Source organism: Pelodiscus sinensis, chromosome 31 (genome assembly GCF_049634645.1).
Source record: "Pelodiscus sinensis isolate JC-2024 chromosome 31, ASM4963464v1, whole genome shotgun sequence".
NCBI classification, from domain to species: domain Eukaryota; kingdom Metazoa; phylum Chordata; order Testudines; family Trionychidae; genus Pelodiscus; species Pelodiscus sinensis.
Genome location: NC_134741.1, coordinates 2,006,779 through 2,062,643, shown reverse-complemented (window position 1 = coordinate 2,062,643; position 55,865 = coordinate 2,006,779). Strand labels below are relative to the sequence as shown.

The 55,865-nt window shown below is 50.0% G+C and overlaps 1 protein-coding gene across 1 annotated transcript; it reads right to left on the bottom strand.

Annotated features, from left to right (window-relative positions):
* Window positions 1–21,399: 21,399 nt before the first annotated feature.
* Window positions 21,400–51,521, bottom strand: LOC142821615 (uncharacterized). The gene is made up of 7 exons (XM_075913154.1): window positions 42,261–51,521; window positions 37,033–37,092; window positions 36,267–36,363; window positions 34,365–35,349; window positions 32,411–32,571; window positions 29,041–29,154; window positions 21,400–28,735 (listed from the first exon to the last, which is right to left on the bottom strand). Exons 4-7 carry the CDS (start codon window positions 34,412–34,414, stop codon window positions 27,402–27,404), a joined length of 1,659 nt encoding a protein of 552 aa, XP_075769269.1. The 5' UTR covers window positions 34,415–35,349; window positions 36,267–36,363; window positions 37,033–37,092; window positions 42,261–51,521; the 3' UTR covers window positions 21,400–27,401.
* Between the last annotated feature and the right edge of the window lie 4,344 nt (window positions 51,522–55,865).

Below are 55,865 nucleotides of genomic sequence, written 5' to 3'. Positions count from 1 at the left end.
TCGAACTAAAGGGCTACACAGCCCTTAGTTCGAACTAGCTAGTTCGAACTAGGCGTTAGTCCTTGTAAAATGAGGTTTACCTAGTTCGAACTAAGCGCTCCGTTAGTTCGAATTAAGTTCGAACTAACGGAGCGCTAGTGTAGCGCCTAGGAAAGTTAGTTCGAACTAACGTCCATTAGTTCGAACTAACTTTGTAGTGTAGACATACCCCCAGAGAGTGTGGGGCCCCTACTGGATGAAGGAGGTAACCTAGTGACAGATGATGTGGGGAAAGCTGAAGTACTCAATGCTTTCTTTGCCTCTCTATTCACGGACAAGGTCGGCTCTCAGACTAACGCACTAAGTGACGCAAGATGGGATGAAGATGGATAGCCCTTGGTGGGTAAAGAATAGGTGAGGAACTATTTAGAAAAGCTAAACGTACACAAATCCATGGGTCCGGACTTAATGCATCCGAGGGTACTGAGGGAGTTGGCAAATGTCATTGAGGAGCCTTTGGCCATTATCTTTGAAAAGTCGTGGAGATCGGGAGAGATCCCGGATGATTGGAAAAAGGCAAATGTAGTGCCCATCTTCAAAAAAGGGAAGAAGGACTATCCAGGGAACTATAGGCCAGTCAGTCTTACCTCGGTCCCTGGAAAAATCATGGAAGGGATCCTTAAAGAATCCTTTTTGAGGCACTTGGAAGAGAGGAAAGTGATTAGGAATAGTCAGCATGGATTCACAAAGGGAACGTCGTGCCTGACCAATCTGATTAGCTTCTATGATGAGGTAACTGGCTCTGTGGACATGAGAAAATCAGTGGATGTTATATACCTTGACTTTAGCAAGGCTTTTGATACAGTCTCCCAGAATATTCTTGTCAGCAAGTTAAGGGGTTGTGGATTGGATAAATGGACGGTAAGATGGATAGAAAGCTGGCTAGAATGCCGCACCCAGCGGATAATGATCAACGGCTCGATGTCAGGATGGTGGTCGGTTTCTAGCGGAGTGCCCCAAGGTTTGGTTTTAGGACCAGTTTTGTTCAATATCTTTATTAATGATCTGGATGAGGGGATGGATTGCACCATCAGCAAGTTTGCAGATGACACTAAGTTAGGGGGAGAGGCAGATATGCTTGAGGGCAGAGATAGGGTCCAGAGTAACTTAGACAAATTGGAGGATTGGGGCACAAGAAATCAGATGAGGTTCAACAAGGACAAGTGCAGAATCCCCTCCCCTCCTGATCTGCGGCAGGCACTGGTAGGAAGTGGAAGGAGCTGATCCCGATGCTGCTGGTGGGAGCTGAGCACTCACTATTTTTCAAGGGTTGCTCTGGAGCTGGTGCCTCTGAAAGGACAGGAATGTTCAGTGAAGGGAGGGAGTCACCAGCATTCATGCAGGAAAATGCCACAAGCAGGAATCCCAGAGATAAAACTCTGAGCAAAACACGGCCCCAGAGCACATTGGTCAGAGTCTCTGCCTCCTGTCCTTGTGTGCTGTAATGACACATTCCTTTACCATGCCACTCTCTGCTCTTCCCATACCTGCCCTCAGTGCTTCTCCTGGGCCAGGGAATGCTCAGGGTTCAGAGGTGCTTGAGAAGGGGGGGTTCTGGGCCCTGTCAAGGTGTGTTTCCTCCTCTCCCGGGGCTGACCCCTCCCTCCTGTGGCACAGGGGACCCCCCACATTCCTCCTCCCCCGGGGCCGACCCCCCCTCCCATGGCACAGGGGAACCCCCCCTCCACGCGCTGCCTCTCCCAGGACTTACCCCCCTCCTGGCCGCAGGGAAGCCGTGCTCCAGGTAAGGCACCAGAAAGGGAATGGGAAATGGAAGGGGCAGGATTTGGAATTTGGTGCCCCATGCAACTTGATGCCCTAGTTTGCCTATAGGCACGCGCCTTCCCTGTTTCCACATCACTGTAACTCAAAATAAGATGCTTCAGAAGTAGCAGAGTTAGGGTATGTCTACACTAGCCCCCTAGTTCGAACTAGGATGGCTAATGTAGACATTCGAACTTGCAAATGAAGCCCGGGATTTAACTATCCCGGGCGGGCACCATTTTTAAATCCCCTTAGTTTGAACTGATTGCCCGCGGCTACATGCGACAGTCAGAAGTTAATCCAAACTAAGTTCGGATTAACTGTTACTCCTCCTGCAATGAGGTCTGCATATGGTGCCATCAGCACCCCACTGCAGCGGGACCTCCCACCTTGAGGGTATGTCTACACTATAAAGTTAATTCGAACTAACAGACGTTAGTTCGAATTAACTTTAATAGGGGTTACACATGCAAACCGCTAGTTTGAATTTAAATCGAACTAGCAGAGCACTTAATTTGAACTAGGTAAACCTCATTCTAGTAACGCCTAGTTCGAATTAAATAGTTCAAATCAAGAGCTGTGTAGCCACTTAATTCAAACTAGTTGGAGGCTAGCCCTTCCCAGGTTGCCCTGGTGGCCACTCAGGGCCAAACCAGGGAAACTCTTCTGCCCCCCTCCTGGCCCTGGAACCCTTAAAGGGGCACGGTCTGGCTACAGTACTTGTGCCAGTTGCAAGCCTGCCAGCACCCAGACAGCAGACCCTGCACCTAGCACAGCATGAGCCAGCCACCCGCTGCCACCCAGGCCTCCGCCTCTTCCCAGGACCAGGCTGGTGGCTCCCAGGAGCCTGCTTGGGGCTGCAAGAGGTGGGCGCCCGCCTGGTCTAGTGCAGAGATTGTGGACCTCATCGAGGTTTGGGGGGAGGCCTCCAACATCCACGATCTCCGCACTAGCCAGAGGAACGCGGCCGTCTACAGCTGCATGGCTGCCAGCCTGGCCACCAGAGGCCACATGCGGACCCGGGAGCAGGTCCGCTGCAAAATCAAGGACCTGCGGCAGGCCTACTCCAGGGCCTCCCAGCCAGGGGACAGCCCGGAGGTACGTCCTCATTATGAGGCCCTGGACCACATCCTGGGGGCCCACGCAGTCCATGCCCCCCCCGGGTGGTGATCGACCCTAGGGCAGAGGGCCCCGTCCCTGACACGGAGGAGGAGGAGGAGGATGCTGAGAGCCAGGAGCCTGCAGGGATCCTGCCCAAGACCCAGGACCCCCGAGGCATCCCACAGAGCACATCGGCTGTGTTGTCCGAGGCCGGAGAGGGCTCCACATGTGAGTGCCATCATGCTCCCCTTATGTGTATGGGTGGGGTGGGAGGAGAGGGAGTCCAGGGACTGTGCACCTGGGCCTTGCCCAGCATGGAGCAGCAGCTGGGTGTCATGCAGGGGTCCTGGCCCGTTCCCACACACCGACCTCGCCTTGCAGAGGGGGGCTGGGTTTCACCCACTGTATCCCCAGGGAGAACTGACCATCGCTCTTGTTTTACCACAGTCGCAGCACCATCCCGCCTGCAACAGCCACCCGCACCCGGGCCAGCAGGTGCACCTGCAACCTGGAGGACTACCAGCAGCAGCACCTGTGGCTACTGGAGCACGAGCTCCACACCCAGGACCACTGGGTCCGGGAGGACCTGCAGCTGCAGCTGCAGCAGCAGAGCTTAGAGGCACTGAAGGAGCAGGGCTGTGCCCTCATAGGCCACCTCCAGACCTTGGTGGACAGGTTCCTGCCTCCTCCTTCTCCAGCCCTGCGGCCGCCCCAGCTCTCGCTCCTCCTCCCACCCCTGTTCCCCCTCTCGCTTCCTCCGCACCCTCCATCCCTCCTGCCCCACCTGCCACACCCACTCCCTCCCGACGCCCTCGCACCCACAGTGCTGGGAGACAGGAGAGCCAGAAGGACCCCCAACCCTGAGCTTTCCCTTCCCTTCCTCCCCTTCCAGTTCCCTCCTCCCAGGCTTCCCTCTCCCCTCTCCCACCCTCATTCCTCCCTCCCCCACCCCAGTTATGTACAATAAAGAGACTTTTTTTAGCAAAACAGGTTTTTTATTTTACATTAGGAAGTGGGGTTAGGGAGGGGAAAGGGGAAGGAGGGGAGGGTGGGAGAAGGCCCCAGTGGGGCATGCAGGGAGAGTTCAGTCCTCCTCCACCTGGAAGCTCTCCTGCAGGGCTTCCTGAATCTGGACAGCCCCCCTGCTGGGCCTCTGGGACGGTGGCAGTGTGGGGCTTCACGTAATTGCCAGCCATGCGTTCAGCCTCAGCCATTCAGGCTGACAGGAAAGCCTCCCCCTTGCGCTCACATAAATTGTGCAGCACACAACATGCTGCCACCACGGGAGGGATATTGTGCTCAGCAAGGTCGAGGCGGGTGAGGAGGCATCTAAATTGGGCTTTCGGGCCCTGGTGAGCCTGGCATTGAAGGCCTGCCGGGAAGCGTTGAGGTGCCCCGTGTATGGCGTCATCAGTCAGGGCTGTAGGGGGTAGGTCGCATCCCCCACCAGGCAGATGGGCATGTCCACATCCCTGACCCTGATGTGGCGGTCGGGGAAGAAGGTCTCGGAGTGAAGCCTCCGGCACACGGAGGAGTTGCGGAACACTCTAGCGTCGTGTGCCTTGCTGGACCAGCCCACATTAATGTCCGTGAACTGGCTCCGGTGGTCAGACACGGCCTGCAGGAGGACGGAGAAGTACCCCTTGAGGTTGATGTACTGGGAGGCCTGGTGTTCCGGGGCACGGATGGGGATATGTGTCCCGTCAATGGCCTCCCTGCAGTTGGGGAAGCTGAGGGCGCTGAACCCCTGGATGACTGCATCCGGATCAGCGAGGCAGACCACCCTGTGGAGCAGCACCTGGTTGATGGCCTTGACCACCTGCAGAGAGACACAGCAAACTGCGAATCCCTGGGGCACCCAGGTGACTGGGAGTGTTCATTCCCTGACACTGCTCCGTGCCCCACTCCCAGAAGCAACCCCCGCTGTGATCTTAGCCGCTACAGGCGGCGTGTAGTATGGCTGGGACAGACCGAACCCTCCTGTGCGGGGCACTTTCGCCTCCTCCCCCCCTGTTTTCCCTGGGGCGGCCCATCCCTTCCTTGCAGCCTCCCTCCCCCCCGGCCCAGTGGCTGGTGAGTGCTGTACCTGCATGAGCACTGCTCCAACTGTGGATTTCCCCATGCCGAACTGGTTCCCGACGGCACGCTGGCATCCAGGTGCTGCTGCGGCTCCTCCACGGCCCCCAGAGAGACCAGGAGGAGAGGCAGGGGGCTGATGTGCACCAGATAGTGCCAGGCAGCCTCCAGCCATTGCTCGCAGGCTTGCAGCAGCAAATCCAAAAACTGGAGCAGCATGCCCAGGGCGAGCTCTGGCTCCATGGTGCCAACTGCGGCGGCGTCCCCAATGGGAACCAGCAACACAGGCAGGCGGAGAGGAAAATGTTTTGCTGTTCCTCGGCGAGGTAGGCAAGCAAGTGGAAAAGCTGAGAACCGGCTGTCCAGGGAGGTGCCTTTAAGCACAAGCGTCAGATAGCCTCAGACAGCAGCCACACAAAGCAACTACTGACCTGATGCCCTGCCGGAACCAGTTTCAGCTGCCCTTAAATGTGACCCAGCGTCCAATCAGTGTGGACGCACTATTTCGAATTAGCAAAACGCTAATTCAAATTGGTTTTGGGGTCTAGATGTGTTATTTCGAATTAGCTTATTTCGAATTAACTAATTCGAAATAAATTAGGGTACGTCTACACTACCCCGCTAGTACGAACTAGCGGGGTAGTGTAGACATACCCTTAGTTCGAATTAGTGCTGTAGTGACATACTCTGAGTGACCAGAGCCAGGGCGAGTCTCAGTTTCTGTTGCCATCTTGTGGCCCCCTAATCCCAGTCACTTGCTGCTGCTCCTGTGACCTTCCCTGGTCTTGTCTATAGCCAAGGCATGAACGTCCATTCTGGTTCCCCTGCCTTTTACAGCGAGATCCCCACTGAAGGTGTAGGGGTGTGATGAGGATACTGGCCAGTCACTGGGCACATGGCCAACCTGGGTGAGGCCAAAGCCAGCCCTGGCAATGCCCTGAGGGCCCAACAACAACGTGAACAAAGAGCATTGGCATCAGCCCTCGATGCTGAACATGGGATTGGTCCTGCCTAGAGCAGGGGGCTGGACTTGATGACCTTCTGAGGTCTTTTCCAGCTCTATGAGTCTATGATTCTATGGCAGTCCTGGGAACAGGTTGTCAAGAATGAGCATCGCCCATACCCTGCTGTGATGGTTCTCCAGAGGAGGTGGGGTGGGTGAGTGCCCAGCACTGGGCACCCAAATCTCCTTCCCCAAAGATGCCCTGTGCTGCCCCTGTACATCTCTCCTGTTCTCTCCGTTTCTTCCCTCTTCCCCAAGCCCATCCTATGCTGCCTGCAATAACAGTCTGCTGCTTTACCTAGCACCCTGTATAACCTTGCTACGGGACTGGCTGTTTCCTCTGAACTAAAACCAACCCTTTATGGTACAAACATGTGTTTGCTGAAACAGACTGACACAGCTACCTCGCTGAAACTTTCTGGCGTGTTTCCCAAAGAAGTAACTTACAGTTCAGAACTTACAGTTCAAATTCTCCCTGCTTCTTGGGCAGAGGCCCTGCACTGTCTATAACTCAGCATCTGGCCTGTGGTTTCCTCTCTCTTTTCCTTTCTCCAGAGGAAAGTGCAGGCAAAGTGGGAGACAATTGCCGGTGAATTTAACAAGCGGTACACTCTGCTGAAGGAGGAGGAGCAGCTGCTTCTTCAGAGGTTGGCGGAGGAGGAGAGGGAGACTCTGCAGAGGTTACAGGAAAATGTCTCCAGACTCTCCTAGCAAAGTGCCTCCCTGCAGCAGCTCATCACAGAGATCGAGGGGAAGTGTCAGCAGCCGGTTGTCGAGTTGCTAAAGGTGAGACAGCATAGAAACTCTGCACCCAGCCAGAATTACAGCTCAGATCCATGGGCCTGGATCCCAAGGATGAGAATAACGTGCTATGTGTGGTGCTCACAGACAATATCCAGCCAAGGGCTCAACCAGTTCCAAATGGTGCAGTTCAGGTGGGAGGGAAATCACGGAGATTCAAGGAGTCCCTGGGAGATTAATTGTTTAGTGCAAAAATCATACTGGGCTAATCCCATCCCTGCTGTGACTCAACTGCGTTGAGCATTGGACTCAACACAGTTGCTAAACACAGATACGGGGGCTGGGTCCCTAGGAGGAAGAACCATTTAACTAAATTCCAATCCAACCTACAAACAATGAATCAAGTACAAATGCAAAATGGTGCAGGAGGTTTTGCCACAGAGCAGTGAAGCCCGGGGTATGTGAATCTATTCTCTAGATGAAAGGATGCTGCCCGGATGGGCAATCGCTTCAGTTTATGCCCCCAGTTTAACACAGAGCATCGATTCTCTCTCTCCTGAAAAGCACATTGAGCAGGTGTGTGTCCCATTTTTGCTGCCCTCATATTCTTGGTGGGGGCCCTGCAGTGATCCTGGTGCAGAGCTGCAGATGATGCTGGGATGTTTGCTTCATAGGAGGGAAAAAAAGAAACTCCAGGGACCCAAAGCCATTTGCGCCAACCTGCGGAATGGGTATAGAATGTGTCTGGATCTGAGGGAAGCTCTGAACAAGTTTGCAGGTGAGTGGAGCCCCTGGGACATTGAGTTGTTTGATACTGGGGTGTCCCAGGACACATGTGGACCCAGCTGGGAGCTGTGCAGTAGCTGGAGGCTGATGCACTCAGTGCTGGTGAGTTTGCTTGCTAGTCACACCCACCTGCTGGCTCTTGCCCAGGTATCTGATCCGGCCCCCATCACCCCGACATCCTGACCCTACCTGGTTGGATCAGTGGGGGCCACTGAGCAGGTGGTTTGAGGACTGGCCTGGGCCCATGTGCTGGGGCCTGCATAGATGGGTCCCAAGGGCGTGGCTGTGCCTCTCTCCGGGCACATGGTGAGGGCTGCGCTAGGTAGCCTCCACTCAGCATTGCCACAGCCCCATTAGCCCAGGCCAGCTGAGCTCTCTGGGTGGGGGAGGAGTTGGTCTGTCTGTTGCACCCTGGCCTGGGCCATGTGTTATTGGGGAGCAAGCTGAGTCCTACAGGCCCCTCGGCTGCCCAGCATGAGGCTGGGTCAATGATTTGCTGCTCAACAGATGAGACTCGTTCACCAGAGTGTGACCTTGTCGCTGTCTGAGCCTCATCTTCCCCCATCTAACACCCCTGAGTCCAGCGTGGAGACCAGAGGCTAAGGCAGACATGTGGCAGCAAGGGGGGCAGAGAAAGAAAACTCTGGCAGAGGGAGAGGGGGCTAGGAGGGTTCAGAGAATTCTGCATGTGAGTGTTGCTCAGGTGCCTTCATCTCACCCCCGCTGCTCCGCTGTGGGGCAGGAACCAGGGCTCCCTCTACTCCATTGTCCCCTTGTGCAGTGGGGAGGGTTCCACAATGTCACTCAGCCCTTAGGCCAGGCCCTGGGCAAAATACCCTCCATGGGCCAGATCTGACCCAAGAACACAGTGAGGAGTCATAGAAGCATAGAGCTGGAAGAGAGTTGTCGAAGCAAAAACACGCTCCTCTCTGTTTAGGCGGCTAACAACTGATTGCTTTATTGATCAGTAAAGCAAAGTGAGCCAAACGTGGTCCCAGCAAAGTCGGGCCCAGTAAAGCTGCTAATACAATCAATCCTAGTATCTTTATACCCTTAGCCAAACAGTCTGATGTCAGGGCATCCAATTACAGAAATCCTCAATTAAATTTGGAAAAACAAAGCCTTATCAACAAGATGGCGGACAGATACGAGGGAGTACATCTCCTGTCCCAACCAGCCCAATTAACACATACCAATAGCCCATCCTGTAAGCCTCTTCTCACGGGGTGACAGAAAATTCACTCTGGTCTACATGCTTGAGAGAAAAGCTGAAATGGTTTCTGATATACAAGATGGCTTCTAGCTAAACATAAAATAGCTTCTACAACTCCCCCCTTTTAGCCTTTTAAAGGCTAACCTTGAAACCATTTTATACCTCCATTTTCCATTAAAGTATTTATGTACATTTCTTGTTCCTTTCTCTGCTCATCCTATTTTAACATCACGAGTTCCACATTCCCTTTGGTAAGGGTCTGTCTTGTGTTTTCCAGAATACAAGAAATAAAGCAATTGATTAGCAAGAAACAAAAATAGGCACAAAAGAATATAGCTAATACTAAAACTATACCTTGCAAAATCCAAGTTCCCACATGTCCAAACCAGCCTCCCAACCAATCCCAGAGAGTCCAGTCTTCCCCCTGCCTTAGGCGTTCCACAGTTTTTTTCAATCTCTGAGACATCTTCCTCTACTTCCTTGCTGGTGTCAGAAATATACCCACAGCATTCTCTTCTTACTAAGGCACAAACCCCGCCCTTGCTAGCTAGGACATAGTCTAAGGCCATTCAGTTTTGGCTTTTTCTCACCCTGGATCCTGAACCATTACATGTCCAGCAGTACTTTTCAACTGGGGTCAAGGCTAGGCGGATATACCCTGGGTTAGTAAACCCTTTATCTTGCCAAGTATCATTTGGCTTAGTTCACTAAACAGTGTGCCATTCATTTGAGTGTTGTTTAGTGGGACTGGAATCATTGGGATGCTTCCTTCTGAATGTACAGGACTGTGAGCACATATCCAGCAACCTGTGGAATTAAATTCTTGGGAAACTTGGTTCATTAAAAGCATAAACACATTTGAACCATATAGGTTATAACTACTAGGTATTAAAAACAAGACTAATCATAAGCTCAACATGAATTGTTTGTCCAGCCTCATGCTGGCTGTTCTTCAGGACTTCGTAGTTTGCTTCACCTATCGCTGGCAGGTTCTTCTGGGCCGCAACTGGTACCTTGGCCTCAGCCTCTTAGGATCGTCTGCTTCTGGGCCTGGATTGCCGGTACCAAGCCTGCGCTGATCCTCGTCTACTTCTGGACCTGGGTTTCTGGTACCAGGTCTGTGGTGATCCCCGTCTGCTTCTGGACCTGGGTCTCCGGAACCAGGTCTGCGGTGCTCCTTGTTGGGGCCAACTTCTGTAGGGGCCAGAATGGGTTTGCAGTGGGATGCGTGAATCCAGGTGGGCAATCCTTCACACTTTACAGCAGAATGGGTGGTCAGAAGGACTTGGTAGGGACCCTTCCACCTGGGTTCCAGGGCAGTCTTTCGCTTGTGAACTTTCACGCAAATCCAGTCTCCTGGTTGTAGTTTAAGGCACGGCTCGGTCGGGGCCTCTTGGAAGGCGTCCTTAACCTGTGAATGATAAGACTGTACACACCTCATAAGTTCCTGACAATACTTGACTATGCCTCCTTTAACAAGTGTGGCATCAGCCAGGTTAATTTCTGGGCTGCTTAACAGTCTCATAGGTTGGCCACATGCAATTTCATGTGGACTGAGTCCAGTTTTCTGATTAGGAGTGGCTCTCATGCTCATTAGGGCAATTGGAAGTGCTACAATCTATGTTAAGCCAGAGTTCTCGCATATTTTAGCAAGTTTGTTCTTTAAAATCCTGTTTCATCTTTCTACTGCTTCTGCACTCTCCAGGTGTCGTGCACAGTGCAATGCTTGTCTGGTAGAGTAGTACTTTTCCAGGTTTTTCTGAACAATTTGCCCAGTAAAGTGGGTACCTTTATCACTGGAGATCACAAGGTGTATTCCCCATGATGGGATGTAATGATTTAGAAGTTTCTTTGCCACTGTGATGGCATCAGCTTTCCTGCAGGAATAAGCTCATCTCAAAAACAAGCAAACAATAACCAGCACATTATTCAAAAGATTGACATTTAAGCAATTGAATAAAGTCCATTTGTAAATTCAGAAATGGTCCCAAAGGCGGAGGTCTGGTTGCCGGAACTGTTTTTACAGGTTTACCCACGTTGTGGGCTTGGCAGACAGGGCAAGCCAGACAGTAATCTTTGGCTGCTTGGGAGAATTTGGGAGCAAACCAATTTTGTTTTAAGAATTGCTACCATCCCCCCTTTGCCAACGTGCGACAATCCATGGAGCACGGAGGCAAGGTGAGGTAGCAAGACCACTGGGGCAACAATGCGGCCATCAGAGCTGCACCACAAGTGGTCTGGATGCAAGGTGCACCCTGCCAGTCTCCACTCCTGCTTTTCCGATTCTGGGGCTTGGTCTTGCAGGAGGGCCAGTTCTGACAGAGATGGCAAAGGAGCTGGCAATGGTAGGAGAGAAGGGTACAATGCTTCAGCCCGAGGAGGACATAGGGCGGCTGCCTTAGCAGCCCGATCGGCCATGTCATTTCCTAATGCAACTTCATTAGAGGAAGAGGAATGAGCTACACACTTAACAATAGCAAGAGCCGAAGGTAAAAGTACTGCATCAAGTAAAGCGGCTACATAAGGCCCATTCTTTATAGAGTGGCCAGAGGAAGTAAGGAAACCTTGCTGCTTCCAGAGCGTACCAAAATCATGAACTACGCCAAAAGCATACCGGGAGTCAGTGTAGATAGTAGCAGACGCTCCTGCGGCAATGTGACAAGCCCTTGTGAGAGCCGTTAATTCCGCTACCTGTGCGGAAGAAACAGCAGGTAGAGGGGCAGATTTCACTACATTCTAGACAGTACAAACTGCATAGCCTGCTACTAAAACTCTACTAGAATTATAAAAGCAAAAAAGCCATCTGTGTAAAGCACGAAGTTAAGATTATTCAAGGGACTTAAATTATTCTTTCATTAAAACAACAATATTGTACACACAACAATGTTAGAAATACATATATCAAAATTAAGACACAAACAAGACAAATCTGGACAGAACACAGAACACAAACTTATTATGTCATGACACAGAACCATGATTTTTTTTCTTCAGTTAATTTTCAGATGATATTAGTGCTTCTTGGTGATCTGAAAGACAAAGAAAACATTTCTACCCACATTGGGGTGGTGCATTATATTTTAGAACACTTTTTCTTTACAGATTTTTGCTACTTCTTGATCAGCCTGCTGTTACCCAATGGTATGCTTTTATTTTGAACACTAGCTTCAGAGGGTTTGAGTAAATTACTTCATTGTTTAATTATTAAGTTAAAGGTGGCATGCCTCAGTTTCCCTCTTGTATTGCAGACCAGGCTTTTTTTTTACTTCTACAGAAACTCTTAGAACAAGGTGCTTGCTAGTTACTATTCCAGCAAGCAAAAAGGTTTTCCTTTCCTGAAAAGAATCACATGCAATGTTACAGACTTACTTATGGGGGACAGTGCTCCCCCCCCCTTCCAGAACAGACAGGCAGTTTGCAGACACACACAACCTTGGATCTGAAAGCAAGCCAAAAGTGCTATCAGCTCAGCCTTGAACAGAAACACTGTGAAGTTTCTGGGCTTGGATTTTTTTAAACAATAATTAGGTTCCTTGGAAGACACATTTAACCCTTAGGGTGCAGGTTTTACAAATTTACAATGTATAGATTCTATTCTTTTATGCGGTTAACCAATTAAGCTTCAATAGAATTCTTTATTTTCTCTTTAATAGATTTAACAAAGTGTCTGTAGCCAAATGTTTAATTTGACTTTCATTACTAAGATGATTAAAAGAGGCTGCAAGAAACAAGGAGTCATTTCTTAAAGCAGGTTTTTTTCCCTCCCCCTTATGATTTGGAGGAACACTTTCCTTAAACTGTTAAACTTATTTTAAACTTTGTGTTTTGCTTTGGATCGGGCAAGTTTGTTACAGGAGCCCGTGTTTTCAAAGGGAAGAGCTAATTCCTTTCAGTTATTTTTCATGTTTCCTCTCTATCTGTGTATGCGTTATAAAGAGGGATAGAGGGGTGATGTTGTGCCAAATTTTCCCCCCAAGCTTGGTTGATATGGGTGTGCCAACTGAGAAATCTCTTTTCTTTTTTTTTCCACTTCTTGTGCATTATTTTGGCACAGAGGTGCTGCAGCAACTTTTAAAGTTACCTATCTTACTGCAGGGAGGATTTTTGCTTTTCTGAGCTTTACTTTCATCCCTCAGGGCTTTAATTTTTCCTCTTTTCCAATTTGTTAAATGCTTACAGGTCCTTGGACCATTATGCACGTACATGTAGTACACAGGGGTGCCTTTCGGCAGAGTGTGGGGGGGGGTGCTTAGACTAACCCCCACCTAAACTAACTTTACACACTCCAAAGAAAGAGTCTGCCGGGTCTAGAGTGTCAGACCTTAGCAGATCATGAAATAAGGGGAGTCGTCACTCCCTCACATATCCGCTGAGTCTCGAGGTTCAGCTGACCCCCCTCCTTGCATTCAGAGCTCCCTCGTGGGAGAGCCCTGGTGCAGCTGGGATCAGCTCAAGTCTCAGACCTATGCAGAGGCATTCATTCTTCACTCATTACATTCATACTCATTTTTCACACACATTTTTTTTCTCCTTTTTCACATTTTTCCTACAGTTTCCACATTTAGATGCATCTTTCTTTATTGTCCAATTCTCATGGGTGTTTCTATTAAGTGGTGCTGCCCTAAGACATCCGGCACTTAATATCAGACTTCATTAGGATCCTATACCAGAAGGCTCTTATCATAAAGGCACTGGAATTCCTGTAGACTGACCTACCCCCATTTTCTGCACGCGCTTAATTCTGTAAGGCACCGAACTAAAAGTCCGCCTGCTTACACCTTCTTCTGCAAGTCACCAAATCAGAATCCGCCTGCTCGCTCTGCAAGTCACCGAATTAAGAATTCACCTGCTCGCACTGGTCCCCCCCCTTTTGGTTGTGAGGCACTGGACTCAAAGTCCACCTGGCTCGCAGGGGTTTCCGGCACCTGCCCCAGCCTGGCAGAACACCACATCCTGGCGCCTGAAGACAGCCTGGCGGAATGGGGTACTATGGCCTGGGGTTAGCCTCAGAGGTCAGTACTACGCCCACAAATAACAGAGAGACACAACAAAGCTTCCCCACAGTTCCGTGTGCCGAGAGAGAGTAATGGCACCACACCAGCTTTTAGCGTCCGAACACAGAGGGTCCAGCGCATGGCTGCCTCACTAGAGACACCGGAGTGCCTTTTTGGAACTGTGACACATAAGACAGGCCTAATAGACAAAGACAGACACAGACAGACAAAAATGTCAGCCGCTCCACAAAATTGAATTCCGTAGCTCCCCTTACCCCGATGGCCGGCCGTCACTCCAAATCCTAAGCCCTCACCAGGAGATTTCATAACAGGTATCTCCTTATCTTCTATTGAGTGCTCTGAGAGGTTTGGATGTGGAGTGCCGGTCCATCCATATGGGCAAGTGGCGCGTTAGGAATCTCGGTGGAACCTCCAAATTGTCGAAGCAAAAACACGCTCCTCTCTGTTTAGGTGGCTTGATCAGTAAAGCAAAGTGAGCCAAACGTGGTCCCAGCAAAGTCGGGCCCAGTAAAGCTGCTAATACAACCAATCCTAGAACCTTTATACCCTTAGCCAAACAGTCTGATGTCAGGGCATCCAATTACAGAAATCCTCAATTAAATTTGGAAAAACAAAGCCTTATCAACAAGATGGCAGACAGGTATGAGAGAGTACATCTCCTGTCCCAACCAGCCCAATTAACACATACCAATAGCCCATCCTGTAGGCCTCTTCTCACGGAGTGACAGAAAGTTCACTCTGGTCTACGTCCTTGAGAGAAAAGCTGAAATGGTTTCTGATATACAAGATGGCTTCTAGCTAAACATAAAATAGCTTCTACAGAGCCTAGGAGGTCATCAAGTCCAGCCTCCTCCCCAAGGCAGGACCATTCCCAACTAAATCAACCCAGCCAGGGCTTTATCAAGCCAACACTTAAAAACCTCTAGGGATGGAGATTCCCTAGTGAAATAGTTTTTCCTAATGTCCAACCTAGACCTCTCCCACTGTAACTTGAGTCCATTGTTCCTTGTTCTGCCTTCCGTCACTATAAAAATCAGTCTCTCTCCATCCTCTTTGGAACCTCCCTTCAGGAAGTTGAGGGCTGCTATCAAATCCCCCCTCACTCTTCTCTTCTGCAGATTAAAGAAACCCAAATCCCTCAGCCGCTCCTCATAAGTCATGCACTCCAGCCTCCCCCAATCATTTTGGTTGCCCTCCACTGGACCCTCTCCAATGCGTCCCCATCTTTTCTACAGGGGGGGGGGTCCAGAACTGGACACAATATTCCAGATGTGTCCTCACCAGAGCCAAATAAAGAGGAATAATCACTTCTCTAGATCTGCTGGCAATACACCTAATGCACCTTAATATGCCATTAGTCTTCTTGGCTAGAAGGGCACACTCTTGACTCACATCCAGTTTTTCATTCACTGTAATTCCTAGGTCTTTTTCTGCAAAACTGCTACTTAGCCATTCAGTCCCCAGCCAATACTTGGGATTCTTCCGTCCCAAGTGCAAGACTCTATACTTGTCCTTGTTGAACCTCATCAGATTTCTTTTGGCTCAATTCTCTAATCTGTCCAGGTCACTCTGGACCCTATCCCTGCCCTCCAGCATATCTACCTCTCCTCTTAGCTTAATGTCAGCTGTGAACTTGCTGGGGGTGCAATGCATCCCCTCACCCAGATCATTAATAATGTTGAACAAAATCAGTCCAAGAACAGATCCTTGTGGCACTCCGCTAGAAACCGACCGCCAACCTGACATTGAGCCATTGATCACTACCCATTGGGCCCCACAGTCTAGCCAGCACTCCATCCATCTTACAGTCCATTTATCCAATCCATATTCCCTTAACTTGCTGGCAAGAATATTGTGGGAGACCGAATCAAAAGCTTTGTTAACATCAAGGTATATCACATCCACTGACTTTCCCATATCTACAGAGTCAGTTACCTCATCATAGAAGCTAATCAGATTGGTCAGGCATGACTCTCCCTTTGTGAATCCATGTTGACTATTCCTGATCACTTTCCCCTCTTCCAAGTGCTTCAGAATAGATTCCTTGAGGATCCCTTCCATGATTTTTCCAGGGACTGAGGTAAGGCTGACTGGTCTGTAGTTCTGGTCTGTAGTTCCTTGGAAAGTCCTTCTTCCCTTTTTAAAAGATGGACACTACATTTGCCTTTTTTCCAATCATCCAGGATTTCTTCTGATCTCCAGGAGTTTTCACAGATAATGGCCAAAGGCTCCGCAATGACATTTGCCAACTCCCTCAGTACTCTCAGATGCATTAAGTCTGGGCTAATGGATTTGTGTATGTTTAGGTTTTCTAAATAGTTCCTAAGTTGTTCTTTCCTCACCAATGGCTGCCCACCTTCTTCCCATAGGCTGTGTCTAGGCTGCATCCCTTTTCCATAAAAGGAATGCAAATTAGACACATCGCAATTGCAAATGAAGCAGGGATTTAAATCCCCCCTGCTTCATTTGCATAAAAATGGCTGCCGCTTTTTTCCAGCTCGGAGATTTGCCGGAAAAAAGCGCCAGTCTAGACGCGGATCTTTTGGAAAATAAAGCCTTTTCCAAAAGATCCCTTATTCCTCTTAAAATAAGGAATAAGGGATCTTTCGGAAAAGCTCCGAGCCGGAAAAAAGCAGCAGCCATTTTTATGCAAATGAAGCAGGGAGGATTTAAATCCCCACTTAATTTGCAATTGCAATGTGTCTAATTTGCATCCCTTTTACAGAAAAGGGATGCAGTCTAGACACAGCCCACTTGTTGTGCAGTGCTTTTCTTTTTAGAACCTTTGGTAGGTAAACATAGTATGGTGGTGTGCACTATTTCAGGTCACAACCTGACCAGACCAGACCCAGGGAAGACAGGACTTAAACCCACAACCCTGTCCCCCCCGTAAGTGCCCTTTCCCTTAGGCCACATAGGAAAGGGTATAAAGGAGATGCGTGCCTGGTGCAATTTTGGTACTGAGTGCAGACACTCAAGGCAGGAAAAGTTCAACTGTCCTGTCCAGAAACTCCATTTTTGTATTCCTAGACTCCATTTTGTTTTCAGTAACTGATGGCAGCAACCGCTCCTTTAAGTGTGCACTTTACCCACATCATAGAATCATAGAATCATAGAGCTGGAAAGGTCATCAAGTCCAGCCCCCTGCTCTAGGCAGGACCAATCCCAACTAAATCAACTCAGCCAGGGTTCCTGAAATGTGGTGCTCAGAACTGGACACAATACTACAGCTAAGGTCTGATCAGCGCAGAGCAGAAGAATGACTTCTCGGCTACATCTACATTGGCATGTTCTTGCGCAAATATACTTTAACGCAAGAGTTTTTGCGTTAGAGTATTTGCTCAGGAGAGTGTCTACACTGGCATGTGCCTTTGCGCAAGAGAAGTGCTTTTGCGCAAGAGCATCCATGCCAGTGTAGACGCTCTCTTGCGCAAGAAAGCTCCGATGGCGATTTTAACCATCAGGCTTTCTTGCGCAAGAAATTCATGTTGCCTGTCTGCACTGGCCTCTTGCGCAAGAACAGTTGCTCAAGAGGGTTTATTCCTGAGCGAGAGCATCATAGTTCTTGCGCAAGAAGCGCTGATTTCACACATTAGAACGTCAGTGTTCTTGTGCAAGAATTCCCCGCCAGTGTAGACAGGTGGCAAGTTTTTGCACAAAAGCACCTACTTTTGTGCAAAATCATGCCAATGTAGACACAGCCCTCATGTCTTGCTCACAACACTCCTGAGAATCTGCCTCCCTGGTGCCTGCTCTTCTTTTGTCCCCTCGGCCTGCCTGGTGTCTCTTCCCTGCCCGCTGCCCCAAGGGTCCTGTGGTGTAGGCCCCACCCCATCTCTGCTACACTGGTGCCCACATCTCCTCACCTCTCTGCCTCCCTAGGGCCTGACCTTCCCCACCCCCTCTCTGATCCTTGAGCTCCTCTGCTCCCTTGCTCCCACTCTGCCCCCAGTGCCTGCCTCTCCCTCAGTGCTCTCCTTGCATTTATCCCTCCCCCAGGCTCCCAGCCCTCTTGGGAATTACCCCTTCCCTCACCCCTCTGTCCCCTTGTGCCTGTTTATCTTGCCCCATATTTGCCCTATGATTGTTCCCACCCCTCCCCCTCTGTCCCATCATCTGCCCCTCCCCTTCCCCCACTGACAACTTCCCACCTCTCCCCGGTTCCTCCTGCCTGTTCCCTGCTCATTGTCCCCCCACAGTCAGAAGGGCCCTGACTCCCCTCAGACAACAACCCCCCCCCCAGTGATTAATGGGGGAGGCAGGTTAGTTTCTCGCTAACCCCAGACACCAGCCCCTGCCCTCACTCTGTGACTCTCTCCCCAGTGGATGTAACTCTGGATCCAGACACAGCTCATCCCTACCTCATCCTGTCTGAGGATTGGAAATGTGAGAGAGTCTCAGACACATGCCAGGCTCTGCCCAACACCCCTGAGAGATTTGATCTTTGTCCCTGGTTGCTGAGGGGTTCGCGGGCAGGAGTTGTTACTGGGAGGTAGAGGTGGGAGTTAAGACTGACTGGACTCTGGGGGTTTGCAGGGAATCTGTGTGCAGGAAAGTGAAGGTCACACTCATACCTGGGAATGGATACTGGGTCATGTGGCTGAGGGACAGGGGATACAAGGCCTGTACCTCCCCCTCCCCGTGAGCGCCAGGCCAGATTGTGTGGGGATTTTCCTGGACTATGAGGGTACGTCTACACTACAACGTTAATTCGAACTAACTTAGTTCGAATTAGTTAATTCAAACTAAGCTAATTCGAACTAACAGATCTAGACTAAAAAACTAGTTCGAATTAGCATTTTGCTAATTCGAACAAGCATGTCCACACAGAGTGGACCCTGAACCGGGCTTAAGGATGGCCGGAAGCAGTGCCGGCAGGGCATCAGAGGAGGACTTAGAGCATGGAGATGCTGCCTCAGGCTAGTCCAGGGCTGCCCTTAAAGGGACCCAACCCCCACCCCGGACAGACAGTTCTCAGGGGTGCCCCGCTTGCAAAGCAGTCCTGGCTTGGAGTGCCCGGACTACCCACACTGGGCACATCACAGCACTCAGCCATCAACCCGGCTGCACTTGCTGCAGACTGCCATCTGGGGAGAGGGGGTAATTGGGGGGCTGCAGGAGAGCTTCCACCCCCAGAAGCCCGCGGAGCCAGCCCAGTCCTCCCCATCGGGGGCTCGTGCCCCATTCCTCCCTCACCTCCTTCCACTTACCCTTCCCTAGCCCCTCTTCTTGATGTACAAAATAAAGATAACGTGTGGACAAAACTAGAAACTCTGTTTATTTAACAAAACTCGGGGAAACTGGGAAAGGGAGGTGGGAGAGGGGAAGAGAGAGGCTGGGAGAGGGGAGGGGGAAAACTGGGAGGAGGGAGCTGAAAGGGGGAAGCAAGGGAAAGGAGGGGGTGGGGAAACTGAAGGATCAGGGGTGGGGGTCTCGCCAGGCCAACCGCCTCCCAGCACGGCGAGGGAGGGAGGAATGGGGTACGAGCCCCCAATGGGGAGGACTGGGCTGGCTCTGCGGGCTTCTGGGGGTGGAAGCTCTCCTGCAGCCCCCCAATTGCTCCCTCTCCCCAGATGGCAGTCTGCGGCAAGTGCAGCCGGGCTGATGGCTGAGTGCAGCTGTAGAGAAAGAAGAGAAGTGGTCAGTTCTCCCTGGGGACGCAGAGAAGTGGTCAGTTCTCCCTGGGGACGCAGTTCTCCCTGGGGATGCCCAGCCCCCTCCCCAACTCCACAACGTGAGGGTGACCATGTCCTGCACCGTCACAGCCGCTGTGCTTGTACAGAGGTCATGGTCAGGACGCCTGGCTCTCCCCGGGACTGGGAGCTGCCCCAAGACCGCACCCATGTCCCTGTGCCATGTATAGTGTGGCTGGGGTGGCAGGGGGGAGGGGGAGATGTCCCCTGCCTCCGTGTAGAGGGGACATGTGAAGGGAAAGCATCCTGCGGGGTCCTGCCCTGGGGTCGGGAGCATGTCACGTCTCTTTGCACAAGCATGTGCCTATTGGGCAATGGCCCCGGGGTGTCACGCAGCTGGAGCCACCTGCCCAAGGGTGGCATGGCACGTGCTAGCATGTGCACAGGTGTCTGCGTGATCCGTGGAAGGCATGGCCCACGCACGCGGTCTCTGGTCTCCCTCCCACCTTCCCCCCCCCCCCGAACTACTTAATTCAAAGTACTTACCCGGTACGGTCTCCCTGGACGACCCTGCTGGAACAGCTGGCGGTGGCCCCTCTGGTGTGCCCAGGTCAGGGCCCTCTGGTCCCGGCTCGCTGTCCCCCGGGCTGGCACGGACCACCCTGCCCCCCAAGAGTTGGTGGAGGGCAGCGAAGTAGGGGCAGGTGGCAGCCCCTGCAGCGGCGCCGCCCCTTGTGGCCCTGGCGAACCCCTGCCGCAGCTGATTTAACTTAATTCGCACCTGCTCCTGGGTGCGCCTGTGTCCCCTGCTGGTCATGGTGGCTGCTATGCGGCCGTAGACGGCCGCGTTCCTCTTCCTAGTGCGGAGATCATGGACATTGGGGGCCTGCCCCCAAATCTCAATGAGGTCCATGACCTCTGCACTAGACCAGGAGGTCTAGTGCCCCTGTCTACGGCCCCTGGCTGGCCCCTGGGTGCTCGGGGACTGGGCAGGGGATGGCTCACTGACACTGGCTACCTGGCTCATTGTGGGGCCACTGGCTCAGGGGCAGAGACTCCTGGCAGGGCTGGCTGACTCCAGTGCCGTCTGGCCAGAGTCTACCCCTTTAAGGGCCCGGGGCTGGGGGAGAGGAGAAGAGTTTTCCTGGTTGTGCCCAGAGAGGCCACCAGGGGGAACCTGGGAAGGGCTAGCCTCCCACTAGTTCGAACTAAAGGGCTACACAGCCCTTAGTTCGAACTAGTAAGTTCGAACTAGGCTTAATCCTCGTAAAATGAGGTTTACCTAGTTCGAACTAAGCGCTCCGTTAATTCGAATTAAGTTCGAAGTAACGGAGCGCTAGTGTAGCGCCTATGAAAGTTAGTTCAAACTAACATCCGTTAGTTCGAACTAACTTTGTAGTGTAGACATACCCTAAGGCAGGTGAGGTCTCATTTTACAATGTGACTCACAGGTCCCGTATCTTCACTTTCACTGGGATGCTCTGCTCTTATTTCTATCCCAGTCTCAATGCTTGGGGCACCAACACAGCTCCCCTGACAATCTGCCTGGTCCAGCCCAGGTCAGAGGGAATCTCTGCCCCTGGCAGTGACCCCACAGCACTGACTGGCACCTCTCAGTGCTGTGGCTCTTCCCCCAAGGGTGGGGCTGGTTACTGCAGGTACCTGGATGTTTTGTGCTAACCGGTCACTGTCCCTTTCCCTTTGCAACTGGAGCTTTCAGTGGAAAACTGGACACCTGGAAGCCCAGCCCAGGCTGAGTGAATGGGACACCCTGGCTGGAAGGAGCCCAGGCCATTTCCCCCCCCCATCCCCACCCCATGTTTGCTGCACCCTAGCACAGAGTGATGCACGGCCAGACAGTGGGTGGAGTTTGCTGCCCTCATCTAGCCCCGTCCCTTGCCCCTAGGGTTAGCAGATGGTTGGGGAGGAAGAAGGGGTCTTTCACTCCTGTCAGCATTTTCTAACAATGTCAAATATGAAGGAAAAAATGGATGCTAATTTAGAAACTGTTGCTGTAACAAGGTGTCCACACACAAATTTTTTCCTTTACAGTTCACCAGCTGTTTATTAAAACACTATTTTTAGAAATGGAATGATTGACCTTTATTCTTCCCTCATTGATATTGACATTTGATGGGTTTACATTTGTATACATCCTTGGCACTTCAAGAAATCCAAAACATTTCTCTAAACCCAATTCATTATTGCATTGTCAGACTGTTCAGTGATGTCCATGTGTAACAGCACAGGTGTCATAGACAGCACAGTGACACACGTGTATGGCTGCTCCCTTACTCTCGTCTTGACCATCTCTCTCTAGAAAGCAGGACACATACACCCCCTCCTGCACTGCACCTTTGAAAATTCATAGGTAAAAAAACCCATAGAATGAATTAACCAATCTACTTAGAGTCACATGATTTTATAACATTCTGGCTGTCTTAATTCATGCGATTTTCAACTTTCTAGCTACATATAATTTGTAATCAAGATATGGCCACTCCTTGCCTACTCTGGCATCAGTTAACACCACTCAGTCCCCAACTTCACAAGCTGTCTTCCTCTCCATAGAAATCACTGCTGCAATAACCTCTTTTTAGTTTATTTTTCTTTAGAAATTTTATTTGCAACCAATGTACTGTCAGTGTCCACTGTTGATTTTAATGCAGCATCACCCTCTTCATGTCCTTCATGTCTACACAGCAGCATTCTTTTGGAATAACTGACATTATTTTGAAATAAGTGCTTCTACACAGCAAGAAGTTATTTTGAAATACTGTCGAGCTGGAGGACTTCTTACTCTGACTCCTGTGATCTGCATTTCACAAGGAGTAAGGGAAGTTGAAGGGTGAGAACTCTTCCTTTGACTTCCTGCTGTGCAGACAGCACCAAAAGTCAAGTTAAGCTACTTCAACTTCAGCTACACAATTGACTTTGCTGAAGTTGCGTTGTTTAATTCAACTATAGCCCTGCTGTGTAGACACACCCTTAGAGGGAAAAGATAAAAACACTGCTCCAGGAAATTCATCACAATTCCTCTGGATTCTGTCCTCCACTGTCTAGAAGGCTCTGTAACAATAGTGACTGACTGATTGGCCCGATGCCTTCAAATCAGTGACTGAAGCGGATTTCTTGAGGAACTGGCTGAGGGAGGCACATATCATTACTAGGCCTACCTGTTACTTTCAACGTGATGCAAGATGAGCATTTTCGATGCAAGAATTCAAATTTGAAGATTGATTCCCAATACACCATTCATGGCAGAGAACCCTAAACTTGATTATTTGAAAAGAAATGCCTTGAAATGAGCTTGTGATGGATTCATTTGTGTTTTATCCAGTCTGCTGGGGTCTAGGGGTATGTCTACACTACAGTGCTAATTCGAACTAACTTAGTTCGAATTAGTTAATTCGAACTAAGCTAATTCGAACTAACGCAACTAGAACTAAAAACTAGTTCGAATTAGTGTTTTGCTAATTCGAACTAGCATGTCCACTTTAAGTGGACCCTGAACCGGGTTTAAGGATGGCCGGAAGCAGTGCAGGCAGGGCATCAGAGGAGGACTTAGAGCGTGGAAATGCTGTGTCAGGCTAGCCTAGGGCTGTGCTTAAAGGGACCCGACCCCGACCCCGGACAGACAGTTCTCAGGGGTGCCCCGCTTGCAAACCAGTCCTGGCTTGGAGTGCCCAGAGTGCCCACACTGGGCACATCACAGCACTCGGCCATCAGCCCGGCTGCACTTGCTGCAGGCTGCCATCTGGGGAGAGGGAGCAATTGGGGGGCTGCAGGAGAGCTTCCACCCCCAAAAGCCCGCAGAGCCAGCCCAGTCCTCCCCATCGGGGGCTCGTACCCCATTCCTCCCTCACCTCCTTCCACTTACCATTCCCTAGCCCCTTTTCTTGATGTACAAAATAAAGATAACGTGTCTTCCAACATTGACTCTGTCTTTATTGAACAAAACTGGGGGAGACTGGGAAAAGGAGGTGGGAGAGGGGAAGAGAGAGGCTGGGAGAGGGGAGGGCAACTACAATGATCAGGGGTTTGGAACAGGTCCCATATGAAGAGAGGCTAAAGAGACTGGGACTTTTCAGCTTAGAAAAGAGGAGACGGAGGGGGGACAGGATAGAGGTCTCTAAAAGCAGGAGTTGGGTGGAGAGGGTGCATACAGAAAAGTTCTTCATTAGTTCCCATAAAGAAGGACTAGAGGACACCAAAGGAAAGGAATGGGTAGCAGGCTTCAAACTAGTAACAGAAAGTTGTTCTTCACAAAGCAAAGAGTCAACCTGTGGAACTCCTTGCTGCAGGAGGCTGTGAAGGCTCGAACTGGAACAGAGTTTAAAGGGACGTGAGATCAAGTGATGGAGGTTGGGTCCATGGAGTGCTATTAGCCAGGGGGTAGGAGTGGTGTCCCTGCCCAAGGTTTGTGGAAGGCTGGAGAGGGATGGCACAAGACAAATGGCTTGGTCACTGTCTTCAGTCCATCCCCTCCAAGGTCCCTAGGGTTGGCCGCTGTCGGCAGACAGGCTACTGGGCTAGATGGACCTTTGGTCTGACCCAGTACGGCCATTGTAAGCTCAGGGCTCAGGGTCGGGAGTCTCAGTGGACCCCCTTTATTTTCATGCACACCTGCTCCTGGGTGGCCAGGCTGGCAGCTCTCCTGCCCTAGACGGCCACTTTCCTGTGCCTAGTGCGGAGATTGTGGACAAAGTCCACGATGTCCGCACTAGCCCAGGTGGGTGCCCGCCTCTTGCGGTCCCAGGCAAGCTCCCGGGAGCCGCCAACCTGGTTCTGGGAAGAGGGGGAGGGCTGGGGGACATCAGGTGGCTGGCTCGAGCCGTGCCAGGTGCAGGGTCTGCTGGCTGGGTGCTGGCAGGCTTGCACCTGGCACAGGCACCGTAGCCAGCCCGTGCCCCTTTAAGGGGTCCGGGGCCGGGAGGGGGGCAATAGAGTTTCCCTGGTGTTGGTCAGAGTGGCCACCAGGGAACCCTGGGGAGGGCTAGCCTCCCACTAGTTCAAATTAAGGGGCTAAACACCCCTTAATTCGAACTAGCTAGTTCGAACTAGGCTTAATCCTCATAAAATGAGGATTACCTAGTTCGAACTAAGCGCTCCGCTAGTTCGAATTAAGTTCGAACTAGCGGAGTGCTAGTGTAGTGCCTATGAAAGTTAGTTCGAACTAACGTCCGTTAGTTCGAACTAACTCTGTCGTGTAGACATACCCTAGGTGACTTGGGCTGCTGAAGCCATGTTTTTAAACACAGGGACATGTTGCTGCAATAATAAATAAATAATTTTCCCCTAAAATTTCCCTCAATTATTTGCCTTCCTTTTTTGGTTGTTCACTGAATGATGTGCAATTACAAAGGTTTCTTAGCCAATTGTGTGGTGTTATTATATGGGAAAACATGTTGGCAAGTAGTAAAGCCATGTTGTATAGCAAGCTATCTGATAAGATCTAACAATTGTCACTAACAATTTACAGCAGGAAGCGTCATATCAAGAGTGCCGGCAACATTCCCTTTTACGGGTTGAATGATGAATGGGCTCCCTGACAATTCCTGCAACCGCTGCCTGGCAGAGTAGCCTGCCAGGGAACCTCCACCAAGCAGATGTCTACACAATAGCGTTATTTCAGAGTAACTGACATTATTCTGAAATAACATGGTCCACATCTACACAGCAAGCTGTTATCGTGACATAATGTTGAAATGATGGTGAGCTGGAGGACTTCCTTCTCTGTCTCCTGTATTCCTTATTTTACAAGTGAGGAAAGCCAGAGGAAGAGCTTTGGGGTGGGCCGTGTGGCAAACAATGCTTGTTCTAGAGGCCCTCATCAGGGCCAGGGCAAGAGCCACAGTGGATGCCTGTTCCAGTAGCCTAGCTGGAGCCAGAGCTGCAACTGTCATGGGTGGTGTGAACTTTGGTGGCCTTGGCCAGGGCCTGAGCTGCAGGGTCATCACAGGCCGTGCATGTTTCAGAGGCCCTGGCCCAGAGCCATGCAGTGGTGAGGGACTGGGCTGCTCTAGTGACCAAGGCCGTGTGGTGAGGAGGTCTGGTTCCAGCTCCATTTCACTAAAGAGCTCCACTTCAGAATCTCAAAAGGTAAAGCTGCAGGTTATCTGAGGACTAAAATAAATGGCAAATGACTAGAGAAATGTTATGCACCCTGTTCATATTTATTTAAAAGCCTAAACCACATTAAGGAGAATAGTTCTGTCTGACCCTCTATATTCTTGTCACTTTTTGAAGGCAGCAATCATGTCAATAGTGTTGATTGTGCCAATGACTATTTTTCTCTCTGTGGAAGTTATTTCTCTCACTCTCTCTTTCTCACACACGCACACTGTGTAAAAGCAACTAAAACTTTCTTAATGAATATTGATTATTTTGTATTGATCAATATGCAATTGATAATGATATATTAAAGGGACTTTTCTATGATTCACAGGGATCTAAAGCAAGCAGATACTATAAGAAATATAATCAGTAATTAGATTATGTCCTATATATAGTATAGTAATGTGGTCCGAAGAAAAACAGCTGGATGAAATTTTCTGGTGATGTACCTAAATTCATCTTCTGAATGTCATGAATTTGCAACTGAAGAATGAACTTTACAGTCAATGGTGAGGGACGGTGCATTCATTTTTTATCCTTTACAAATTACTACACTATGACTGGATTAGACTGGGAGGAAAGTACAGGGGTTGGGATGAAGGAGACATAATGCAGGGCTGATGGTAAAGGGTGCACAAGATGGGGGTGCAGCGTTTGGGGAGCCCATAGATGCAGGAAAAGTGGAGCAAGGCAGGGTAGTGATACTGGGTATAAAGCTGGGTAGTTTTCAGGGTCTGTGTGTGCAGGGTCATGCACCTTGTTAATTATCCCTTGTTCAGTATTTCTCTTCCATAACAATTTAAACTGTGTGTGTGTGTGTGTGTGTGTGTGTGTGTGTGTGTATATATATATATATATATATATATATATAAAATACATGTGTGTGTGTAAAAATTCTCAGTAACTGGTGGGTGCCACAGGGGCACACATCTGAACAAGTGCACAGGATGTCACTTTTGGTGCACAAGAAAAGACTCATTCTACCCATGGATGGAAAATCTTAGAGGGAATACTGGTTGAGGGCTCCCACAGGGGGTGTAATCTTAAAGACTGAGGGAAATTACATGTAGGCCACTGAAAGGCTACATCAGGAAAGAAAACTCCCACAAGTTCTCTCTCCTCCAGCTCAGGTGCTATTGTGAAGGGGGAGAGGGGAGACATACCTCTCCTTGCCATGGCAGCTCTGGGGCTAGGGCTATGGGATAGCCAATTGTCCTCTGGTCACAGCAGATCTGGGTCAGGGTTGAGACAACTGGGTAGTGATATCTCTCCCCACCAAAGCCCTGTAAGAGGGGTGGCGAACCTGTGGCTCGGGAGTCGCATGTGGCTCTTCAACAAAAAAAATTGTGGTCCCTGCACTCGCTCTTCAAGAGGCAGCTGTGTGAAAGAGACAGAGCCACAGCGTCCCATGCATCCTTCAAAATGGCAGATAAAAATGGCCACCGTTAAATGGGAATGCCTGCTCTGCTCTTAAAAGGGCAGCATCAGAGCCCAATTTTTTTTGCTTGACAATGTTTTTTGTTATTGGCTCTTTGTGCTGTATCTACCAGTATTTTGGTTCTTTGTCAGTAATGGGTTGGCCACCCCTACCCTATAAGCTCACATGTCATTTAATAGGCTGCAGCACAGCCACATGGCAACACAGTTTAAAGGGAACTCAAATTATAGGTTTCTCTGATAGCTAACAATATTTGAGCTCTGACTGAAGCTTTTCCCCACAGTGAGAGCAGCTGAATGGTTTTCTCTCCTCCATGAGTTGTCTTACGTTTAACAAAGTCTGACCTGTGTTTGAAGCTTTTTCTGCAATTAGAGCTCTTGTGGGGTGACTCTCTTGTATGTATTATCTGATAGCTAGTAAGGAAGAAGTACCGACGGAAGCGTTTCCTGCAGTCAGAGCAGCTAAAGGGTTTCTCTCATGTGTGGGTTCTCCTATGTCTAACAAGGTGTGAGCTTCTACTGAAGCTTTTCCCACAGTCAGAACAATTGAAAGGTTTCTCTCCTGTGTGGGTCCTCCTGTGTTTAGCAAGGCTTGAACTCGTACTGAAGCTTTTCCCACAGTGAGAGCAGGTGAAAGGTTTCTCCCCAGTGTGGGTTCTCCTATGGATAACAAGGTCTGAGCTCCCCCTGAAGCTTTTCCCGCAGTCAGAACAGCTGAAGGGTTTCTCTCCAGTGTGGGTTCTCCTATGTCTAACAAGGGCTAACTTCTGACTGAAGCTTTTCTCACACTCAGAGCAACTGAAAGATTTCTCTCCTGTGTGGGTGGTCCTATGGGTAACAAGTTGTGACTTGAAATTGTAGCTTTTCCCGCAATCAGAACAATTGAAAGGTTTCTCTCCTGTGTGGGTTCTCTTATGGATAACTAAGTATGATCTCTGATAGAAGCTTTTCCTGCAGTCAGAGCAGCTGAAGGGTTTCTCCCCGGTGTGGGTTCTCCAATGGATAACAAGGTGTGACTTGCAATTGTAGCTTTTCCCGCAGTCAGAGCAATTGAAAGGTTTCACTCCTGTGTGGGTCCTCCTATGGTTAACAAGGTGTGAACTTCTACTGAAACTCTTCCCACAGTCAGAGCAGGTGAAGGGTTTCTCCCCTGTGTGGGTTCTCTGATGGAGAACAAGGTCTGAGCTCCCGATGAAGCTTTTCCCACAGTCAGAGCAGCTGAAGGGTTTTTCTCCAGTGTGGGTTCTCCTGTGTTTAACAAGGTGTGAGTTCTGACGGAAGCTTTTCCCACAGTCAGAGCAGGTGAATGGTTTCTCTCCTGTGTGGGTCCTCCTGTGTCTAACAAGGGCTGAACTCACACAGAAGCTTTTCCCACAGTCAGAGCAGTTATGGGGTGTCTCTCTTGTATGTATTATCTGATCGTTCATAAAGTATGAGTGCTGACTAAAGCTTTTCCCAGAGTCAGAGCATTTGAAGGGCTTCTCTCCTGAGTGGGCTCTTTCATGTTCAATAATAGTTTCACAGTCACTACAAGTGCAGAGTAACTGTTGATGGGGGATTTTCTGTTTAATGGTTTCTGTGTTTCTTTTCTCTATTCTGCTCCTGCGAGTGGATTTATCCTGTGCCTCTCCTGGATGGTTTCCCTGCTGCTTTTCTGGGCTATACCGATTCTCACAGCTCTCTGCCTGCTCCTGTATCTGGGAAACATGCCCTTCAGGTCTTCCCAGTAACATCCCACATGGAGCTACTTGCTCCAGTCCTTCCTGCTGAAGACTCTTCTCATTGTTCTCAGTCCATGTCCCATCACCTGCTGGGATAGAGAAAGAATCCAGACAGGAGTTATTCTCCATGATGAGCTGAAAGGAAACTCTGAAAGAGGAATAGAAAAGGGGGGGGGACACACACTCAAGTAATGGTTGAATTATCATTAGCTGAGCTCATCCTCCTTCATGATCCTTCCACAGAGGAGAGAACCCAGCCTTCCCCCACCTACCATGCTCTGACTGAAGTTGAAGACAGGCTGAAGGGGCAGTCAGACTAGAGGAAAATGCACAAGTGACACGGGTTATAAGGAGACAGAAATTGGCTTCTGAGTCAGTTTAGCTGATTGCTCACCTGTGCGGGTGCTGCTGCTGATCTCCCCTTCTTCACAGCTCTGGAGATCTTGGACCCGCAACTCCTCCCCTTCCTCTACCCAGGAGATCACATGAGCTTCTGAGACTGGAAATCCTGTTTGGGGGAGCAATTAAACAAGTGCTGATCTTGTTCATTAAGGTCTAACATAAGAATGGCCATACTGGGTCAGACCAAAGGTCCATGTAGCCCAGTACCCTGTCTGCCGACAGTGGCCAATACCAAGTGTCCCAGGGGGAGTGAATTGAACAAGTAATGATCAAGTGATCTCTCTCCTGCCATCCATCTCCACCCTCTGACAAACAGAAGCTAGGGATACCATTCCTTACCCATGCTGGCTAATAGCCATTTATGGATTTAATCGCCATGAATTTATCTAGTTCTCTTTTAAACCGTTATAGACCTAGCCTTCACACCCTCTTCAGGCAAGGAGTTCCACAGATTGACTATGCACTGTGTGAAGAACTTCCTTTTATTTGTTTTAAACCTGCTGCCCATTAGTTTCATTTGGTGGCCCCTAGTTCTTATATTATGAGAACAAGTAAATAACTTTTCATTATTCACTTTCCCCACACCACTCATGATTTTATAGACCTCTATCATAACCCCCCTTAGTCTCCTCTTTTCCAAGCTGAAAAGTCCCAGTGTCTTTAATCACTCCCCATATGGGAGTCGTTCCAAACTCCTAATCATTTTAGTTGCCCTTCTCTGAACCTTTTCTAATGCCAGTATATCTTTTTTGAGATGAGACCACATCTGTACGCGTATTCCAGATGTGGGTGGACCATGGATTTATATAAAGGGCAATAATTATTCTCTTATTCTCTCTCTCTTTTTTAATGATTCCTAATATCCTGTTTGCTTTTTTGACTGCCACTGCACAGACATCTTCAGAGGACTATCCATGATGACTCCAAGATCCTTCCTGGTTAGTTGTAGCTAAATTAGCCCCCATCATATTATATGTATAGTTGGGATTACTTTTTCCAAATGTGCCATTACTGCTTCTAGAGCCAGGATCTGAGTCTCTCACCCAGAGAGGTTCCTTCCCTGCCTTGCAGAGACTGGGCTCTGGTAGGTACAAGATCCCAGGAACACTCACTGACAAAAGGTGCATCCCCTTGCTTCAGGAATGGCCCAGTTGATTCCCCAAGGGAGCTGAGGGTTCTGATGCACTTTCTAGTGCACAAATCAGTCCCCCTCACAGCCCATTCCATACCCCCAGCATCCCAGGGCAGGACAGGAACACACTGATCAGAAGGGGAGTTCTAGGGAGGGCTGGCAGGTCTGACACTGAAGTCCCCAGACAGGGCTCAGACTGCAGCTGCCACATGGCAGATAACTTGGGCTTAGAGAGAAAGGACCCAGCAGAGCTCTAGCTTCCCAAGGTTCTGTCCACAAAGCTCCTGCCTGGGGGGGCTCAGCTCACCCTACTCTTTAGCTCAGATGCTCTACTTGAACCACAAAAAAGCAGAGGAAGTTGACTGAGCAACTAAGTGAATCTGTGGCGGGTTGCTTCAGGCCCTGCCTATGCTCTACGCTCCTGATCCCGACTGCCTGTGTCTGGGTGGGCCCTTCCAGCTGCTCACAACAGCTGCCATTTCCATGGCTGGCCAGAGTGGTGCTGGACTGCTCCTGGGACCAGCCAGGGTGGAGCTGTGCTGTGCTGTTTCTCTGGTGCTTGTGGGTGTTGCTCAGCTCACTCCTGCAGCCTCGGTTCTACTCTGCCAGCAGCAGCAACCTTTGTATGGTATCCCAGTCTTGTCTTTTATGGCCTTTGAGTTGGTGCCCCTACCAGGCTGCACAGAATCTACCATGTTTGCACATTGTGGGCACGTTCCTCACAACTTCAGCCCGACGCCTTCTCGGACCTTCATTTAGTGTTTGGAAAATCCATCTGTGACATGACTATGGAGATCATTGTGCTACCACTGTTACACAACTGCAAGAAACCTTGTGCAAAATGTGCTGTGTGCAGTGTCAGTGGGAATGTTCTGATGTGAGGATTATCTTGTTTATGTCCAGACTGGTCTATGGCAGAATGGTGGGGCACTGGCCAGGCGAGCACATTTCTGAGTGGTGAGGAGGACAATCAACACACCGATCTCTGCAGTAACTGCAAACACACAGGGTATGTCTACACTACCCTCCTAGTTCGAACTAGGAGGGTAATGTAGGCATACCGCACTTGCAAATGAAGCCCGGGATTTGAATTTCCCGGGCTTCATTTGCATAAGCGGGGAGCTGCCATTTTTAAAACCCCGCTGGTTCGAACCCCGTGCAGCGCGGCTACACGGGGCTCGAACTAGGTAGTTCGGACTAGGCTTCCTATTCCACGAGGTGTACCAGTAGTTCGGAATAGGAAGCCTAGTCCGAACTACCTAGTTCGAGCCCTGTGTAGCCGCGCTGCACGGGGTTCGAACCAGCAGGGTTTTAAAAATGGCAGCTCCCCGCTTATGCAAATGAAGCCCGGGAAATTCAAATCCCGGGCTTCATTTGCAAGTGCGGTATGCCTACATTACCCTCCTAGTTCGAACTAGGAGGGTAGTGTAGACATACCCCCAGTCCTAAGAGTTGGCTCAGGAACTCACTGACCCGTGAGCACATCAGAGAGGATAATGGACATGGATGTTTTGTTCAAACACACAGAAGGCTAAGGGGGTAGCAACACATGGAACGCAACATGCTTCTTGTTTGTGTCAATGTATGAGAAAAGAAGTCACAGGAGAGGCAAGTGAGCCCCAGAGAGAATAAAGCTGGACTTCTGAAAGGAAACTCAGGCTGTGTCTAAAATTCAAGGAGAGCTCTGCCCATGTTTATCTGCCACAGAACTACCCCCGACAAAACACTCACAGAGTGTGAAGTGTCTCATCCACCCTCCCTCAGTCTCCGCAACCCAGCCCCTCCCACTGGCAAGAACCAGCAGTTAACAGATCAGCCACAGGCAGGGAAGGACACTGGGAACTGCACCCTCCTTCCAGCGGCTCAGCCCACTGCCACAAAGGGACCCTTGTAGGCACTAACAGCAGCCAGACCCAGACCCATAACTTTGGTACCTGCCATTTCTGCCTGGGCCCTTCCACTCACACCTCTGGCCAAGACACAACTAGGGCAAGATGGTGGGGAAGCACACTGAGACTTTGGCTATGGGAAGAATAGCACCACTATCGTGTCCCTGAACCTGCTTCCCCTGGCAGGGGATGCGGAGGGGACAGTCTTTCACACAAGTGCCAGAATTATTGGGGCAGATACTCCTGACATTGGGAGCAGGGGCAATGAGGGGCCCTGAACCCAACCCAGCAGCTCCAAAGCCCACCCAACTTCTGATATCCAAGGGGACAGGAATCCTTACCCAGCCAGCTCACAGCCTCATAATTCTCCTGCATCACATCTCTGTAGAGGGCTCTCTGGCCCAGGTCCAGCAGAGCCCATTCCTCCTCAGAGAAATACACAGCCACCTCCTCGAAGGTCACTGGCTCCACCACAGCCATTTCCTGTCCCTGGCTCTGCAGCCTGTCGGGGGAGAAGGGGTTTTAATCCTTTCCACACCCTCATTCCCCCCATATTTTGTCCCTGTTGACACAGATGCAAGACTCTGCCACTTTGAGCACATGATTGAGTCTAGATCAAGGGCTGGCAACCTTTCAGAAGTAGCGTGTCAAGATTTAACTTATTCATGGATCTGTGCGCTCAGCAGAAGTGGGGGACAGGGCAGGCTGGGTACAGTAAACATTTTCTGAACCAGCTGCAGCTGGGGAGAACAGTTTAATTTAAATTATTAAACAGATAAACTAACATGAGAAAGTTAAAACACTTTATCAGACTTCATTATAAAGAAAGTAAAATATTATATTCAACACAAAAGGTTTCAATGTTTTCTTTATGGCAGGGGTGGGGAACCCTTTTTGGGTTGGGGTTACTGACCCACAGAAAAATCAGTTGAGGACCACACAAGTGAGAAGCAAAAAAAAAAACCACTTCTCCAAAAACCCCCAACTCTCATTGGTATGGGCCCCATCTGAGACTCCTCACTCTTCTGGTGCTCCATTCCCTCCACCTCCCACATCTTCCCTCTGTTTCAGCCTCATTCCCAATAGCCCTATGATTCCCCTCCCTGAAGCCTCATCCCCCTCCATCACCCCATCCCCCTCAGTGCAACTCCTGCCCCCACATCCTCCTTCACCCTACATCCCTGTTCCCCTCAGCACACTCACTGGCAGGGCAGCAGTTTTGGGCCTTGCAGCCCCCAGGAGCAGCACTGAGGCAAGCAGGGGCCAGGGAAGCAGGGGGCCAGAGTTACTGCTCTGTCCGGCTCAGCCCTTTGCCCGGGGCTCACCCCTCACTTGCAGACTGCGGCTCCAGGTGCAGCGGGGCGCTGGGTAAGGGGCTCCCTGACCCACCCCCAGCTCGTGGGGAACAGCACGGTGCAACCCGGGCCTGGGTTCACCCTGTGTGACTGGCCACCCAGTCCTGATCTGCAGAGCAGCCCCATCCCCACCCCCTCGTGAAGCAGGAGATAGAGCCTATAGCGTGGGGACGTGGAGGGATTAACTCTTTATGTCCCAGGACTTGTATGCCCAGGCCGGACACAGGAAGCCCCAGAGATGAGGATGGGACTCTCCCACCCAACTGCCTCCCAGCAAGAAGCTGGAGCTGGTGCTCCAGCTTACAGCTGCATAGCTGAGGCTCCAGTCACAGTATAGACCTGGGGAAGGGCTGAGCTCCCACCCCACATGCCACAGAAAATTGGCTCGAATGCTGCTTATGGCACAGATTGCTACATGTTACCAACCCCTTGTTTAGATATTCCATTAACAGCACATAGACGTTAGATCACAAATCCATATTCACTTCTCTCAATACCTGGCTTAAATTTCAACATTATTGTGCCGACAACAATGGGATTCGGCTCTGAGCGCCCAGTGTTTCCAATAAACAAGCTCCATATTCTGAATATGGATGCAGGTGTTTAAGTTTAGGCTGCTGTATTTAAAGCCCCTCGTCTTCCTCCGTTTATTTGCAGCACAGACCTAGGCCCTCTCATCAGGTCTAAATCAACAGAGATTTTATAAACCTACCCCACAACAGAGATTATGTGAAGTCAAGGAGACCTTTCAGATATTTAATATTAAATACACATGCTGAATGTTTACAGGATGAGATCCTAATAATCATGGATTCACAGCATTGGACGGGATCATTATTTCATGCTCTTGGTCTCATCTGTGTCACAAGCACAGCTCGACAAATACGCTCGCCCGCGACTAGTAGATTTTATCAGCTGGCGAGTGCAGGGGCGGACTGACCTGGTGGGCCATTGTGATGGGCTGGCTGAAGCCCGCACCACGGCTGGCATGGCCCCAATCGATCCGTCGGCCGGGTGGAGGAGCGAAGCACCGCCAGAGAGGGGGAAGTGCAGCGATTCTTGGCGCCGGGCTGCCTGCGTGCAGCTCCGGTGCGAGGAGGAAGGGTGTGAGCCAGAGGGCAGGACGCCGAGAGATGCCAGGATGCTGGCGTGACATGATGTCACGACCAGTGACCACTGGATTCAAAAAGGCTCCGGCAGCCCCGCACACTGGAAGGCAGAAGCCAGGTAGGGGAGGGGAAGGGAAGAGGGAAAATAGGGGGAAGGGGCTTGTGCTGAGGGGAGGGGAGGTCAGGAGAAAAAAGGGGAAGGTGCCAAGGGACAGGGTGGAGGAGAGACAAATGTCAGGGGGCCAAGTGGAGACAATGAGGAAAAGGGCAGGAGGGGAGGTGTCAGTGGGAAGGGGGACAGGGTGGTGCTGGGAAAGGAGAGGGGAGGGGCATTAGGAGCTAGAGTGGGAAGGGGGAGGTGCTGGGAGAAAGCTTGAAAGAAGGGTTGGGCATGAGGAAGGCAGGGATGGAGCAAAACATGTGTGAGGACAAAGGGGCATGAGAGGAATGGGGGCAGAGGGTGGTGAGGGAGTAGGCATTAGGGAAAAAGAGGGCAAAGGGAGCAGGGGCAGTGAGGGAAGGGGGAAGTACCAGGAGATGCCAGGGAATTCTGGGGGTGAAGTAGAAGGGCAGACACCTACAGGGGAGGGACCAGAGGAGAGAGGCAGGGCAGGTGTGTAGAGGGAGGTTTTAGGAAAGGGGATGAGGAGGGGTAGCTCACATGATCAGAGTGAGGCTACTGGAGGAGTGGGCACGAAGGGAGAGAAGGGCTGGTGGAGGGGAGCAGGTCTCAGGAAGGCTGAGGGCAGTGAGAAGGGGAGGAGTCAGGACAGCAGAGGAGAGTGAGGGGTTGGGGGGCAGCAGGCACCAGGGGAGCTGATGGAGCAAGGGAAGGAGACATGGCAGCAGAGGGAAAAGGTAGAGGTTTAAAAGATATTTATTAATAACTTAGGTGCCACAGTGGCACATCCAAACAAGCCATATGAACTCAATACTGGTGCACAACACAAAACTCATTCTGCTCATGGGAGGAAACTCTTAGAGGGAACACTTCGCCAAGCCTCTCCGCCCCTGAGGTAACGTCATGCACAGTGGGTTAATGCAATTGCAGGATAGTTGCATGAGGGAGGTGTGGTGGGGGCCAAACTAATCCCTATTGGTAAGAGGATGGTGGGAAAATCCTAAGGGGGGGTGGTCACATGACACCTTTTACTTCTGGTCACGTGTCTATCTTGCCCCAAGAATGTTACCTCCAGAGGTGTGGCTAATGGGAGTCAGGGGTGTGGCTAATGGGAGTCAGAGTACATTTTAAAAAAATTCTTTGGGTGCACACCCTAATGAAATGTGCTGCACATGCCTATGAAAATGCTGTTGTAACATTCACTGAAGTTTTTGAGACCACGTCAAAATGTCAAAGAATGACAAACAACAATAACTGCAGCCATGATAACTGACGTAAACAAACATGCCGTCCTGGTCATCACATTCTCCGGTGGTGTGTGCCTGCACGGTGGGGGGGAGAGGGTGTCGAGTCCCTTTTTTGTCTGGCGAGTAGGGTTTTGCATAATTTGTCAAGTCCTGGTCACAAGCCATTGTATTTCATCTGGCTATCCCAGAACAACCCTTTCTTTCCCCACAGCATATTTTCTAGAAAGTCGTCAAGCTTTGCTTAGAGAACTTCAAGAGATGGTGAATCCACCAGTTCTTCAGTCATTGGATTCAACAGCTAATCATCTTCCCCATTAAATATTTGTGCCTCTTTTCTAGTCTGTATTTGCCAGGCTTTAGCTTACCGTTATTGATTCACACTGAGCTGTATCCACTAGACTTAGGAGCCCTTCAGGATCCAGCAGTTTCGCTCCATGAACAGCCAGCTCTCAGCCTTTCCACCTATTTATTTTTTAAAAAACAACAGAATATTTAAACTGAACAGAGTGACCATTGAAATCTCTCAGATTTAAGGTGCTATAATCTGTGCGCTTTAACTTCATAACTTTGGCATCATGCCACCGAGACAAACCCTTCATAAGGGAATGGAGTAATGGGAAATGGGGTAAAAACCTACATTAATTCTTTCAGTTTGAAACCTTTTAACTGCCCTTCCATAATAACTACTGTGGAGGAGCTTGGACTATCCTGCCTTGGCAATAAATGGTGATGTCCGCCTAAAACCAAACTCAGGTCTTGTTCAAGTCTGGTGCGCCCAAAGCATGCAGGCAAAGCTTGTGTTAAAGAAAGCTGTGAGAGTCAGGATCGGTTTTGCATTACTATGCAGATTAAGAGCTTCAAGAAAACACAGGACAAGCAGTCTCGTATGGGTACGTTTTTCCAATATGCAAAAAGTACAGATGCAGTCATAAAACAGTCAACTATGCATATAGTTTCAGGTAACATTCTAGGTAGCAGGATGTACCCCAAATAGGGGCACTGGGCATTTGACATATCCTACACAATACGTAATCAATTGGTAAATATTATTAGAATGGCCAAGTCTCGCTTTGCTATAAATTGGGTTTAGTAAGAAAAATCGATGGGTGGGAATGGGCAGAATTGACTCACATGTCCTGCTTGGTGTAACTAGAAGTAATTAGGCCCTTCACACCAACGGCCCAGGCAATCCTATGTATGGGAAGAAATAGAACCACAACTGTAGGAAGCATATGGATGAAGTGTAAGTAAATTAGGCTTTATTATTGTATATAGTAGATCTTTTAGAAACTGTTTCTGCATTGCTTTGCGCTGTATTCATTGCTTTAGAATTTATAGTAATTAAGGTTTAAGTTGTATAGTAATTGTTTTAAGGCTTGTAAAACTTAAACAACTGTATTAACTTTTTAAAAGCTTGCAATAAATAAGAAAGTGGTTAAGTAGCCTTGGAGTGTACTGGTTTCCCTTGGATCTAAAATATATCAAGCCACACAACAACTACACATATGGGGGAGCTGCAGACATTCAGATGCAAATGCCTGTGATAGCAAAGTAGTACCATTAGCTCCCTAGTTGGTATCAGAGCTCTCATACTGTTAATAATATTTAACTTCACAGCTGAGTCACTATTATAGTACTGAAATTGTAAATGAGCTCCAGTTCAGGTGTCTCCCTCTGTAATCCGGTGCTAAAATTCTTTTCTGGAAGGATAACTAATTTTAAATCCATTATTGAATGTCCAGGGAATAACACAAACAAACCCACTAGAGAATGTTTTAACCTCTCTGGAGATTCAATAACGAATTTAAAAGTAGCCATTCTACAGCCCCATTTGCAAACTCCTTTGAAGCTTTAAGCCAACGGTGGAAAACCTCAAGCCCAAGGGCCAGATGTGGCGGCCCCTAGCTTGCCTGGATCCAGCCTCCTGAGTCTCAGGGGCTCCTCCCCAATATTGAGTCCACAATGGTGCTTCAGGTTCCCCATGCGGCTGGAGCCCCCCCCCCCCCCCCCCCCCAGGCTCTGCTGTGTGAGGAGAATGTGAGGAACGTCCTTCTCCTCAGTTGGAGGTCACATCAGTGAGGGTTTGTTCGCTTGTTTTTTGCTTCTCATTTGTGTGTGGCCCCAAATGATTTTTTTGTGGGTCAGCGACCCCCAACCCAAAAAGGTTCCCCATCTAGCTTTAAGCAGAAAGAGAAACCCATCTTGGGGTTTAAGAGTCCCTGACCAGTTCTGGTAATTACAGTGTTTGGAAAGGACTCTATCTACAATATTTCACCGCATTGAGTCCCACTTAGCTGACAAAACCATCTTACCAGGCTCTTCCCTGAGGGACTCTGTTTGGAATGTCCCTGGGGGACATTGTGTCATTTCAATCACAGTCCTGGGAAGCAGCACGGAAGCGGCCCATGCTGGAACTGGGAAACACACCCTATCTGCTCTCACACTCAATGTTTGCAAGCACTGTAGAGAGTTCCCTGCCCCATCACTTCCACCCCCTTCCTGTCCTGGGGTTCCCCCTCTGCCACTGGCTGGCAGGGCCCATATCCTGTTCTAAACCCCACTGCCTGCCCTGATTTTACTCCTTGGTCCCTCTCCTAGCCCAACCGACACTGCTCTATTTTCAGTCTGAGGTAGGCTGCTTTTTTAATAGCACTGTTATTTTTTGTCTATTTATACAAGTACATATTCACATTGTTGTTTTTGCATCAACTTCTATAAATGTGTACCATAGTAAACAGTCTACTTTTTATTTTTAGATTAATATCTAAGATGGATTTAGGGTTTAAAATAAGTTTCTGACGATTAATGTTCACATAATAGATTTTGGTGTAGGCACAGAAACAGATTTTCACCATTTTAACTAATTTCCATATGCACTCAGATTAATAGTTTGGTAACAGTTACAAGCTGTCTAGTTTTAAATAATTTTCCAAGAGATGCAGGAGACAAAATGATACCATTGGACATGCTCTAATACAGTCTTTCCCAATTTTATTTGGCTGAGGAACCCTTTTCAGCTTTTCAGAATTTCAAGGAACCCCTAGGTTTGTCAAGCAAAAAAAAAAAAAAGGGGGGGGGGGACACCCACCAATTCATGAAAATCCCCCAAAAATGCATGAAAATCACATTCCTTCCCCAAGAACCCCACCCTCCTTCCTTGAGGCATCATCTGCTCTGTTCCCCTCCTCTCCATCACTTGCTATCCCCAGCCCTTATACACTCTCACTAGGTTGAGACAGGAGGGCTGTGTCTACACTGCACCCCTTTTCCAGAAAAGGGGTGCAGATTAGACACTTCGGAATTACAAATCCGCAGGTGATTTAAATTCAAGTAGAAATAAGAAATCCTCCGGAAAAGGGCTTATTTTCCGGAGAATCGCGTCTAGACTGGCGCTTTTCTCCGGCTTATCCCCAAGCCGGAAAAAAGCGGCAGCCATGTAAATGCAAATGCCACGGGGGATATTTAAATCCCCCGTGGATTTGCAAATTCTGATTGGTCTAATCTGCATCCCTTTTCCGGAAAAGGGGTGCAGTGTAGACACAGCCGAGGTGTGGGGTGGGAATGAAGGATTTGGATGTGGGAAGGGGTGAGAAGTACAAGCTCTGGGAGGGAATTTGGATGCAGGAGAAGGGGATGTTGGTTTGGGGAGGGGGCTCCAGGCTCAGGAATGTTGGGCTCAGGTGGAAGGCTGGGGTGCTGAGCAAGCCATGGGCTTGTGGATGTGAGGGTGCAGGAGTTTGGGCTGGATATGTGAGGGACTCAGGGCAAGAAGGTTCTGAGTATGACGGGCTCAGGACACAGATTTGGGGTCAGGTGGTGCAGGAGTGTTATGATGCTGCAGTGAGATGGGGGTTTGGCCCCAATTGGGGGCTTGTTGGCCAGGCTTCAGTTTTAAATAAAATATGTCAACCTCAAGAAGTTTTAGCATTGTCTCTATTTATGAGAGGGGTGAGGAACCTGTTTTGAGTCAAGGGTCACTGACCCACAGAAAAGTCTGTTGGGGCCACACAAGTGAGATGCAAAAAAACCCCAATAACCCTCCAAAGACCCCCAAGCCTCACTAATGTAGTCCCAAATGTGCTGGTGAGAGCTGGGGATAGAGTTCTCATGTATGAAATCAGGGCTTCTTGCGCAAGAACTATGATGCTCCTGCTCAGGAATAAGCCCTTTTGTGCAACTGTTCTTGCGCAAGAGGCCAGTGTAGACAGGCAACATTAATTTCTTGCGCAAGAAAGCCCTCTGGCTAAAATGGCCATCGGCACTTTCTCGGGCAAGAGTGCGTTCACACTGCCATAGATGCTCTTGTGCAAAAGCACAGCTCGCACATGGCAGTGTGGACGTGTTCTTGCACAAGAACTCTTGTGCAAGATGTCCTTGCGCAAGAAACCGCCAGTGTAGACATAGCCTAAGAGTTTCCTCACATGAGCAAAATGAATTTTGTGTTGTGCACCAGTACTGAGTTCATGTGGCTTGTTTGGATGTGCCACTGTGGCACCCAAGTTATTAATAAATATTTTTAAACCTTTACCTTCTCTCTGCTGCCATGTCTCCTCCCCTTGTTCCATCAGCTCCCCTGGTGACTGCTGCCTCCCAACTCCTCACCCTCCTCCGCTGTCCTGACTCCTACCCTTCTCACAGCCCTCAGCCCTCCTGCAACCTGCCCCCCCTCCACCAGCCCTTCTCTCCTCCCTGTTCCCACTCCTCCAGTAGCCCCACACTGATCATGTGAGCTACCTCTCCTCATCCCCTCTTCTAACACCTCCCTCTACACACCTGCCCTTCGTCTCTCCTCTGGTGGTGGTCCCTCCTCTGCAGGTGTCTGCCCTTCTGCTTCACCCCCAGAATCCCTTGGCACTTGCACCTTCTCTTACTCCTGCTCCCTCCTGTTGCCTCCCCCTTCCCTCACTGCCCCTACCTCCTTTGCCCTCTTTTTCCCTGATGCCCACCCTCTCTCCAGCCTCTGCCCTCGTTCCCCTCATGCCTCTGTGCCCTCACACGACTTGCTCCATCCCAGCCTCCCTCATGCCCACCCCTTCTTTCAAGCCTTCTCCCAGCATCTCCCCGTCCCCTCTCTAGCCCCCGATGCCTTTACCCTCTCCCCTCCCAGCATCACCCTGTCCCCCTTCCACTGACACCTCCCCTCCTGCCTTTTTCCTCATTGTCTGGCATTTGTTTCTCTTCTACCCTGTCCCTTTGGTGCCTTCCCCTCTCCTCCCCCTCTGCACAAGCCCCTTCCTCTCCTAGCCCTTCCCGTACCTTCTGCCTTCCACTTTGTGGAGCTGGAGTCTGCACTCCGTCCCCGGACTCCGAACCCACAACTCTGCCATACAGCGCAACGCAGCGCCCAGCAGTTTTAAAATCCCGGGCCGTGACATTATGTCACACCCGGGCATCTCCCCGCCTACCGGTTTGAGAACGCCGTGCAGGGCAGCAGCAGCCAGCAAGGGGAAGTTCAGTGAAGGTTGCGCACAGCAGGGACGGGCACGGGAACAGGGGAGAGATGCTCTGGGACCGGGGTGAGAGGACGCATGGGGGGGCCGAGGCTTGCTCTAGTTCCAAATATTGGTGGAGCATGGACACCACGAGCCCATACAACTCACTGCCCGTGCCTCTGCTGACTAGCCAGTTCTTTGTCTTTCAGAGGGGGCGGGGGAGTGCTAGCTCCTCGCGGAACCCCTAGCCTTGCTTCGCGGAACCCCAGGGTGTCCCGGAGCACCAATTGGAAAACACTGCTCTAATACATTAGCGTATGAGCCAATGGAAAAGAAGTGTCTATGAAGCATCTTATTTTTTGTAAGAAGTGCGTTTTTTGTTTTATTTTACTGCCACCAAATGTGTCACTGTACAATCAACACTGAAGACAGTTCAGATTCTCAGGCATTTTGGCACCTCTCCCAGATTTCTCCACCTCACCCACCCCCCCAAAAAATCGTTAGGGTTTGACAGTAACAGGTAAAAATCTAACCGCTCTCTGCAACTCTCAACACAGACCTCTCACGCGCGGCGTCTCTGCAACACTTTCAACAAAGACATTTCAATCTCGCTAGTTTTGTCCTTAATACTGGTGGTGTTGGGGGGGGGGTGATATCGGGAGGGGGGGGGGGGAAGTGCCGCCCTGGCTCACGGCCGGGCCCAGACGCTCGGGACAAGGGTCTATCCCTCAGCCCGGACCCGAGGCTGTTCGGTGACAAACTCTCCCCGCGCCGGGACTGGCACAAAACAGTCCCCCCCCCCGTGTCCCAGCTGCCGCGTCCTGAGCAGGCGGGGGCGGGGCTCGGTCTGAGACGCGTCCCCGCGGATTCCCCCCCCCCCGAAACGTTACTTCCCCCGCCCCACACCCAAACACCCCCACCCCTCACCTGGGCTCCTCCGAGTCCGCACAAAACCGCCCCCCCGCCCGTATGTCCCAGCTGCCGAGTCCTGAGCGGGCGGGGCTCGGTCTGAGATACGACCCTGCGGACCCCCACCCCCCACCTAAGACGTCACTTCCCCTGCCCCTGCTTCCCGCACCCGGGCTCCTCCGATTCCGCCAGCCCCGTGCCCCCCAGGAGCACTAACGCATCCCACTCGGAGCGCGGCGCATGCGCAATAACAGTGGCCTGAGCTCCTGCCTTCGAGAGGCCAATGGCAGCGGGGCTGGGCGGGGCCTGAACGAAGACAGAGTGACGGGCGGCGGGACGCGCTGAAAACCCGGCCGGGGTGATGTGGAGTAGGGGAGGGGAGTTGGACCGCGCGTGCGCAGCGGGTCAGTAGCTCTGCTCGCAGACCAAGGGTTAGCTCAGACCGGGAGGTGCCTGGCCGCGCCTCCGCCCCCGCCCGCAGAGTGAGGGCAGCGGCTTCAGTCGGGGCTACTGCGGATGCGCCGCCCGTCGGGCTTAAGGCGCGAACTTTGAGGACCAGCTGCTAGTGCATGCGGGGCGGGGGTTCACACGGGGCAGAGGGGAGCCCGTTGGGGGAGGGCATCCGTGGTGTTCGCAAATCGGCCCGTGGGGCGGGCGTCTCCGGTCCCTTCCCAGGGCTGGCATCTGACGGGCTCTGGGAGAGATGGAGGCGTTAGGTTAAGGGGGGCTGGGGTGCCTGGCTCTGGGGGAGGGGAAAGCGTTAGGTTAAGGGGGGCTGGGGTGCCTGGCTCTGGAGGACCTGGTGCAGTTGAAACAAGGGGGGGGGGTGTCACACAGCTGGGAGCCTCATTTGCATATGTTCTTACAGGAGACTGGGCAGTGTAGATGTAGCCAATGCGTTCTGCACAAGTCTCACTCCTTACACACACAGTTCTGGGAGCTGACCAGCACAGCCTGGTGGATTTTGAAGTCCATGTGGAGATGCCCCAGGGAACCTCCACACCAGCCCAGAGACTGATGCCAGAGCCAGAGTGTGGAACATTTCTCACCAAAGCCTCCAGGGCTGTGATGTCTCCCATAGGTTGTTTTCTTGATAGGAATGAAACAGTCAGCTCCAGGGAGGGGAACAGCCAATTGTTTCTGGAGGCAGACCTGAGCTCAGGAAATCTAAACTGACCCGGAGGGAGCCATGGCCTCAGCAAGCTCCATGAAAAGTCTCCAGGAGGAAGCGACTTGCCTCCTCTGCCTGGATTATTTCAAGGACCCAGTGATCATAGCCCATAGGCACAATTTCTGCTGTGTCTGCCTCAGCTGACGCTGGGAGGAAACCGGCCCAGCCATCCCCTGCCCACAGTGCAGAGCCGCTGTGCAGCAGAGACACCTCCGGCCCAACAGACAACTGGCCAACATGGTGTCCATTGCCCAGCGGCTGAGTCTGCAGAGAGTGTGAGGAGCTGGCGGGGCAGGGTGTGGTGGGCGCACTAAGAGGCACTGAAGCTGTTCTGTGAGGAGGATCAAGCCCCCATCTGCGCAGTGTGCGACAGGTCCTGGGTGCACGGCACACATGGTGGTTCCTTTGGAGGGAGCTGTCCAGCAGTACAAGGTAGGGAACTGCTGCTCTGTCTGTTGGAGAATTACTCGGTATTTTAATTACAGGCTAATTTCCCTGACTGTTCCCTGAGAACAGTTTCATCGGTCAGCTCCATAAATCCTACCTGGCCCGGGAGACCCTGTAACAAAATACATGATCTGGTTGTGTTATAACAGAGGCAAAGTATGAAATCTTTCAAGATACCGAAAGATTCCAAAGCTGAGATTCCGAATCCTTTCCCAGTGGGGAAATGAGTGAACTTTTTACTCAAGGGAAGGTGCTAACAATCAGTGAAGTTTAAATCACACGTGCTGCAGGCCAGTTTGTGACTGGTGAAAGAGAAGTTACAAGCTGTAGGTGCTTATAGATTGAATATTGTTTGTATTTGCATTACAGTAGCCATTCCAGACCCCAAATGAGATCTTGCCTCAGCACAAAACACAGGGAGGGAAAAGTCACTACCCTGAGCAGTACAGGCCAGCTAGACAAAGGGCAGGGAATAGAGATGTTGAGTATTAGTTAATTAATTGAGTAGTTGATGGAATTTCCATTGATTACTCGATTAGTTGATGTGGGAGAGATGGAAGCTCCCTCTGCAGCTCTGCACTTCAAATGTGGTAAGAGCTGGTGGGAAATAACCCCAGCAGGCTCTTAGTACATTTAAAGTGCAGAGCTGCAGCAGCGTTAGCTCCCATGGGCGGCACGAGCTGGGACTTGCACCACCCCTGGACCACTGCAGCTCTATCTCCCCTGCCCTCTGTGCACTATGGAAACGGAGCTTGGGAACCGGCTTTTAAGCTGACTCTCCCTCACCACTGACTGGCTCCTTCTTCCCTCCCTCTTGCTGCCTCTGATATAGAGACAGCAGGGAGGAGGGGGGAAAGGCAACTAGTCGACTATTTGACTAGTCACATCCCTATTAGGGAAAGGAAACTGAAGCACAGAGAGGGGCACAAGTTGCCCCTGAGCATCAAACATCAGCATGGAGTCCCAGTTGCTCCAGGCCCGTTCAGGGCCCTAACCACTAGGCCATTCTGTCACTTTAGCAATAACCCCAGTGCTGAAATGTGTCAGTTAGGAGGGAAAGACATGTTGCTATGGGCCCACTTCCAGCCGGGAGAGGAGGTTTCCCAGTGGGATGCTGCATATCTGGGCTGCTCCATGAGGGGTTAAACTCAGATGCTGCGGCCGGCACTAGAGGAGGTCTCTGAGCTAGACACTGTGTGGGACCCCAAGCACCTTGAGTCTACCCACAACAGGGCTCCAGGCAGCACAGGGCCATGCCAGGTACCACTGGGATCAGACTAGGTTGGCGCAAAACTACCTCCAGGCTGTAGGTCCCCGGTGCCGGTCTGGCCTGTGCCAGTGGGTACCTGGGCATGGACCAGCCAACGTGATTCCATTAGTCCCACCAGGCAGCCTGTGGGAATCTCCCAGAATGCACTGCTGCTGGGAGCTGTACCAGGGACTGGGGCAGCAGGTACCTGCCCAGAGGACGTTACCACTACGAGGCTATGTCTACACTGTTCTTGTACAAGAACTCTTGCACAAGAACACGTCCACACTGCCATGTGCTTTTGCACAAGAGCATCCATGGCAGTGTGGACACTCTCCTGCTCAAGAAAGCTCTGATGGCTATTTAGCCATAGGTCTTTCTTGTGCAAGAAACCCCTGCCACACATCCACACTGCCCTCTTGCGCAAGAGCTCCTGCACAAGAGGGCTTACACCTGTTAGGAAAGAGCATAGTACAGTGTGATAAGAGACGGCTCCTTGCGCAAGAGCTACGCTGTTTTCTATCAGGTGTAAGCTCTCTTGCTCAGGCACTCTTGTGCAAGTGGGTAGTAGGGATGTTCAGCAAACATGTACTTGCGCAAGAATTGGCCTCCAGACAAAAACACAGGTGGCCTCTCTGACACTCCGTAAGGGCAATCACCACTCATTGGTTCCCCCTATTTGCCCCCCCCTTAAAGGCACAGGCACACAGCACAGGTGTGTGCCACGTGCAGCCCAGGTAGCAGCTAGGGAGAGCAATGGCAGCTGCCCAGGCTCAGCCAGGTCCCTCAGCCCCCACTGAGGAGCCATCCCAGAGCACCCAGCAGGCCCACAGGGGCATCAAGCAGTGGGCTACTTAGCAGTGGGCTACTGGAGCACTGCTGAGGTGAATGCCCTCCTGGACCTCTGGGGAAAGGAGGAAGCCCTCCGGGACCCCAAATCCAGGAGGAGAAATGCCCAGATCTTCTCCCAGATGGCTCAGGTGCTGACCAAACAGGGACACCTGGCCCAGACACTGGAACAGGTCTGGGCCAAGGTGAAGTACCTGCGCCTCACCTATGTGCGGGCCAGCGAGTGTGGGGGTGGCGGAGCCACTGCCTGTCCCCATTACCACCACCTGCAACACATCCTGGGGGATACAGGGGCCAGTCCTCTGTTGGCTTAAGTAGACACAGTGGTGGCCACCCCAGTGGTACAACCCAGGGAACAGGAGGAGGAGGAAGACCGGTCCGAGGAGGAGGTGACAGAGGACAGCAGCCAGACCCCACCACCCCATCCCAGCGGCAGTCAGGATGTGTCCCGGGCATCGTAGACTCATAAACGTTAAGGTCAGAAGGGACCATTATGTTCATCTAGTCTGACCCCCCGTACAATGCAGGCCACAGAATCTCACCCACCGACTCCTGGAATAATCCTCTCACCTATATCTCAGCTATTGAAGTCCTCAAATGATTTAAAGACCCCAAGATGCAGCGAATACTCCAGCAAGTGATCCATGCCCCATGCTACAGAGGAAGGCAAAAAACCTCCAGGGCCTCTGCCAATCTACCCTGGAGGAAAATTCCTTCCCGACCCCAAATACGGCAATCAGCTGAACCCTGAGCAAGACTCACCAACCAGACACCCAGGAAAAAATTCTATATACTAACTCCTATCATCCCTCCATTGGCCTATTTACCACTGATAGTGAAAGGTCAATTAGTTACCAAGAACATGTTATCTCATCAAACCATCCCCTTCATAAACCCACCTAGCTTAATCTTGAAGCCAGATAGGTCTTTTGCCCCCACTACTTCCCTTGGAAGGCTGTTTCAGAAATTCATTCCTCTAATGGTTAGAAACCTTTGTCTAATTTCAAACCTAAACTTCATAATAGCCAGCTTATATCCATTTGTTCTTGTGTCCACATTGGCAGGGCTTGACAATTAATGTAATCTGCTCACCCGTGCGAGTAGATTACAAACTGGCACAGCCACGCAGCACAGTTAGCACATGTGCAGCATAGTCTGCGCTTACGCAGCATGCAGAACCACGCGACTAGTGAGTGGGGCTCCCTATGGCTTGGCGAGCCCTGCAAATTGGTATTAAGCTTAAATAATTCCTCTCCCTCCCTGGTATTTATCCCTCTAATATATTTAAAGAGAGCAATCATGTCTCCCCTCAGCCTTCTTTTGGTTAAGGTAAACAAGCCAAGCTTCTTGAGTCTCCTTTCATAAGACAGGTTTTCCATTCTTTGGATCATCCTAGTGGCCCTTCTTTGTACCTGTTCCAGTTTGAATTAAACCTTAAACATGGAAGACCAGAACTGCACACAGTATTCCAAATGAGCTCTCACCTATGCCTTGTATAATGGCACTAACACCTCCTTATCCCTACTAGAAATACCTCACCGAATGCTTCCCAAGACCGTATTAGCCTTTTTCACGGCCATGTCACACTGGTGGCTCATAGTCATCCTGTGATCAACCAGGACTCCGAGGTCCTTCTCCTCTTCCGTTACTTCCAACTGATGTGTCCCCAGCTTATAACTAAAATTCTTGTTATTAATCCCTAAATGCATAACCTTACACTTCTCACTATTAAATTTCATCCTATTGCTATCACTCCAATTTACAAGATCATCCAGATCTTCCTGTATGATATCCTGATCCTTTTCTGAATTGGCAATACCTCCCAACTTTGTGTCATCCGTAAACTTTTTTAGGACACTCCCACTTTTGGTGCCGAGGTCAGTAATAAAAAGATTAAATAAGATTGGTCCCAAAGCTGATCCCTGAGGAACTCCGCTAGTAACGTCCCTCTAACCTGACAGTTCACCTTTCAGTATGATCCTTTGTAGTCTCCCCTTTAACTAGTTGCTTATCCACCTCTCAATTTTCATATTGATCCCCATCTTTTCCAATTTAACCAATAATTTCCCATGTGGTACTGTATCAAATGCCTTACTGAAATTGAGCTAGATTAGATCCATTGCATTTCCTTTATCTAAAAAATCTGTTACTTTCTCAAAAAAAGAGATCGGGTTGGTTTGGCATGATCTACCTTTTGTAAAATCATGTTGTAATTTGTCCCAATTGCCATTAACTTCAATGTCCCTAACTACTTTCTCCTTCAAAATTTTTTCCAAGACCTTGCATACTACAGATGTCAAACTAACAGGCCTATAGTTACCCAGGTCATTTTTTCCCCTTTCTTAAAAATAGGAACTATATTAGCAATTCTCCAGTCAAATGGTACAATCCCTGGCTACGTCTAGACTAGCATGATTTTCCGCAAATGCTTTTAACGGAAAAGTTTTTCTGTTAAAAGCATTTGCGGAAAAGAGCATCTAGATTGGCACGGACGCTTTTCCGCAAAAGCACTTTTTGCGGAAAAGCGTCCATGCCAATCTAGACGCGGTTTTGCGCAAGAAAGCCCCGATCACCATTTTCGCTATCGGGGCTTTTTTGTGCAAAACAGTTTTTAGCTGTCTATGCTGGCCCTCTTGCGCAAAAACATTTCCGGAAAAGGGCTTTTGCTCGAACGGGAACGTCAAAGCATTTGTGCAAGAAGCACTGATTTCGGACAGTAGAATGTCAGTGCTTTTGCGCAAAATCAAGTGGCCAGTGTAGACAGCTGTCAAGTTTTTGTGCAAAAGTGCCTGCTTTTGCGGAAAAACTTGCCAGTCTAGATGCAGCCCCTGAGTTTAGAAATGTATTAAAAATTTTTGCTAATGGACTTGCAATTTCATGTGCCAGTTCCTTTAATATTCTTGGATGAAGATTATCTGGGCCCCCTGATTTACACCCATTAAGCTGTTCGAATTTGGCTTTTACCTCGGATATGGTAATATCTACCTCCATATCCTTATTCCCATTGGTTATGTTGCCATTATCCCTAAGCTCTTCATTAGCCTCATTAAAGACGAAAGCAAAGTATTTGTTTAGATATTGGGTCAACAAAGGAGATCTCTGAGAGGCCCCGGAAACGACAGATGCAGGCAAGGTTTGCAATCAATCGAGCAGGTTTATTGTCAAATGCGAAGCTCTACCAGTTGGTAACAGAGATCAGTACAATGTTACACCACTGGGCACTATGGCCCATGTTTACAAGGTACCAACACTGGGCAGGCCTATTGCCATATAACAGATATTAAGAGTAGTCAGTCAGAGTTAAGCTACTGTGCGTTCTATTTAGGCATCCAGTGCGCCCTCCCTCCCCCAGGTTGGCCAGAGAGCACCTTTTGCAGTGTCCTTTTATAGACAGGTACGAACAACTTACATCACTTCTTTACGTACCAGGTTGCCACCCCTCACCTTATGGAAGGGGGCTTACTTACTATCCTTCATGCTGTCAGTTCCAACCTGGTCCTGAACGTAGGTCGGTATGTGCATTAGTTTTTAGGGAGTCTTTGTACCAAGACATTTCTTATGTTCCTTTACTCCCCTTTGGCTTACAGTCTGTTCCTGGTGCCTCGAGGGCTGTGTCTAGACTGGCAAGCTTTTCCGCAAAAGCAGCTGCTTTTGTGGAAAAACTTGCAAGCTATATACATTAGCCGCTTGAATTTCCGCAAGAACACTGATGATCTCATGTAAGAAATCAGCGCTTCTTGCGGAAATACTATGCTGCTCCCGTTCGGGCAAAAGTGTTTTTGCGGAAAAGCATCCGTGCCAATCTAGGTGCTCTTTTCCGCAAATGCTTTTAACGGAAAACTTTTCTGTTAAAGGCATTTGCGGAAAATCATGCCAGTCTAGACGTAGCCGGTGTCCTTCCATGCTTCACCTAACTTACACAATTACACAGTTATCAGTAGGGCCTCTTTCTTGGTTCCTATGTTCCTGAACCAAAGTCTTGCTCGCTAGATTCTAGGCCTGTTGCTGTTTTCATATTACAGGCTTCTATTCAGGCCTACTTACTCCATGTTACTGACCCTCAACTTACTACACATCTCATATTGGGCAAATCAAAGGACATTGTAAGTCAAACAATTAAGGTTTCAGCCTTCAACACTCCTTTCATTAACAGACACAATACCAAAGTAAGTGAGTTTACTTACTAAACTCACGACACTTTAAAACAAATATACACTTAAATGACTACATTACTAAACCTAAAATCAATTATAAAAAGAATAAAATTTTCAATCCCAACAGCTGGGAGAAAGGGAAGGACTGGAGAGGTGGGGCTCAGGGATGGGGCTGAGACTGGAGCCTACCTTGGGTGGTCCCACTGCCTCATGTGTAGGGGCCTCAGCAGCCATGGAGTGGTTCCAGGGGGAGAAGCCAGAGGTGCAGGGACAGGTTCAGGTTCAGAGGGGACTTGAGCAGGAGCAGGTTTGGGGTGAGGGGCTTCCAGGCCGCTGAAGCAGGTGACTAGGAGGTTAGCAGCAACGCTGTGTGATGGGCACATACTCCAGACCTTCTGGACATATTGAGCCCCCCTCCATGGCTTGGGCTGGAAAGCCTGCCCCCCTGCAGGGAGCTTTGGAGCAGCAGGTATTTGGGCATCAGGTCACCCAATGGTGACAATGGAGGGAAGAGAAGCATTTTCCCTGCTATTGGGGGAAAGCAGGCCAGGCCAAGGCCCTTTTAGCCACTGGGTCTGTGCAAACTGGAGCCTCCTCCTACCAGATCTCTGGCCTGCTTCCTGCAAAGCTTTCAGCCTTTTGCTTGTTTCTGCTTCCCTGTCCATAGCAGGCAGCTAAATGAGAGCAAGTCACCAAACCAAATGACCCTGTGACCAGCATGGGGCTTGAACCCATGACTTCAGCATTATTAGCACCACACTCTAACCACTGAGCTAGCCATCTCATAGGAGCCCATCTCACAAGCAGCCCTTTCGGAAAGGTGCCTCAGGCAGCTGCAGGGACATCTCTGCAGCTGCCAATGGCTCTTCTCTGAGAGGGCCACTAGTGCCTCAGTGTGATGTGGGCTGGCTCCTTCAGCTGGTTTGAGGTTTGGTCCAGGTGACTGGTGGCCGGCACGGTGCATTGAAACCCAGCGCAAAGAGGCAGCCAGAATCTCTTGTTGCCGGCATCTGGCCTTCTACCTTCTTCCCTGTCATAAGCAGCCTCAGTCCCTTTCAGCCACTGGGTTAGCCCGGCAAGGAAGGCAGGAATGGAACCAAGTAGCGAGTCAGGCTGAGGGGAGCAGGCAAAGCTCATCTTGCCTTCCAGGGCCACTGGCAACAGTTTCTCTTGTGTGCTGCTGAGGAGAAAAACACCCTGAGAGGGACCACACCTGGGCTGCGTCTAGACTGGCTTGATTTTGCGGAAGTGCTTTTAACGGAAATTTTTTCCATTAAAAGTATTTCCGCAAAAGAGCGTCTAGATTGGCAAGGATGCTTTTGCGCAAAAAGTGCTTTTGCGCAAATGCATCAGTGCCAATCTAGACGCGCTTTTGCGCAAGAAAGCTCCGATGGCCATTTTAGCCATCGGGCTTTCTTGCGCAAAAAATTAAGGTGCCTGTCTACACTGGCCTTCTTGCGCATGAAGGCTTATCCCTGAGTGAGAGCATGAAAGTATTTGCGAAAGAAGCACTGATTTTGTACATTACAAAGTCAGTGCTCTTGCGCAAATTCAAGCAGCCAGTGTAGACAGCTGGTAAGTTTTTGCGCAAAAGCGATGGCTTTTGCGCAAAATCTTGCCTTTCTAGACACACACCCCATTTTTTAGGGGAAGGGAAGGAAGGAGAAAGAGCAGCCCATGTGCTTCCTGAGACCCGGGATCCCTAGATACTGACCCCAGATGTCTCTGTCCCCTCCTCCGGCCAGACCCCCCCCCCCGCACCCATCAGCCCCCCCTGCCTCCTTCCCCAGCACCCTGCCACCTGTCCCCACCAGCACAGTTGGGCAACATTAGTGAGGCTTAGGGCTTTTTGGAGGGGTGGTTTTTTTGTATCTCACTTGTGTGGCCCCAGCTGACTTTTCTGTGGGTCAGTGACCCTTGACTCAAAACAGGTTCCCTGCCCGTCTCAAAAATAAAGACAATGCTGAAATCTTTTGTGTTTTACATAACATTTTATTAAAAATGAAGCCTGACCAACAAGCCCCCAATTGGGGCCAAGCCCCCATCTTGCCACAACATCATAACACTCCTGCACCTCCCCCCAGATGCCAAACCTGAACCTATCATACACTGGAACCCCCTGTCCTGAGCCTCTCACATCTCCAAACTCCTGCACCATCCACACATTGCAAATCTGTGTCCTGATCCCATCATACTCCCAGCCTCCCTGCCCTGAGCCCCTCATACACCCCAGCCCAAACTCGTGCACTGTCACAGCTACAAGCCTGCAGCTTGCTCACCACCCCAATCCTCCACCTGACCCCAACACTCTCCAGCCTGGAGCTCCCTCCCTGAGCCAGCATCCTCTTCTCTACTTCCTCCTGCACCCAAATTCCTCCCCTCCCCGAGCTTGCACCTGTCACCCCTTCCCAGTGGTTTTTTTGTGATGGTATGCCACAGGATAGTGTACCAGCACCTATTTTCCCCCAGCACATTTTTTGGGGGGCTCAATAATGAGTCATCCCTCCCCCAAGGGGATATGTGGCTCTTTGTACCCTATCCACTGCTATTTTGGCTCTTTGTCTCTAACAGGTTGGTTACCCCTGCTGTACAGACTAATTTGGCTACCTCCTGAAGCTTCTGACATTTATAGGATCTCTCTCTCTTTTGCTTCTGCACTTTCTGATGGCTTACAAGGTGTGACCTGTCTTTGAACCTTTTCCACAGTCAAAGCACTTAAATGGTTTCTCTCCTGTGTGGGTTCTCTCATGTCTACTGAGGTCTGATTGTACAGTGAAACCTTTCCCACACTTGTGGCTTTATATGGTCTCTCTCCTGTGTGGGTTCTCTGATGTACAATAAGGCTGGAATTCTGTTTTAAGCTTTTCTCATAATGGAAGCATCTATATGGTCTCTCTCCAGTGTGGGTTTTCTGATGGCTACTAAGGCGTGATCTGAAAGTGAAACTTCCCCACCCCCACACAAAGCATTTATAGGATTTCTCTCTCATGGGGGTAACCTCAGGTTCAATATCGGATGACAGATCAATAAAACTTTTTCCACACTCCAGGCATTTTCAGTCTCTCTCTCCTGTGCACTCTCTCTAGGGCAGAATAAGGCATGACTTCTAAGTCAATATTTTATCACAATCTGAGCATTCATCACAGGATTTTTTTCCATTGTGATTTGTCTGCAGAGCTAAAATGTTCTTAGGATCCTTGGATAGTCCTCCACATTCAATGGATTCCTCTGCTTTCCTGCTTGGATTGTTCTCTAGTTGCCTCTCTGCCTTGTTGATTTCCCCAGGATTCCCCGTCCCAAACACTGAGAAGAATCCCATTCATCTCCTTCCAAAAATGTTCCCTGTGATTCTATGGTGCCAGAACATTCCTGTTGTTGATTCTCATTGTTCTCCCTTACTGTCCTAGCACTTGCAGGGGGAGAGGGAATTGAGGCAGGAGTCACTGTCTGTGCTAGGGAGAAAGGACCCACAAGGGAATGGCAAAGACAGAAAGCACAAAACAATGATAGTTCAGGAGAGTGAGAAATTGGATTCTGCCTCCACACCCCACTCACACTCCCAAGGAAGGAAATGTAGGGAGGAAACTCCTGACAGCTTACATGATGGTTGGGGAGCTGTGACAGGTGGTTGCCAGGATGACACCTGCAGACCTACCTGGGAGACATGGGGTAGAAGTCAGATCTCTCACTCACTGCTCATTTTGGGGAAACCTGCACTCACTGGATGGTTTCTGTCTCAACCGAACAAGTGCCTCTCAGAAGCTCTGTTTCTTTGATGGGCTGTAAATCCAGGGCCCATGGCACTTCCCCTTGTTCCAGCCACAGAATCAGGTCAGGTTTGGGAATGGAGAATCCTGCATAGGGGAGAAATCCGGCAAGGTGAAGGCACATGGAATCTGGGCAGAATATGTGTTACAGGGAAGATTCCTTGTGCTCAGACTGAGCTAGCAGAGAACTGCGGTAACTCAGACAACTTGAGAGCAACAGACTTGTGGGACAGAATTGGGTGAGGAATGTGACAAAGTTGGGATTGTAGTCTCTCTTATGCTGCATGTGATTTCTACTGTACTGTGATAATCCTCTGTGTGCCTCAGTTTCCCTGGGCACTGCATCTCTATCTAGATGGTGGTGGGAATTTGGAGGTGACTCACTATGGGAGGATGCCCAAGCCAGCATATTCACAATTGCCAAGGCTCAGGTAATCTGAGCCTGGGTGGGATGTGTGACCCAATGACACTTTTGCGAAGCTAGACGAAGGTTTGAGACAGGGCTGGCTGCAGCCAGGGATGAGCAGTGGCAGGTGGAAGTGAGTCTCCCTGACTTGGGGACAGATGAAGGGCAGAGCCTTTGGCTCTGGGCCCCCTTCTCTCCAACATGGATTGTACTGACTGTTCCTGGGTCCTGTGCTAACAAGTCCGTTCTAGGTATGTTAAGAAGTGGGTATTTAACCTATTTTGTAGTTGACAGAATTTTTATCGAGTACACAATTAGTCAATAAGGGAAGCTGCATTTGCTCACACCGTGTCCAGGAGCTACCCCCGCTGCAGTTTAAATGTAGTAGGACTTGGGCTGAGCTGGGCTTACTCAGTCCTGCCTTTTGCTGGGTCCTGCAGTACTTTTCTGTGGGGTAGTCCCAGAGATCTGCTGCAGGCAGAGATGCTTTGAAGCAGCCTCCCATGGTGCCCACACCCACTCAGCTGCCTCGGACAGCACTGGCTCCTCTCCTCCCTCGCTTGCTGCTTCTGAAACACAAGTCTAGACTTAACAGGTAGTTGACTAGTCCAATATCTGCTTGCATCTCTAGACTATTCTATGCGGTATCTCTGTGACCTAATGAACCTTCTGTTCTGAGAATCACTCTGGTTGCAAGAGGGTGAGGGGGAGTCAGGACCCAGCGACTCCCCACATCTCAATGACAGAGGGTGATATCTTGCCTTCACTAAGAGTTGTAATGATCTGGGGGACTTATTAATACACACAAAGCTTTGGAGCTAAACTCCTGCATTATTTCCAAGTTGGCATAACCTAGAGCCCTTCCAACACATGGAACTAATCCAAGAGAGGCAGGTGAATGGTCTGTGAATGAGAAATAATGTACGCAGGACAGTATCCTGATTCTGGCCCCTTAAAGCTGGAGAGATGGGAATGAATTAGCATGGCCCTTAGGTGTCTGACTCCCCTTTGCCCCAGAAGGGAGCATGGTGCTGAAAGTTGTTGGGATATGTAGGAATTAATAGGGGCCCAGGAAAGAATACAACAGTGGTAGGGGTCTGGCCAGACTAGGCATTGTCCTTTGAATATGTTTTTTCCCCTTTGTTCTTGCAGCTTGGAAAGACAGATAAAGTGTCTGACCAGTGCAGGCATTGTCCTTTCTGATGTTATAAACTGGCTCTTTCTTGTCGTTCTTGCAGCCTAGAAAGATAGTTATATTGAACAGTGTCTTGTTCTGTCTCTTGCTTATTTTCACTTACTCTCTAAAAATACCTTCAGGGTCACATCCTTTGTAACCTTCTGACATGGGAAGTCTGTAATGCAGAAAAGAGCTGATCTAACTGAAAATCCTTTAAACAGTAAACAGGAGTGGGTATAATAATATATATCATCTGCCTATTAATATTCATCAAATGGGGGTTAACATTACTGAATAAAGTCTATGGGGAAGTAGCAATAGACATATGAATTAATTAACATACTAAAATGTATAAAGGAGTGTAACTGGTGCCAAAACATTGCTCACTCACAACAGCGTGTTG

Coding starts and splice junctions, on each gene's coding strand:
- LOC142821615 (XM_075913154.1), bottom strand. CDS start 34,414: ATGCCAGCCGTGGTGCGGGCTTCAGCCAGCCCATCACAATGGCCCACC. Junction 32,572..34,364: donor CCATCACAATGGCCCACCAG/GTCAGTCCGCCC, acceptor CTCCCCCGACAG/GCTGCAGAGCCAGGGACAGG. Junction 29,155..32,410: donor TGAGGCTGTGAGCTGGCTGG/GTAAGGATTCCT, acceptor TCCCCCAAACAG/GATTTCCAGTCTCAGAAGCT.